The sequence below is a fragment of the Dendrobates tinctorius genome, unplaced genomic scaffold (genome assembly GCF_039654945.1).
Source record: "Dendrobates tinctorius isolate UK_male_01 unplaced genomic scaffold, ASM3965494v1 ptg000059l, whole genome shotgun sequence".
Taxonomy (NCBI): Eukaryota; Metazoa; Chordata; class Amphibia; order Anura; family Dendrobatidae; genus Dendrobates; species Dendrobates tinctorius.
Window position 1 is genome coordinate 12,100,180 of NW_027361727.1, and position 72,089 is coordinate 12,172,268.

A 72,089-nucleotide genomic window follows, 5' to 3' on the forward strand; every position below is an offset into this window, starting at 1 on the left:
TTTGTTTAAAAAATATGATTTTTTAATAGTATGGCTTTATGTTATAAACTTCTGTGAAGCCCATGGGGGTTCAAAGTTCTCACCACACATCTAGATAAGTTCCTTAGGGGGTCTAGTTTCCAAAATGGTGTCATTTGTGGGGGGTTTCCACTGTTTTGGTACATCAGGGGTTTTCCAAACGCGACATGGTCTCCGATCTCAATTCCAGCCAAAAACGTCAAATGGCGCTGCTTCCCTTCCGAGCTCTGCCATGCGCCCAAATAGTGGTTTACCCCCACATGTGGGGTATCAGCGTACTCAGGACAAATTGCACAATAACTTTTAGGGTCCTGTTACCCTTGGGAAAATAAAAATTGGGGTGAAAAGATCATTTTTGTGGAAAAAATATGATTTTTTAATTGTACCGCTGTACGTTATAAACTTCTGTAAAGCCCTTGTGGGTTCAAAGTTCTCACCACATATCTAGATAAGTTCCTTGGGGGGTCTAGTTTCCAAAATGGGGTCACTTGTAGGGGGTTTCCACTGTTTAGGTACATCAGGGACTCTCCAAACGTGACATGGCGTCCAATCTGAATTCCAGCCAATTTTGCATTGAAAAAGTCAAACGGCGCTCCTTCCATTCTGAGCTCTGCCATGCGCCGAAACAGTCGTTCCCCCCCACATATCAGGTATCTGCGTACTCAGGACAAATTGCACAATAACTTTTGCAGTTCAATTTCTCCTGTTACCCTTGGTAAAATAAAAAAAATTGAACCTGAAGTATTTTTTTTATGAAAAAAAGTTAGATGTTCATTTTTTTTTAAATATTCAAAAAAATTCCTGTGACGCACCTAAAGGGTTAATAAACTTCTTGAATGTGGTTTTGAGCACCTTAAGGGGTGCAGTTTTTAGAATGGTGTCACTTTTGTGTATTTTCTATCATATAGACCCCTCAAAGTGGCTTCAAATGTGATGTGGTCCTAAAAATAAAATGGTGTTGTAAAAATGAGAAATCGCTGGTCAACTTTTAACCCTTATAACTTCCTAACAAAAAAAAATTTTGGTTCCAAAATTGTGCTGATGTAAAGTAAACATGTGGGAAATGTTAGTTATCAAGTTTTTTGTGTGCCTTATCTCTGTGATTTAAGGGCATAAAAATTCAAAGTTGGAAAATTGCGAAATTTTCAAAATTTTTGCCAAATTTCCGTTTTTCTCACAAATAAACGCAAGTTATTTGAATGAAATTTTACCACTAACATGAAGTACAATATGTCACGAGAAAACAATGTCAGAATCACCGGGATCCATGGAAGCGTTCGAGAGTTATGACCTCATAAAGGTACAGTGGTCAGAATTGTAAAAATTGGCCCGGTCATGAACGTGCAAACCACCCTTGGGGGTGAAGGGGTTAAGGCTACTTCTGTGACTTCTAATACCGTGTGTTCATCGCTGATAGTCTGTGACCTTGAACAGACTCAGCGTTTAATTTACGCCTGCAGCTCTGTGAATTTGGTGCACTGGGTACAGTTAGGCTGTGTGCACATGATGCGGATATCCAGCGGATTTTTCTGCACAGAAACGCTGCATATCCGCATTGTGATGTACAGTAGCCTTAAAATCAATTAAAAAAAAAAACCGCTGTGCAGACGCTGCAGATTATTCCACGCGGTTTTCCTGCGGTACAAAATCCGCAGCATGTTACTTCTTTTGTGCGGTTTTCCACCTCCCCTGTCTCCAAATCCACAGGGGGGAATCCACAGTGGAAAACCGCACAAAAACCGCAGGAAAAATGGAAGAAATCCGCAGGAAAAATTCAGGTCATTTGTCTTGCGGATTTCTTCCATTCTGCATGGAAAAATCCACAGGGCTCAAAAGTCCATCTGCACTCAGCCTTAAACCCTTGTGCACATTACCGCCGTAGTGTTCTGCCTCTCTTGGCAGCGTTTTTTCCATCCACCGCACGGTGGACTCCGAGTGGTGAAGGCACTTTATTTATTTTTTATTTAGTGTCTTCCGCCACTCCTAACAACAGGGCTCGGCCGGATGAGCGCTAGTATACAGACACAGGACTCCACCCCAAGGACACAGGGTTAGAGTCCCTCTAGTCCACTAGCGCTCGGCGCCGCTGCAGCAGAGCCAGCAAGAGAGAAACAAATAAGTACCGCACTAGTGTGCACTGCACCGCTCTGGCGGAAGCCACTAACCTCCCAGACTAAAGAGGAACGCGGTAGACCTGTGCATGGCGCTGCGCTGGTGGATGCAGCCACTAGGTGCCTTGTGCTGGATGGCACAATATGGCGCTGAGAGAGGTGCTGTGACTAGGAAGCACTGTGGCACTACGCTTAGCCACTACAAGGCGCTGACTTACACTAAGATAACCCTACATCATGCATATCAAAGGGAAGGGGTTTCATAATAAGTCATTCACCAGCTCCATGCATCCATCATCACACACACAAGTTTTAACAACTGTCTATACTAGCGCATGGTCAGGCGGCCATGCGATCCTTTTATAGCAGCGTCCTTCCGGGACCTTCCTGATGGTCTAATCCAAGCTGGAGAAGGACCTGAGCACGTGACCTCCGATCTCAAATGAGAGATCTTCCCATGGGCATGCTCAGTGTACCGAAAGGAGGACTTAGTCCCTGGAGTAGCTTGCTGCTGACCAGCATGCGTTGCTATAGCTGGACCTGATGTGGCAGAAGCAAGAAAACCCACAGTGCTAGTCTGAGCAGAGCGCCGGGACCAACGAGTCTGCTGAGCAGCCTCCTCTGCAGCCGGAGAGGAATGGGAGACCGCCGAAGGCAAGGCTTGGGATTCCTGCTGTGCAGCGACAGGAACCTGACACCTAACAGTAATAATGGAATAAACACCAGTGACACTGAGAAATCTTCACTGGTCAGAGCGCCCCCACAAGCAGTCAGGGAGTACACATAATACCAGAGTGCCCTCATAAGCAGTCAGGGTGTACACATAATACCACAGCGCCCCCCATAAGCAGTCAGGGAGTACATGAGTCGCCCTCGCTTCACCCAGGGCTGTGGGGTACTCGGTACCGGGCGGGTGTCAGGGGGATGATGTGTCACAGCAGCGGAGACCCGGTCCGTGGCCCTGGGCCTCAATATCAATGGCGGTGGTGTTTGGTTGTAATGTAAAGTTTGTGACGCCACCTGTGGTGTTCGGCAAATATGATGTTAGGCCGACGCTGCATGCAGATCCGCTGGGACTGATGGTGTGTGCAGCATAGATGGTAAAGCTCTCCACAGGCGGAGCTGTAGACCCAAGGCAGTGTATATGCTGTAATGGCGGGGAGGCGTAGATGGTGTAGGTACAGGTACTCAGGTGTAGCGGTGCGGAATAACTGGAGGACACCAGGGCGTGCGGTTCCAAAGCTTTACTCACTGTTTGCAGTTCACACACATGCCAGCCTCCGCTCTGTGTTCTCCAGGTCAGGGTTCAAGCCAACCTCCAGGCAAGATAGGTTCTCCTCTCCAGCACTCCGCCAACGTGTACCTGACTGAACGACTCCTCCAAGGCGAAGCACTCCAGTACTTAGTTACCCTGGAATGCCTCTCTCTAGGTGTTCCTAGTCTCTACTTGTATGACAGACAGCTGTAGCCTGCTTCGGGGAACTCTCGCTCCAGAGTCCCGGCTCACTAATAAGGTGCTGTTGTGTCCCAAGTCTATGATGGGAGTAAGGTGTTAGCGGCTCACTACTCCACCGGTGTCTGTTGCTGGACATAAAAGATCCGATCAACCTCGGGGACCGGGCCCCGGCCTTTGCGCTCTGGACTGGAAGGGTTCTTTCTCTTACTCAACCCGCTTCCCACTGTCCTATTCTCCTTCGTTCCGATCTGTTCTGTCTCTCTTCTGGAAGGTTAGGTCATCAATCTTATCAGTCTCTTTCTATGTCTTTCCCGTGCCAGCAGCCCAGATCACTGGGACCTGCTGCAGCACATCCCTCAGACATCCATCTTCTCTTCGTCTCACTCTCTCCATCTATCTCCCCCTTGACCTCACTCTTCCCACTCTCTTGTATCATCTTGCTCATCAATCATGATATCATGATATCATCTTGTATCATCAGGGAGTACACATAATACCAGAGCGCCCCCACAAGCAGTCAGGGAGTACACATAATACCAGAGCGCCCCCACAAGCAGTCAGGGAGTGCACATAATACCAGAGCGCCCCCACAAGCAGTCAGGGAGTACACATAATACCAGAGCGCCCCCACAAGCAGTCAGGGAGTACACATAATACCAGAGCGCCCCCATAAGCAGTCAGGGAGTACACATAATACCAGAGCGCCCCCACAAGCAGTCAGGGAGTACACATAATACCAGAGCGCCCCCACAAGCAGTCAGGGAGTACACATAATACCAGAGCGCCCCCACAAGCAGTCAGGGAGTACACATAATACCAGAGCGCCCCCACAAGCAGTCAGGGAGTACACATAATACCAGAGCGCCCCCACAAGCAGTCAGGGAGTACACATAATACCAGAGCACCCCCACAAGCAGTCAGGGAGAACACATAATACCAGAGCGCCCCCACAAGCAGTCAGGGAGTACACATAATACCAGAGCGCCCCCACAAGCAGTCAGGGAGTACACATAATACCAGAGCGCCCCCACAAGCAGTCAGGGAGTACACATAATACCAGAGCACCCCCACAAGCAGTCAGGGAGTACACATAATACCAGAGCGCCCCCACAAGCAGTCAGGGAGTACACATAATACCAGAGCGCCCCCACAAGCAGTCAGGGAGTACACATAATACCAGAGCGCCCCCACAAGCAGTCAGGGAGTACACATAATACCAGAGCGCCCCCACAAGCAGTCAGGGAGTACACATAATACCAGAGCGCCCCCACAAGCAGTCAGGGAGTACACATACACTGCACTAATGTAGAATCCACACTACAAATATCAGACATTAGGGAATAACACAAGTCACAATACAGACAGGAGTGAGGTCTTGACCCCAGGAGCTACAGGCTGAGAACATGGCTAAAGAGCCGTCACTAGACCCCTGTACACCTGTATACTGTGGCCCAGACTTTTTAGTGAAGGGACTGGAGTGATAACAGTGGGGAAAGCAGCGCTCTGTGTGTAGAGCCGGACTGCCCCCATCACTACAGTAGGACTACAGAGCCTGGCTCCTTCCTCACACGTGACTGGTCACATGGTCATGACATCATCACAGGTCCTTTCCCCCTTCCACCTGCCATGTCTGAGGCTCACGCTGCAGTGTCCGCCTCGGGGCTGTGCGCGGTGTCCCTGCTCTGCTGCCTCACCCTGGCGTGTTCTTACGTGGGCAGCTTGTATGTGTGGAAGAGCGAGCTGTCCAGGTAGAGTAGCGGGTCCGGCGGAGGGAGCCGCATCCCCGGCTGCAGCACCTGCTGTGTGTGACACCTGTCTGTTTCCTGTCCCCAGAGATCACCCTGCGGTCATTAAGAGGAGGTTCACCAGTGTGCTCATCGTGTCCTCCCTGTCCCCTCTGTTTCTATGGGTTTGGAAAGAGTTAACAGGCTTCAAGGTAAATACAATAGTGTGTGGTGACCACCTCTGCCGTCTGCCCCGCCGGAGGTCCGTCACCGCCTCTGCCGTCTGCCCCGCCGGAGGTCCGGCACCTCCTCTGCCGTCTGCCCCGCCGGAGGTCCGGCACCGCCTCTGCCGTCTGCCCCGCCGGAGGTCCGTCACCGCCTCTGCCGTCTGCCCCGCCGGAGGTCCGTCACCGCCTCTGCCGTCTGCCCCGCCGGAGGTCCGGCACCGCCTCTGCCGTCTGCCCCGCCGGAGGTCCGGCACCGCCTCTGCCGTCTGCCCCGCCGGAGGTCCGGCACCGCCTCTGCCGTCTGCCCCGCCGGAGGTCCGTCACCGCCTCTGCCGTCTGCCCCGCCGGAGGTCCGTCACCGCCTCTGCCGTCTGCCCCGCCGGAGGTCCGTCACCGCCTCTGCCGTCTGCCCCGCCGGAGGTCCGTCACCGCCTCTGCCGTCTGCCCCGCCGGAGGTCCGGCACCGCCTCTGCCGTCTGCCCCGCCGGAGGTCCGGCACCGCCTCTGCCGTCTGCCCCGCCGGAGGTCCGGCACCTGCTCTGCCATCTTTCCTGCCGGAGCGCCTCCTCTGCCGTCTTCCCTGCCGCAGCGCCTCCTCTGCCGTCTTCCCTGCCGCAGCGCCTCCTCTGCCGTCTTCCCTGCCGCAGCGCCTCCTCTGCCGTCTTCCCTGCCGCAGCGCCTCCTCTGCCATCTTCCCTGCCGCAGCGCCTCCTCTGCCGTCTTCCCTGCCGCAGCGCCTCCTCTGCCGTCTTCCCTGCCGCAGCGCCTCCTCTGCCGTCTTCCCTGCCGCAGCGCCTCCTCTGCCGTCTTCCCTGCCGCAGCGCCTCCTCTGCCGTCTGCCCCGCCGGAGCGCCTCCTCTGCTGCCTTTCCCCGCCGGAGCGCCTCCTCTGCTGCCTTTCCCCGCCGGAGCGCCTCCTCTGCTGCCTTTCCCCGCCGGAGCGCCTCCTCTGCTGCCTTTCCCCGCCGGAGCGCCTCCTCTGCTGCCTTTCCCCGCCGGAGCGCCTCCTCTGCTGCCTTTCCCCGCCGGAGCGCCTCCTCTGCCGCCTTTCCCCGCCGGAGCGCCTCCTCTGCCGCCTTTCCCCGCCGGAGCGCCTCCTCTGCTGCCTTTCCCCGCCGGAGCGCCTCCTCTGCCGCCTTTCCCCGCCGGAACGCCTGCCGGTAACACTTCTCTTGTCTGTCATGCTGCAGCGCGCCGTCACCCCCTTGACGGTCTATTCTGCTCAAGTGCAGAAGTATAACGATTGCAGACACTGTATGTTTGCAGCAACAGCCTTTTGTCTGTGATACTTCATCTTCCTACAGGGTTTTTTCTTTTGCAACTATTTTGTTTTTTTGTTTTTTTTTGCCCCTTCCAAGAAATTGCTCCACTTTCTCCTACATTAGAAACTCAGCGTGTGCAATTCTGTGTTCTCTCTAGACAGAGGCAGCCATACTTTCTCTCATGGGTTTCCGCTTAGACGGGATCTTCACAGCAACCTTGTTACCGCTGCTCCTTACCATGGTAAGACGGGACGTCACGGCACTGGCAGCCTCACGCTTCATTTTCATGTTGCATTTATCACCTTTTCTTGTCTTCAAATGCAGATTTTGTTCCTTGGCCCTCTGGTCCAGCTGTCTCTGGATTGCCCGTGGGGTTTTCTTGATGGCTTGAAAGTTGCTTTTGGTAAGTATTTCTCTCTGAGTGCGACCATGGCACTAATGTAGGGACACTCTGTATGGCACTTTCATCCTGGGTCTTTTTTTTTTTCTTGTCCTTGCTTGCAACCTGCAGATCCCTGTTTCTGGATGCTCTGTTTCACTGACATGCGATATGGCTTCGTAACCAGGTGATTGTGCCTCTTACAGAGGAGTTGGTCTTTAGAGCCTGCATGTTGCCCATGTTGGTACCATGTACTAGTCCAGGCACAGCTATTTTTACGTGTCCACTATTTTTTGGCATTGGTAAGTATAGAATTATATAAATGTAGTTCCATTTACATATCTTTTCTGTTGCAAATTTTCAGATTTGTCCCACAACACACACGTTACATTGATTAACCCCTTACCCCCAAGGGTGGTTTGCACGTTCATGACCGGGCCCTTTATGAGGTAATAACTCTGAAACGCTTCCATGGATCCCGGTGATTCTGACATTGTTTTCTCATGACATATTGTACTTCATGTTAGTGGTAAAATTTCATTCAAATAACTTGCATTTATTTGTGAAAAAAACGGAAATTTGGCGAAAATTTTGAAAATTTCGCAGTTTTCCAACTCTGAATTTTTATGCCCTTAAATCACAGAGGTATGGCACACAAAAAACTTAATAAGTAACATTTCCCACATGTTTACATCAGCACAATTTTGGAACCAAAATTTTTTTTTTGTTAGGAGGTCATAAGGGTTAAAAGTTGACCAGCGATTTCTCATTTTTCCAGCACCATTTTATTTTTACGGACCACATCACATTTGAAATCACTTTGAGGGGTCTATATCAGGGGTCCCCAACCGCCGGTCCGCGGCCCAGCACCGGGCCGCTGCAGTGCCCTTGCCGGTCCGCGGACACAAGGGGAGCCAGGGGCGGTCAGTGGCGTAGCGGGGGCTGGGGCTGCGCGCAGCAGTTCTTAGCGGCGTGTGTAGCGGCGGCCAGGGAGCGATCCAAGCAGCTCCGCTGCCTGCAAGAGGGAATAGCAGGAGCGGAGCTGCAAGGACCCGTCCACTGCGTCCAGCTTCCTGCCCGCCGCCCGCGCTTCCTGTCTGACTGACAAAGAGAGGAGCGCGCCGCTGCTGTGTCAGAGCGAGGAAGCGCGGGCGGCGGGCAGGTGAGAGGAGAGACGTGGTGTCTGTGTGTATGTATAATGTGTGTGTGTGTATGTATGTCTGTCTGTGTGTGTACATGTATGTCTGTGTGTGTGTGTTTGTCTGTGTTTGTGTAGCCTGGCCCTGCAGGAGATGGGGACATGAGGAGAAGACCGTGATGGGGAGAGAAGGCCATGAGGGGGTAATGGGAGAAGGCCATGATGGGAGTGATGGAGAGACGGCAGTGATGGGGTGAAGGCAATGATGGAGAGACGGCAGTGATGGGGTGAAGGCAATGATGGGGAGAAGGGAGTGATGGGGTGGTGGCAATGATGGGGAGAAGGGAGTGATGGGGTGAAGGCAATGATGGGGAGAAGGGGTGATGGGGAGAAGGGAGTGATGGGGTGAAGGCAATGATGGGGAGAAGGGAGTGATGGGGTGAAGGCAATGATGGGGAGAAGGGGGTGATGGGGTGAAGGCAATGATGGGGAGAAGGGAGTGATGGGGTGGTGGCAATGATGGGGAGAAGGGAGTGATGGGGTGGTGGCAATGATGGGGAGAAGGGGGTGATGGGGTGAAGGCAATGATAGGGAGAAGGGAGTGATGGGGTGAAGGTAATGATGGGGAGAAGGGAGTGATGGGGTGAAGGCAATGATGGGGAGAAGGGGGTGATGGGGTGAAGGCAATGATGGGGAGAAGGGGTGATGGGGAGAAGGGAGTGATGGGGTGAAGGCAATGATGGGGAGAAGGGAGTGATGGGGTGGTGGCAATGATGGGGAGAAGGGAGTGATGGGGTGAAGGCAATGATGGGGAGAAGGGAGTGATGGGGTGAAGGCAATGATGGGGAGAAGGGAGTGATGGGGTGAAGGCAATGATGGGGAGAAGGGAGTGATGGGGTGAAGGCAATGATGGGGAGAAGGGGGTGATGGGGTGGTGGCAATGATGGGGAGAAGGGAGTGATGGGGTGGTGGCAATGATGGGGTGAAGGCAATGATGGGGAGAAGGGGGTGATGGGGTGAAGGCAATGATGGGGAGAAGGGAGTGATGGGGTGAAGGCAATGATGGGGAGAAGGGAGTGATGGGGTGAAGGTAATGATGGGGAGAAGGGAGTGATGGGGTGAAGGCAATGATGGGGAGAAGGGGTGATGGGGAGAAGGGAGTGATGGGGTGAAGGCAATGATGGGGAGAAGGGAGTGATGGGGTGAAGGCAATGATGGGGAGAAGGGGGTGATGGGGTGGTGGCAATGATGGGGAGAAGGGAGTGATGGGGTGGTGGCAATGATGGGGTGAAGGCAATGATGGGGAGAAGGGAGTGATGGGGTGAAGGTAATGATGGGGAGAAGGGAGTGATGGAGTGAAGGTAATGATGGGGAGAAGGGAGTGATGGGGTGAAGGCAATGATGGGGAGAAGGGGGTGATGGGGTGAAGGCAATGATGGGGAGAAGGGAGTGATGGGGTGGTGGCAATGATGGGGTGAAGGCAATGATGGGGAGAAGGGAGTGATGGGGAGAAGGGGGTGATGGGGTGAAGGCAATGATGGGGAGAAGGGAGTGATGGGGTGAAGGTAATGATGGGGAGAAGGGAGTGATGGGGTGAAGGCAATGATGGGGAGAAGGGGGTGATGGGGTGAAGGCAATGATGGGGAGAAGGGAGTGATGGGGTGGTGGCAATGATGGGGAGAAGGGAGTGATGGGGTGAAGGCAATGATGGGGGTGATGGAGCACTCATTCAAAACCTATGGTGAGTTGAGTCACATTATAAATGTTATTTAATTATAAGTATGCACTGCTACACTACAACCGTGTACATAGCCCCGCTCCCTTATGACCAAAGCCCCGCCCCTGCCACACCTCCATCCCCGCCCTGCCGCGCCATGGAAGAATGGTCTTGCTTGAAACCGGTCCCTGGTGCAAAAAAGGTTGGGGACCACTGGTCTATATGATAGAAAATACCCAAAAGTGACACCATTCTGAAAACGGCACCCCGTAAGGTGCTCAAAACAACATTCAAGAAGTTTATTAACCCTTCAGGTGCTTCACAGGAATTTTTTGAATGTTTAAAAAAAAAAAAAATGAACATTTAACTTTTTTCACAAAAAAATTACTTCAGGTCCAATTTTTTTTTTATTTTACCAAGGGTAACAGGAGAAATTGGACTGCAAAAGTTATTGTGCAATTTGTCCTGAGTACGCTGATACCTGATATGTGGGGGAAACCACTGTTTCGGCGCATGGCAGAGCTCAGAAGGGAAGGAGCGCCATTTGACTTTTTCAATGCAAAATTGGCTGGAATTCAGATGGGATGCCATGTCACGTTTGGAGAGCCCCTGATGTGCCTAAACAGTGGAAACCCCCCCACAAGTGACCCCATTTTGGAAACTAGACCCCTTAAGGAACTTATCTAGATGTGTGGTGAGCACTTTGAACCACCAAGGGCTTCACAGAAGTTAATAACGCCCGGGCGTGAAAATCATATTTTTTTCCACAAAAATGATGTTTGCCCCCAATTTTTTATTTTCCTAAGGGTAACAGGAGAAATTGGACCCCAAAAGTTGTTTTGCAATTTGTCCTGAGTATGCTGATACCCCATATGTGGGGATAATTTTATTATTTTTCCCTAACTAACGGGGTGATAACGGGGGGTTTGATTTACTATTTATGGCGGTTTTTATGTTTGGCAGCTGTCATATGCTAAATAAAAGACGCTTTTTATTGTAAAAATAGTTTTTGCATCACCACATTTTGAGAGCAATAATTTTTCCATATTTGACCCACCGAGTCATGTGAGGTCTTATTTTTTGAGGGACGAGTTGACATTTTTTATTGGTACCATTTTCGGGCATGTGACATTTTTTGATCGCTTTTTATTCTGTTTTTTTGGACGCAGAATGAACAAAAACCAGCATTTCATGAATTTCTTTTGGGGGTGTGCGTTTACACTGTTCCGCGTGTGGTAATATTGATAAAGCGGTTTTATTCTTCGGGTCAGTACGGTTACGGCGATACCTCATTTAGGTCTTTTTTTATGTTTTGGCGCTTTTATGCAATAAAAACAATTTTATATAAAAAATAATTATTTTTGCATCGCTTTATTCTGCAAGCTATAACTTTTTTATTTTTTCGCTGATGACGCTGTGTGGCAGCTCGTTTTTTGCGGGACAAGATGACGTTTTCAGTGAAGCCATGGTTTTTATATCAGTCTTTTTGATCGCGCGTTATTGCACTTTTTGTTCGGCGGTATGATAATAAAGCGTTATTTTTTTGCTTTGTTTTTTTATTTTTTAAGGGGTTTCGCTAAAGAGGTTAACAAATGGGACAGTTTTATAGGGCGGGTCGTTATGGACGCGGCAATACTAAATATGTGTACTTTTATTGTTTTGGGTTTTTTTTTTATTTCTAAAAAATGAATTTATTAGGGTTTTTTTTTTTTATAAATTTACTCTGTCGCCTCATTGGGGGACACAAAACCATGGGTGTTATGCTGCTGTCCACTAGGAGGCGACACTATGCATAATCTGAACAAGATTAACTATGGCTCCTCCTCTGCAGTATACACCCCTGGACGGCGTCCGCCTTCTCCAGTTTTTGCTTAGTGTCGCAAGGAGGCACACCTTTTTTCCGTTTTTCTTTTTCGTCCGGATACAGATTTTTAGGGGTGCCCAGTTGAAGTGGAGATGGCTATTCCCCATGTCGCTCCTTCCACAGTCCCTCGGGTACTGGTCCGAAGTTGAGACCCCTCTCCTTCCCCAACCCCTTTGGGGTCTGGGTTGAGGTCGAGGCGAGGATGAAGACCCCCTGACGGTGACAGACGCACCCTCCCTAATGCCCCTCAGGGGGCATTAGGTTGAGACACCTCAGGTAGAGTCGGTGAATAGGTAGCAGTCTGCACCAGGGACCCCAGACCAGCTGTGGGATCCTGCTGGGGCCGGGGGAGGGTGCAGGCAGACATGGAACAGCAGAGACAGGGCTCCCTGCGCCCCGTCTCTGCAGCAGCAGCGGCCTCATAGCGCCTCACAGGGACCCCTAATCAGGAACCGCTACCCCTGCTGCCCCCACCGCGAGCCAGTCGCCCATTCCGGGGGGGTCTGGTGCAGATCCGACCCCCTCCCGGACTACCGCGCCGCCCTGGAGCCCTTCTGGGCATCAGATCTCTACTTGAGACCGCGGCTTCGGCCTAGCTGAAGCCGCCGCCTTTTCTCCGCCCGCCCCCCGGATGACTAAAATGATACTCTATAGTGTCAGAGGAGGGGTGGATCGAGGCAGAAAGGGCGCGTTTTTACATAGCCCAGCACGCCCTTTTCAGCTCTCCGCCCCAGCTCTCCGCCCCCTCCTTTCTCTCCTCAGCGTCCCGGTGGCCATTTTTTGGCTGCAGGCCATATCCCACAACGGACGCATGCAGCAAGCAGGAGAACCACAGCAGTCTCCGGGGGGCACAGAACTGTAAATTGGCGCTGGACCTAGGAGCACACTGGTGGGGTAAGATCACAGCTGGGTTCTCTTTACTCAGCTGTGAATCCATATTACCTATACGGCTCTCTGTGAGTTCCTCTGCGTAGCCACACCTGTAGCATCCCTGAGAGCCAGCGTCTGTGCACTATGCCAGGCTCAAGAAAGAGAACCAGGCAGGACTGTTTCTATGCATTCTGCACAGCCTGCAAAACCACTCTCCCCAGTGGCAGCACGTAGCCGCACTGCCGGGATTGCATCCAGAACTCTGGGTCAGAACCCCAGGGAGTCCCTACCAATGCTTCAGTATCAGATACCATGCCGGAATGGGCTACTCAGATGTCACAGTCTATGACACAGTCCATAGATAACTTAACCGCTACATTGCTGCAAGCTCTGCAGGGTTGTGGCTCTGCTGTGAACATTACCCAGCAAACGGACAACTTGTCTCAGGAACATGCTGTTTCCGACTCTCACAGACGTAAACGGACCCACAGGTCGCGATCACCTGCGTCGTCCTATAGCACACGGTCAGCCCCCCCAGGGAGAGGCACCGTCATTCCAGGTCACCTAGGCAGTCCCCTATCAGTGACAGACAATACAGTTCTCCACAGAGATCCCCTACCACAGAGGACCTCCGCCCCACATCGCCCACCAGGGAATGTCTTAGCGATACACAGGATTCGGAAGGCATCTGTGACTCCGACTCAGACAACGAAACGGAGAGGTCTGTGGTACCTTGTCCCCCTAGCAATACAGCGCTAGTTGAGGACATAATTTCTGCCATCCATCAGGTGCTGGAAATTTCAGATCCAGCCTCGGAAGCCCCAGGACATAAGATTTGCTTTGAAAGTGTTCTGAAACCGCCTAAGGTCTTCCTTAATCACCATGAGTTTCAAATGATACTTACTAAGCAGTTTTCGCAGCCCGAGAAAAAATTTGCCAATTGCAAATATCTGGAAGTGAAGTAACCCTTCTCTCAGAAGGACACCAAAGTGTGGACAGATCCCCCCCCCCCCCCCCACGGTATCTAGACTAGCAGCACAGACCATACTCTCACTGCCAGATGGCTCAACCCTCAGGGACGCAGCAGACCGCCAAGTAGAACGCACGGCTTGTTCCATTTTCGAAGCGGCAGGGGCCTCCCTAGCCCCTGCTTTTGCTTCAGTTTGGGCGGCCAAGGCCATCCTGGCTTGGGCCAAAAAACTTCAGGAGGGGCTTCAAGCTTCAAGTCCCGGGCTCTCGGACCCAGCGGTAGTAGCAGTCTACATGCTTCATGCAGCCCTAGACTCAGCAAGAGGTCTAGCGGGGATAGCGGCAAACGCCATTACGATTTGGCGTATCCTCTGGCTGCTGGAATGGAAAGCGGATGCGGCCTCAGAGAAGTCCCTCACCCATCTTCCGTACCTCAGTAGAAGGCTTTTCGGCGAAAAGTTGGACACAATGATATCCAATGCCACTGGGGGTAAGAGTACTTCTCTGCCTCAACTGAAACCTAAACGCACGTTTAAACGGCGAAACCAAACAAGATTCCGATCTTTTCGGAATTCTTTGGTCTGGTCCGTCTCACGCCCAGCGCAAAATTGTAACCGCTCTCCACGCAGGGACAACTCACGGACGGCGCCGAGACCGGACAGGATTTGGCAGTCAAAAGCAGGCCAAGCGAAACCCATGGGAGGAAAACCTCAGAACTTCGCTTCATCATGACTCACGAACTCCGGAAGACATCCCACCAGTAGGCGGGCGACTTCTACTCTTTCAGCAAGTCTGGCTGCCTATTACAGAAGACAGGTGGGTCAGGGAAATAGTGTCTTCCGGATACAAGATAGAGTTCACTTCCACTCCACCAAACCGGTTCTTCCTCTCTACTCCACCAACACCACCAGACTAGGCCCGTGCCTTTCACCAAGTGGTCTCCTCTCTCCTTCAAGCATGAGTCGTAGTACCAGTACCCGCGAACGAAAGATTCCGAGGGTTCTACTCCAATCTATTTGTAGTTCCCAAGAAAAGAGGCAGCGTCAGGCCCATACTAGACCTAAAACAGCTCAACAAATATGTACGGGTCCGTCATTTTCGCATGGAGTCCTGTTTTGAATGAGTCACCGAGGAGGAAAAAACAAAAAGCAAGCTAAGCCCAGAAAACTGGAGAGGTTGGTAACTAGCGGATTGCAGACCCCTGATCCTGTCCACAACAACTAGCAGTAGCCGTGGAGTGTGACTACGGAGGTCCTAGACGCCTCGTCACGGCCGGAGAACTAAATAAGCCTAAAGAAAGAAAGGGGAAATCTAAACTGCCCCAGAGCAGACCCCAAAGCAGTAGACAGCCCCCAACATGTATTGTCGGTGAAACAAGAAGAAAACACAGACACAGATAGAAAGATAGGCTGAGCAAACGATGGGGCCCTCACTAACTAGAAAGGACAGGAAAGAAAAGCTGCTGTCTGCAATCACGCAAAAAACCCTGCCAAAAAAAATGTCCAACACGTCTGATAGAAAAAGGCCCTGAAGTCGCTAGACTTCAAATCACTATATCAGCACTCAGGTATATTCTGAAGACAGAGCAAAAGAGATCAGCTGATCAGAGACAAAATGCGGATTCAGCCCAATCCCAGCCAGGGCTGGCTGAACACAAAAACTAAGTAAACCAAACAAAAACTCATATGAACAATAGCAGAGAAAACTTAGCTTTCAGAAGGCAGGAACCAAACTGGAAGCCAGAAGCCACAGTCAGGAAAAATCACCAGCAAGAAACTAGGGAGTTGGCTGCCTTAAATCCAATCAGAAACTCCTGATGTCCAATCACAGTCCTCTTCCTCAGGTGGCCGGTCTCTGCCATTTAGATCAGCTTCATTACCTCCCTTCACCAACAGAGGGAGTCCAGATAGAGAACTCACTACTCCTCTGTCAGCACAGCCAGCTCCATAACCCTCACCAGAAGCCAGAGGCAAACCCGAAAATGAGCTCACAACAGCACCCGCCCCCTTGAGGAGGGGTCACCGAACCCTCATCCACGCCACCGGGCCGATCAGGATGGGCCCGATGAAAAGCACAAACCAATCTATCGGCATGAATATCAGAGGCAGAGACCCAAGAATTGTCCTCCTGGCCATAACCCTTCCACTTGACCAAATACTGGAGTCTCTGTCTAGCCAGACGAGAATCCAGTATTTTCTCTACCTCATTTTCCACATTACCTTCAACCAATACAGGGTCAGGAGGTGCAGCCATAGAAACTACTGGCTCAACATATCCCTTCAACAGCGACTTATGAAACACGTTATGGATCTTAAACGTAACAGGAAGAGCCAATCGAAAAGAAACCGGATTAAGAATCTCCAAAATCTTGTAAGGTCCAATAAATCTTGGCATGAACTTTGGAGAAGCCACCTTCATAGAGATATTCTTTGACAACCAAACCACATAACCCACTTTAAACCGGTGACCAATGGTCCTATGCCGGTTAGAAAACCGCTGGGCCTTTTCCTGGGAGAGAGACAACTTATCCACTACTTGGTCCTAAATCTGCTGCATTCTCTGTACCACAGTGTCAACACCTGGGCAGGCTGAAGATTCCACTTGCCCTGAAGAAAATCGAGGATGAAACCCAAAGTTACAGAAAAAGGGCGACATCAAGGTGGCAGAACTAGCTCTATTATTTAAAGCGAATTCGGCCAAGGGCAAAAATGAAACCCAATCATCCTGATCAGATATAAAACATCTCAAATAGGACTCCAAAGTCTGGTTTGTTCTCTCCGTCTGCCCATTGGTCTGAGGGTGAAACGCAGAGGAGAAGGACAACTGAATTCCCAGCTTGGAACAAAAGTCTTTCCAGAATCTGGAAACAAACTGAACTCCTCTGTCCGATACAATGTTCTGAGGAATCCCATTCAACCGAACCACCTGTTGTAAAAACAAGGGTACCAACTCTGAGGAAGATGGCAACTTTGGTAGTGGTACAAGATGGACCATCTTAGAGAATCTATCACAAATCACCCAGATAAGTCATTCTCTGAGAGACAGGATGATCAGAAATAAAATCCATTGAAATATGGGTCCATGGCCTCTTAGGCACCGGCAAGGGCATCAACAACCCACTAGAGCGAGAACAGGGTTTAGACCGGGAACAAGTTCCACAGGACTGCACAAAATTCCTGACATCACGAGAAGGCGGGCCACCAAAAAGACCGACTCACCAAATCTCTGGTGCCAAAAATACCTGGATGACCAGCCAATGCGGAGCAATGAACTTCAGACATCACTCTCTTCCTCCACTGGTCAGGAACATACAATTTTCCCATAGGACAACGCTCAGGTTTGTCCTCCTGGAATTCTTCCAGAGCACGTCTCAAATCGGGCGAGATGGCAGAAAGAACTACCCCCTCACCTAGGATGGTAGTAGGCTTGGTCACAATAGGAGAATCAGCAAAGAAACTCGTAGAAAGGGCGTCTGCCTTAACATTCTTAGTGCCTGGAAGAAAGGAGACCACAAAATCAAAACGTGTAAAAAACAAGGCCCACCTAGCCTGTGTAGGATTCAAGCGTTTGGCCGACTCAAGGTAAATCAAATTCTTGTGGTCAGTGAGGACCACAACTTGATGTCTAGCTCCCTCCAACCAATGTCTCCACTCCTCAAATGCCCATTTCATGGCTAAGAATTCCCGATTCCCCACATCATAGTTGCGTTCAGATGGGGAGAACTTTCGGGAAAAGAAGGCACAGGGATTCATTTTAGACGTCACCGGATCTTTTTGGGACAAAACAGCTCCTGCACCAATCTCTGAAGCATCTACCTCCACCTGAAAAGGAAGTGAGACATCAGGTTGCCGCAAAACCGGAGCAGAAGTGAACCTCCGCTTCAGCTCCTGAAAGGCCGAAACAGCCTCTGAAGACCAATTCAGCACATCAGCACCCTTCTTAGTTAAATCAGTCAGTGGTTTAGCAATACCAGAAAAATTGGCTATAAATTTACGATAAAAATTAGCAAAACCCTAAAACTTCAGGAGAGCCTTCAAAGAAGTGGGCTGCAGCCAATCATAAATGGCCTGTACCTTGGCCGGGTCCATTTCAATAGTTGACAGAGACAAAATAAATCCCAAAAATGAAATCCTCTGTACACCAAAAAGGCACTTTGATCCCTTAACATACAAGGAATTCTCCCTCAAAATCCGGAACACAGTCCGAACATGTTCCACATGAGAATCCCAATCCCTGGAAAAGATCAAAATATCATCCAGATAGATGATCAAAAACTTATCCACAAAGTCCTGGAAAATATAATTCATGAAGGATTAGAAGACAGAAGGGGCATTAGTGAGCTCAAAAGGCATCACCAGGTACTCAAAATGTCTCTCCGGAGTATTAAACGCCGTCTTCCATTCATCCCCATGCTTGATGCGAATAAGATTATACGCCCCCCTGAGGTCAAGCTTAGTAAACCAGCAAGCACCTTTGACTCTGGAGAAGAAATCAGGGGTAACGGATACTCAAATTTAACCGTAATTTTGTTGAGGGAACGATAGCCAATACAAGGCCTTAATGAACCATCTTTCTTGGCCACGAAAAAAAACCCAGCACCTAAGGGCGAAGAGGATGGTCTAATATGACCCTTCTCCAACGACTCCTTAATATGAGATCGCATAGCCTCGTGTTCGGGTATAGATAAATTGAAAAGTCGACCCTTGGGAAATTTACACCCAGGTCTCAACTCAATTGCACAGTCATAACTCCTATGAGGAGGCAAAGACGCAGACTTGCTCTCACTAAATACATCATAAAAATCAGCCAAATAGTCAGGAACATCATGCGACTGGGGAGAGGTGGAGAAAACAGGAGTGTCACTAAGAGCACACCGACAACCCCAACTCACCACAGACACAGATTTCCAATCCAAAACCGGATTATGGATTTGCAACCAGGGAAAACCCAGAACAATGGTATCATATAAATTATGCAACACCAAAAATCTGCCATTTTCTTCGTGGTCTGGGGCGACCCGCATTATCACCTGGGTCCAAAACTGAGGTTTATTCTTCGCCAAAGGAGTAGCATCAATACCCCTCAAAGGAATAGGTGTCCGCAGAGGTGTCATAGGAAAACCACAACGTTTAGCAAAATCCAAGTCCATTAGATTCAAGGCCGCTCCTGAATCCACAAAAGCCTTCACGGAAAATGTGGATAAGGAGCAGATCAGAGTAATTGCCAAAAGAAACTTAGGTTGTACACCACCCACAGCAAATGTGTGTGCAAAACATTTCTCTCGTTTAGGGCAGACAGAAATAACATGAGAGGCATCTCCACAGAAAAAACACAGCTTATTACGCCTTCTAAACTCCTGACGTTGCGCCCTAGACAAAACTCCATCACATTGCATAGGTTCAGACATTTGTTTAAAATGTGGCAGCGCCTCCCGTGTAGTCTTGCGTTCACGTAAACGCCGATCAACTTGAATGGCTAATGACTAGAGTTGAGCGAAACAGGTCGAAAAATTTCAAAAGTCGCCGACTTTTGGCAAAGTCGGGTTTCATGAAACGAAACCCGACCCTAGGATGAGGTCGGCCACGAGGTCGGCGACTTACGCGCCAAAGTCGCGTTTCAAAAGTTTGTTTTGCGCTCTTTTACAGCCAATCAGGATCCACGGACACTGTGGACAACGTGGTGACATAGGCAAGGGTCCCCAAAATCTTTCAGAAGGGCATGCAAGTGATTGGCTTGCTTTGGTGGGCGTCACAGGGGGTATAAAAGGGTGTGCACGCCGACCGCCATCTTACTTCTGCCGATCTCAGTATAGGGAGAGGTTGCTGCTGATTCTGTAGGGAGAGCGTTAGGCAGGGAAGAAGACAAAAAAACTGCTTCTGCTGCTAGCAATTTGGCCTGCACAACACACAAGTCACTGTGTGTGCAGTGCAAGGGGAGGCTATATTGTGGTGTATCAGTGGTGTTGGTTGTTGGGCTGCCTTTTAAGGCTTCCTGACAGGCTGGCATTGCTGTTTACCCACTGCTCCGCAAACTGCTTTTTTAAAAGCAATCCAATCTCCCTTATCCTGTAGTCACTTTGGTCACAGCTGTGCCATCGAGCCTGTCACATAGCGCTCAGATATTCATTGGGCCTCACACAATCCACAAGTGTCCAGTGTCCAAAAGTGTGCGCAGAGATTCAAAATCTCCCTTATCCTCTCGTCACTTTGGTCACAGCTGTGCCATCGAGCCTGTCACATAGCGCTCAGATATTCATTGGGCCTCACACAATCCACAAGTGTCCAGTGTCCAAAAGTGTGCGCAGAGATTCAAAATCTCCCTTATCCTCTCGTCACTTTGGTCACAGCTGTGCCATCGAGCCTGTCACATAGCGCTCAGATATTCATTGGGCCTCACACAATCCACAAGTGTCCAGTGTCCAAAAGTGTGCGCAGAGATTCAAAATCTCCCTTATCCTCTCGTCACTTTGGTCACAGCTGTGCCATCGAGCCTGTCACATAGCGCTCAGATATTCATTGGGCCTCACACAATCCACAAGTGTCCAGTGTCCAAAAGTGTGCGCAGAGATTCAAAATCTCCCTTATCCTCTCGTCACTTTGGTCACAGCTGTGCCATCGAGCCTGTCACATAGCGCTCAGATATTCATTGGGCCTCACACAATCCACAAGTGTCCAGTGTCCAAAAGTGTGCGCAGAGATTCAAAATCTCCCTTATCCTCTCGTCACTTTGGTCACAGCTGTGCCATCGAGCCTGTCACATAGCGCTCAGATATTCATTGGGCCTCACACAATCCACAAGTGTCCAGTGTCCAAAAGTGTGCGCAGAGATTCAAAATCTCCCTTATCCTCTCGTCACTTTGGTCACAGCTGTGCCATCGAGCCTGTCACATAGCGCTCAGATATTCATTGGGCCTCACACAATCCACAAGTGTCCAGTGTCCAAAAGTGTGCGCAGAGATTCAAAATCTCCCTTATCCTCTCGTCACTTTGGTCACAGCTGTGCCATCGAGCCTGTCACATAGCGCTCAGATATTCATTGGGCCTCACACAATCCACAAGTGTCCAGTGTCCAAAAGTGTGTGCAGAGATTCAAAATCTCCCTTATCCTCTCGTCACTTTGGTCACAGCTGTGCCATCGAGCCTGTCACATAGCGCTCAGATATTCATTGGGCCTCACACAATCCACAAGTGTCCAGTGTCCACAAGTGTCTGCAGAAATTCAAAATCTCCCCTGTCCTATAGACACCTTGTACCTTGTTTTACATTATTATATAGTTTGTTGGATTTTGTCTACATTTCTACCAAAAATGAGGAAGGCTGGTGGAAGAGGCCGTGGAATTGGGCGGGGGTTGGCAGCTGGTAATGATGGTGTTGGTGGTGGATCTGATGGTAGTGGCAAGAGCAAAATAGGACCGAATGCAGGAGGTGTTGAGCCTGCGTCATCGTCTGGCTACATAAGGCCTCGAACGCTTAGTTTTCTAGGAGTTGGCAAACCGCTTTTAAAGCCAGAGCATCAGGAAAAAGTTTTGTCTTACATTGCTGACTCAGCCTCCAGCTCTATCGCCTCCTCTTCTTCAGTTGTAAAAAGTAAAAGCACTGAGTCGTCATTGGAGGCTCATGTTCATGAACCACACCTTTCCTTGTGTCCTTCACCCCAACCAAGATTGAAGGATGACGCAGGCCATACTACTGATTACTCCATGGAGCTGTTTTCACATACCATGCCTGGATTATCAAGTCAAATGGTGAATTACCCAGGCCAAGATGAATCTGACATGGAGTGCACTGATGCACAGCCGCTGATGGATGATTCTGCTGGTACATTCACTCAGAGCACTACATTGTCCTCGCAGTGTACAGAGCCAGATTCTGACCCTGATGAGACTCGGGTGCCCCTTCCCGCACACTATACCACCATACACGGTGACACAGAGGAAGGTGCACATGACATAGAAGAGGAGGTGATGGATGACCCAGTTGTTGACCCAGATTGGCATCCATTGGGGGAAGAGGGTGCTGCTTCCAATAGCTCAGATGAGGAGCATCCACAGCAGACATCGACATCGCAACAGCTGTTATCTGGCAGGCCCATAGCACTCCAAAGACAGGTTCCAAACATGAAAAGAGTTGCTGGACAGCTTGTCCAGAGGGTCAAAAGATCACAGCGTGCTAGGCCGCAAAATGTCTGCCAAAGTAGGAAGAGTGCAGTGTGGCACTTTTTTGAACAAAATCCTCATGATCAGGCCAAGGTTATCTGTAAGAAGTGCGCAAAGACCTTTAGCCGAGGGAAAAATCTGAAAAATTTGAATACCAGTTGCATGCTTAGACATTTAACCAGCATGCACTTGCAAGCGTGGACACAACACCAAACCTCAAGTGCCACATGTGCAACTGATCACAACGAAGGTAGTCAGCAACGCTACATTGTTTCCCCCACTGTTAGCCCACCGGTTAGCACAGCAGCAAATGTTGAGGTGTCGTTGCAAGGCCACAGCAGTCAGGGAATCCCACTGTTATATCAACGAAAGACTGATTCTAGGCCATCAGAAAGAACACCAACTCCATCACCATCATCAACCCTCTCTCAGTCCGCCCTGTCCACCGCTACTTCCACCATATGCAGCTCTCAAGTCCAGCTCACCCTCCCAGACACTATGAGTAGGTCAAGAAAGTACTCAGTCTCTCATCCGCGTACACTGGGTTTGAACGCCCACATTGCCAAACTAATCTCGTTTGAGATGATGCCCTTTCGGTTGGTGGAAAGCACAGCTTTCCGCGAACTCATGGCCTATGCAGTACCACGCTATGACCTACCCAGTCGCCACTTCTTCTCTCGCAAAGCCATCCCAGCCCTCCACCATCATGTGAAAGACCGCATTGTCCATGCACTCAAGCAGTCAGTGAGCGGAAGGGGCACCTCACAACTGATGCATGGTCTAGTCGGCATGGCCAGGGCCGTTACGTGTCCATCACTGCGCACTGGGTTAATGTGGTGGATGCAGGGTCCACAGGGGACAGCGGTGGTGGGACAGTGCTGCCTAGCCCACGGTATAGGAAACAGTTGGCTGTAGGCGTTCGACCCTCCTCCTCCTCCTCCAGAAGCGAAAGCTCGTCCACAGAGCGCATTCGTACGAGCACTCCATCTGCAGCTGCCACTGTTGCACACGATGTGTCCCCCTATCGAGCAGCTAGTGGAAAGCGTCAGCAGGCTGTGTTGCAGATGATGTGTTTGGGCGACAGACACACCGCCGAGGTGCTGGCTGAGTACTTGAAGCGACGAACTGAGTCATGGCTGGGCAGTGTACATCTTGAGGCAGGCAAGGTAGTTAGTGATAATGGCCGTAATTTTGTGGCAGCCATAGCCCTTTCAAAACTCAGCCACATACCTTGCTTGGCTCACACCTTGAACCTGGTGGTGCAGTGCTTCCTCAAAAATTATCCGGAGTTAACAGCCCTGCTCCAGAAGGTGCGAAGACTGTGCGCGCACATCCGCCGGTCGCCTGTACACTCCGTTCGTATGCAGAAGCTGCAGCGATTGCTCCACCTTCCCAACCACCGCCTCATTATCGACATTGCAACAAGGTGGAACTCCACCCTGCACATGGTGGAGCGGCTGTGCGAGCAGAGGCAGGCCATAATGCATTTGTGGGAGGATACACGGCCAGGCACTTTGAGAGCAGACATGGAGTTGACAGGTGTGCAGTGGTCAAAGCTGAAAGACCTCTGTAAAGTCCTTCAGTGTTTTGAGGAATGCACACGGCTGGTAAGCGCAGACGCCATCCTAAGCATGAGCATCCCACTTATGCGTCTGCTCATGCAAACTTTGACGCACCTTAAGGAGCAGGCGTCTGCAGCCAATGTTGATGAGGAGGAAGAGGAGGAGGGAATCCTTGATGACATTCAGCCATTGTCTGCTCAGGGACCTCTCCTGGACGAGGTGGAGGAAGAAGAGGAGGAGGAGGATGATGATGGGGATGATTACTTAGGGGAGGAGGATGCATCTCGTGGGGCAAGTGAAAATGTTGGCGTGGCAAGGTCTGGTACAGGGTTTGTGCATGACTGGAGGGATGTGGATTTGCCAGAAAGTGCTCCTCCACCCAGCACTCGCAGTGCATCATTGACACCGGGAACATTGGCCCACATGTCAGATTATGCCTTGCAGATCCTAAAAAGGGACCCCCGCATTGCCAAAATGATGAACGATGACGACTACTGGTTGGCCAGCATCCTGGATCCACGCTATAAAGGCAAATTACAAAACATCATGCCACAGGAGAACCTTGACCTAATATTGGCTAATAAACAAGCAGCTCTGGTAAATCGGTTGCTTGAGGCATTCCCAGCACACAGCAGCGGTGATGGTTCTCACACGAGCCATACGGGCCGGGGGCAGCTTGGCAGAGGTGTTCGTGGTGCACACAGCAGAAGTGGCGTTGGAGACGGGTTTCATGACAATGTTGTGGACTGATTTTTCAAATACCGCTCACACAACTGATAATACTGCATCGATGGAAAGTGACAGGAGACAGCAGTTGTCAACTATGGTTACAAACTACTTTTCCTCCCATATCGATGTTCTCCCACACAGGTCATTCCCCTTTGACTATTGGGCCGCTAAACTGGACACCTGGCCTGAATTGGCCCAATATGCCTTACAGGAGCTCGCTTGCCCAGCTGCAAGTGTGCTATCGGAAAGAGTCTTTAGTGCAGCTGGATCAATCCTGACAGAAAAAAAGGACCCGTCTGTCAACCCAAAATGTGGATGATCTAACCTTCATTAAAATGAACCATGCATGGGTTTCCAAGGATTTTGTCCCACCTTCCCCTGATGACACATAGGGTGACAGAAAAATGGCTTGCTTTGGTCCACCTCTTCCTGGGACTTCACCTATTTCGCCTTTTGCATCAGCTGAATGTCCAACATCAACATATGCCACTTTCTAAAACTCCCTAACTGTGCTGCCTCCCCCCCATGGCCGGGGTCACCACCTAGCGCACGACACCGTGCGAGTGCCGTTGCCCTGGACAGGTGGGTAGGCCGACTCTTGGGCGCGGGCACTGGCACAGGGTCCCTCATAGTGCAATCAAGTGTCTCTGACGGTGGTGGTGCACACCCGCCGTCAGACACACCGCTGTACTATGAGGGGCCCAGTGCCAGTACCGACGCCCACGAGTGGGCCCCCCTTGCTTGGGCAGGGCCCCAGCAGTTGCAATCTTTACCTCTCCCTGCTCCTCCGCTGTGTAATCTGGGCCGTCAAATCCATACTGTGCCTGACACCGTCTGAGCCTGCATCCTGAGACATATATTTTGAATGTGTACGCTATCCATACATGTTATCTGGGGATACGGTACCCTTTCTAACCTTTGTGCAATCACGTGCAATCCATACTGGGCCTAACACCGTCTGAGCCTGCCTCCTGAGACATATATTTTGAATGTGTACGCTATCCATACATGTTATCCGGGGAAACGGTACCCTTTCTAACCTTTGTGCAATCACGTGCAATCCATACTGGGCCTAACACCGTCTGAGCCTGCCTCCTGAGACATATATTTTGAATGTGTACGCTATCCATACATGTTATCCGGGGATACGTTACCCTTTCTAACCTTTGTGCAATCACGTGCAATCCATACTGGGCCTAACACCTTCTGAGCCTGCCTCCTGAGACATATATTTTGAATGTTTACGCTATCCATACATGTTATCCTGGGAAACGGTACCCTTTCTAACCTTTGTGCAATCACGTGCAATCCATACTGGGCCTGACACCGTCTGAGCCTGCCTCCTGATGTATAGACATATATTTTGAATGTGTACGCTATCCATACATGTTATCTGGGGATACGGTACCCTTTCTAACCTTTGTGCAATCACGTGCAATACATACTGGGCCTAACACCGTCTGAGCCTGCCTCCTGAGACATATATTTTGAATGTGTACGCTATCCATACATGTTATCCGGGGATACGGTACCCTTTCTAACCTTTGTGCAATCACGTGCAATCCATACTGGGCCTGACACCGTCTGAGCCTGCCTCCTGAGACATATATTTTGAATGTGTACGCTATCCATACATGTTATCCGGGGATACGGTACCCTTTCTAACCTTTGTGCAATCACGTGCAATCCATACTGGGCCTAACACCGTCTGAGCCTGCCTCCTGAGACATATATTTTGAATGTGTACGCTATCCATACATGTTATCCGGGGATACGGTACCTTTTCTAACCTTTGTGCAATCACGTGCAATCCATACTGGGCCTGACACCGTCTGAGCCTGCCTCCTGAGACATATATTTTGAATGTGTACGCTATCCATACATGTTATCCGGGGAAACGGTACCCTTTCTAACCTTTGTGCAATCACGTGCAATCCATACTGGGCCTAACACCGTCTGAGCCTGCCTCCTGATGTATAGACATATATTTTGAATGTGTACGCTATCCATACATGTTATCTGGGGATACGGTACCCTTTCTAACCTTTGTGCAATCCATACTGGGCCTAACACCGTCTGAGCCTGCCTCCTGAGACATATATTTTGAATGTGTACGCTATCCATACATGTTATCCGGGGATACGTTACCCTTTCTAACCTTTGTGAAATCACGTGCAATCCATACTGGGCCTGACACCGTCTGAGCCTGCCTCCTGAGACATATATTTTGAATGTGTACGCTATCCATACATGTTATCCGGGGATACGGTACCCTTTCTAACCTTTGTGCAATCCATACTGGGCCTAACACCGTCTGAGCCTGCCTCCTGATGTATAGACATATATTTTGAATTTGTACGCTATCCATACATGTTATCCGGGGATACGGTACCCTTTCTAACCTTTGTGCAATCACGTGTAATCCATACTGGGCCTAACACCGTCTGAGCCTGCCTCCTGATGTATAGACATATATTTTGAATGTGTACGCTATCCATACATGTTATCTGGGGATACGGTACCCTTTCTCACCTTTGTGCAATCACGTGTAATCCATACTGGGCGTGAGAACGGCTGGCGAGCTGTTAAGCAAGCTACAGCACCTGTGGTTTGCACACGTAAGTTTTTAATTTTTTCAGGAATGACGGTTAGGCCTAATTCCGGAACTGCGGTTGACCTGCACTTACTGGGAAATCATCGTTCGCGGGTAATAATTGTAATCAGTGATCCCCATCACTAACGTTGTTCAGCGGGTTATCTGCACCTGTAAGCGACAAACGCTGGCCTTTTCAGTGTAGCGCATATGAAGCCACGGACATGTAAGGGCATGACACACCAGTTATTGGCCAATCTCATGTGCCAGAGCCTCACGTGTCCCTCTAGTAAGCCGGACTCGGACCGCGGGGCATGACGGAGTCTCGTTCGTTAACGGAATTAAGCTTGCAATGTGTGCATCTGTTCTGTAGCTGGCATGGTTGAGGTTTCCCAGGTGGAGTCGAATTTAACCGTAGGCTCCAGTCCTGGTGGTGCCCTTCTGGACATTCCTTTAAGGTTCAGCTTTACAACCATACTGCCCACGTAAAACAAACACTTTGCCTTCATGAACGCTGTTTGGAGGGTCATGACTCGTGGGAATAATGCCGCCCAATCAGTTAACCTGCTAGAGAGATCCTTCGTTGCTCCCAAGCATGACATCACACTCCCTAGGAAGAAGGTAATGCCACTGTGGCGACCGTACTCCTGGGGGCGACACAAGTGCACTGATGCCCAGCCACTGCTCGATGAATCTGCTGGTACATTGACCCAGACCACTACATTCCCCTCGCATGCTACATGACCTGAATCTGACCCTGATGAAACTCAGGTTACCCTTCCCATATACAGTTCCATCTTACACGGTGACAAAGAGGAAGCTGCAGATGAAAGTGCAGGTTCGGCCCACCCGCCATCAGACACACCACCGTACTATCATGGGCCCTGTGCCAGTGCCGTCGCCAACGAGTGGGCCCCCCCTGCTTGCCCAGGATCACAGCACTTGCAAGGTTGAAATACTGTGCAGTGAGATGGAAGATGGGGACGACGAGGAATCCAGAGAAGTACAGGGATTCCCTAGCGAGGAGACTTATTTGATTGTTTTCAATGTTGGGACAGCAATTTTTGGGGAGCACTATACTCTGGAGAATGATAGATGGGGCCCACCATACACTGGAACATTCCAAAGGTGTACATCAGACACTGGAGCAGCATTTACAGGGCCCATTATACACTAGAGCATTAGAAATGGGGCCCATTATGTTTGGAGCATTATTTGGGCCCATAAGACAGTGGAGCTTCATCCATGGGGACCAACATATACTGTAGCATTATGTGGAGCTCATCATATACTGTTTCAAACATTATATGGGACCAATGATTCTGTATGGAGAAATAGATGGGCCTCGTCATGAGATGTAAAAAGTGAGGTATTTTTCATTGTACTATACTGCTATTTCTCTGCCGTATCGGAGCATGATGAGTTGTGGTATGTGTTAAAGGGGCGCTCTTTCGCCCAGGGCACATGAAAACCTGCAGCCAGCCCTCCCCCCCCCCACAACTTTAGCCAAATAACCCCCATTTTTCAGTGCGTAACTTGTATTATGAAGTTAATTAAGGTTGACAAGCTTAAGTAAGAAGAATTGATGCTTTTGGCATTCAAATGGGCACTGTAGGTGTGTTTCCTGTCCTCCTCTCACTGCCGACTTTTATTCCCCATTGACTTACATTGGGTTTCGTGTTTCGGGACGACCCCGACTTTTCCCTATAATTGGACGATCTTGCTCGACCCGACTTTTAGAAAAGTCGGGTTTCACGAAACGAAACGCGACCCTAAAAAATCAAAAGTCGCTCAACTCTACTAATGACATAGAATCGTCAAGACCAGAGGAAACAGGAAATCCCACCATAGTATCTTTTAAAGTCTCAGACAAACCCTTCCGAAAGAGAGCTGCCAATGCATTCCATGTAGTAAGGACCACCCACCTTCAGAATTTCTGACAGTATAACTCTGCAGGATCCTGACCCTGGTTCAATGCCAATAGGGCTCTCTCAGCTTGATCAATAGCATTAGGTTCATTATATAACAACTCCAAGGCTTGAAAAAATGCATCCACATTAGTCAAAACAGGATCTTCAGGTGTCAAAGAAAACGCCCAATCCTGGGGATCGCCGCGCAGCAAGGGGATGGTAATTTAACCTGCTGCGCAGAGCTCCCCGATGAGTTAGGCTTCAAGGCAAGAAATAATTTACAATTCTTAAAATTCAAAAATTTAGACCGATCCCCAGAAAACACATCAGGAGCAGGGATCCTTGGTTCAACAGCATGTGAATGAGTGAGAAAGGCGGAAATTCCCCGCACTTCAGCAGCGAGCTGCTCCACATGATCAGACAATTGTTTAATCTCCATCAAGGAGAAAAAGAAAAAAAAAAAAGAATCCTCCTACGGCCCCAGGAAAAAAAAAGAAAATATACATACAAAAAAAAAATTCTGACCCTTTTTTTTTTTTTTACAATTCTCTCCTGCTTTTGAGTACCCTAGAATCTGCGGTATGGCTGGTGATTCTGTTATGAATGGGTCACCGAGGAGGAAAAAAACAAAAAGCAAGCTAAGACCAGAAAACCAGAGAGGTTGGCAACTAGCAGTAGCCATGGAGCTTGCCTACGGAGGTCCTAGACGCCTCGTCACGGCCGGAGAACTAAATAAGCATAAAGGAAGAAAGGGGAAATCTAAACTACCCCAAAGCAATAGACAGCCCCCAACATGTATTGTCTGTGAAACAAGATGTAAACACAGACACAGATAGAAAGATAGGCTGAGCAAACGATGGGGCCCTCACTAACTAGAAAGGACAGGAAAGAAAAGCTGCTGTCTACAACCAAGACCACTACCAGTTTGTCGCTCTCCCGTTCGGACTCGCCACAGCTCCAAGAACGTTTACCAAGGTCATGGCAGCCACCATGGATGTTCTACACTCCAGAGGCATTCTAGTCGTTCCGTATCTAGACGACCTTCTCATCAAGTGTTCCACCTTCAAGGACTGCGAGGTCAGTGTCTCAATCACAATCGACACACTAAGTCGTCTGGGATGGTTAGTCAATTTACAAGAATCATCGACTACCCCGAGTCAGACTGTAACCTTCCTGGGAATGCTATTCGACACCTCCAGGGGTCTTGTGGTCCTTCCCAAGGACAAGACACTGGCCCTCCGTCTAGGAGTGCGCACACTCCTCCGCAAACCTCCCCGATCTCTCCGGTTTGCCATGAGAGTCCTCGGCAGGATGGCAGCAGCAATGGAGGCAGTGCCATTTGCCCAGTTTCACCTCAGTCCTCTTCAACTAGCCATCCTCAGGTCTTGGGACAAGAACCCCTTCTCCCTCGACAGGGAGTTCCGGTTGACATCGTCAACCAGGAGGTCCGTACATTGGTGGCTCAAGCCAACTTCGCTTACAAGAGGAAAACCCTTTCTTTCAGGTCAGTGGAAGGTCCTGACCACCGATGCAAGCCTGACAGGTTGGGGTGCGGTGCACCTACATCACAGGGCACAAGGCAAGTGGTCACCAATGGAAGCGACCTTGCCCATCAATATCCTGGAAATTCGGGCCATCTTCCTGGCACTGAGAACCTTTCATCACCTGCTGGCGGCCTCTCACATATGGAAACAGTCGGACAATGCCACGGCGGTGGCATATGTGAATCACCAAGGCGGGACCTGTAGTGTCCAGGCGATGAGAGAAGTAACACATATTCTCCACTGGGCGGAAGACACCAGGTCGGTACTCTCGGCGGTCCACATTCCAGGGGTGGAAAACTGGGAAGCAGACTTCCTCAGCAGGCAAGGAATCGACTCGGGGGAGTGGTTTCTCCACCCCGAAATTTTTTACCAGATCTGTCAACGCTGGGGAACCCCGGATGTGGACCTAATGGCATCCCATCTCAATGCCAAGGTCTCCAATTTCATGGCCAGGACACACGACCCGCGGTCGCTCGGAGCGGATGCCCTGGTTCAGGACTGGACCCATTTCCAGCTCCTGTACATCTTTCCACTCTCCTCCTGATCTCCAGAGTAGTGAGGAAGATCAAACAAGAGGGAGTTCCAACCATCCTGATCGCGCCGGACTGGCCCAGACGTACATTGTACGCCGACATCGTTCATCTTACAGCAGACGCCCCCTGGCGTCTCCCCGATCGTCACGACCTTCTGTCACAAGGTCCGTTCTACCATCAGAATTTAGGGGCTCTCAATTTGACGGCATGGCCCTTGAAACCCGGATTCTAACCCAGGCAGGGTTCACACCGGATGTCATTGCGACCATGATTAGGGCAAGGAAGCCAGCTTCTGCCAAGATTTATTATTGTACCTGGAGAACTTTCTTTTCCTGGTGCGAATCTCATGGACAGGTCCCACTCCCTTATTCTCCCGAAGGTACTAGGTTTCCTTCAGTCGGGCCTAGACGCCAAGCTATCCCTAGGCTCGCTTAAGGGTCAGGTGTCAGCGCTTTCAGTCCTTTTTCAAAGGCGCATTGCTACCAAACCGCAAGTAAGAACTTTTCTCCAGGGAGTTTCCCGATTGGTTCCTCCCTGCAGGCGTCCACTGGAAACGTGGGACCTCAACCTGGTCCTGACAGCATTGCAGGCACCACCCTTCGAACCCCTTAAAGAAGTTCCACTCTGTATTCTGTCACAGAAAGTGGTTTTCCTAGTGGCAATCACCTCGCTACGCAGGGTGTCGGAATTGTCAGCACTTTCCTGCAGACGGCCTTTCCTAGCTTTTCACCAGGACAAGGTGGTCCTCCGTACTGTACCATCCTTCCTTCCGAAGGTTGTGTCCACCTTTCACCTCAATGAGGAAATCTCACTGCCATCCCTTTGTCCGTTTCTGGCTCATAGAGTGCAGAAGGCTCTGCATACGCTTGACCTCATCAGAGCATTGCGGATTTACATGTCCAGGACTGCCCCCTTCCGGAAGTCTGATTCCCTCTTCATTCTTCCGGAAGGCGGTCGCAAGGGCCTGCCGGCCTCCAAGGCTACCGTTGCCAGGTGGATCAAGTCCACCATACATGAGGCTTACTGACTCAACAGTTCCTCTCTTCCGGCCGGTATCACGCCACACTCTACTCGGGAAGTAGGGGCCTCCTGGGCCATTCGGCACCAGGTTTCGGCACAACAAGTGTGCAAGGCGGCCACTTGAACTAACCTACACACATTTACAAAACACTACAGTGTTCATACCCAGTCTTCAGCGGACGCGAGCCTGGGTAGACTGGTTCTGCAGGCGGCAGTGTCCCAAGTTTAGGGTCCTGCTAGCACAATATTCGTCCATTGCTTCCCACCCAGGGACTGCTTTGGGACGTCCCATGGTTCTGTGTCCCCCAATGAGGCGACAGAGTAAAGGAGATTTTTGTGTACTCACCATAAAGCCTCTTTCTCTTAGCCCCTAATTGGGGGACACAGTTCCCACCCTGTTGCCCTTAATTGGCGGCTGTTACGGTTGGGTTCTCATATTGTTCTTTGAGCTTGTACATAGTAGCCTTCTTACAGGCATGGTTATGTTTCTTCTGTTATGTTCCTCCTAATGCTTTTGCACAATACTGGAGAAGGCGGACGCCATCCAGGGGTGTATTCTGCAGAGGAGGAGCCATAGCTAACCTTTTTCAGATTATGCATAGTGTCGCCTCCTAGCGGACAGCAGCATAACACCCATGATTCTGTGTCCCCCAATTAGAGGCTAAGAGAAAGAGATTTTAAGGTGAGTACACAAAAATCTCCTTTTTACACTTCGCTGATCTGTCACATCACAGATCGCTGTGACAGATCAGCGATCTGTCACAGGTAGTGCTGCAGGCTTCCTCATGCCGGTGCTTTGCAGGCATGAGGAAGCCGCCTCCCTGCAGGCCCCCAAAGGTCCCCACCGCCATTTTGGATTCGGGGACCTGCAGGGAAGGAGGCCCCCGCAACAGCGCTGCACATTGCTCTGCTACGGGGGTCTCAGGAAGCACGGAGGGAGCCCCCTCCCTGCCGATGCTTCCCTAAACCCACGGTACACTGCGATCCTGTTTGATCGCATTGTGCCAGGGATTAACATGTCAGGGCGGTCCGTGACCGCCCCTGACATAGTGCCGGGTGTCAGCTGTGATAATCAGCTGACACCTGGCCGCGATCAGCGGCGCTCACCATGTGAGCGCCGCTGATCGCTATGACGTACTATCCCGTCCATGAGCATAGGGGCCCAAGTCCCATGGACGGGATAGTACGTCAGATGGCAAAAGGGGTTAAATGGCATCTGTCTGTAGGAAAAACCCTCCTAAGCCGTCTATATGGGCATGTAGGTCATAAAAAGTTGGACAAAATGATACCCCAATATCTGCGATCTGATGTCTTATTCCAGAGAATTCAACATTCTATTCAATATGTAGATGAGCTGTTAAGATCTATGTGCTGGATGTAGATCTCCCTGAGAATCTGCCTCCACACATTATTTTACATGAAAGGAGCGTTACCAGTGTGAGACATGTAATGACTGGCAGTCTGCTCTCCTGATATACATGTCTCACACTGGTAACACTGCCTTTCATTTAACATAAGCTCTGTAGTTAGATCAGGGAGATCTACGTCCGGCCCATAGATCTTAACAGCTCATTTACATATTCTAGAGAAATCCATGCTTTTCTTAATAAGGCATCAGATCGCAGACATCATGATATCATTTTACACAACTTTATATGACCTACATGTCCATACAGATGGCTTAGGCCTGTTTCACACATCCGTTTTTTCACACTTTGGCGGACGTCAAAAAACGGATGTGTGAAACAGGCCTTAGGAGGGGTTGATCCTACTGATGTAGTCTTTAAAAAGAATACCTAAGCTATTTTTTATTTTTTTTTTTTATTTTGTCCAGAATGGAAAGTTATGAAACTTTCCAAATATCTTCATTAAGGAATTTGTTTTTATTGCTGTTTAACAAAACAAAAAAAAACACCTGTAAATGGCGGCTTTTCCTCAGTCTCTCTGCCTGCCTTCAGCTACATTGCTATCAGAACGTATTCCTTTGGAGTACAGATGATGGCAGTGATGAGTATTGCCTGACTCCTGAGTGTTCTGCTTATCAGAACGATCTCCTGCAGCAGCCTCAGGGACTGAACATATTTTTCGAGTACACCGATATCACTTGGTTAGCATCCGAGCATTCTAGGATATCACCTTATCCAAGCACGTTCGCTCATCACTAGTGCTGTCCCATCACTGCCATCATCTGTACTCCAAATGCGTGCACTCTGATATTAATGCAAATAGACTGGGCAAAATCCGGGGTTTAGAAGCAACTTGCATGTTTTTTTTTTTTTTTTACTGGAATGAAGACAAATCCCCTAATAAAATAATTTGCAAGGTTTTATAATTTTTTTTGTTTTCTCCCCCAATGTGGACCTGTGCACTAGCACGTACACTAGTATTGGTCTATGTGCAGTCTGTTGCACAAACGAATCAAACATACATTTGTCTGAATTTAGGCTCGGGGTAAGTTCAGGCAATTATTTTTACAGTCTGTGTGCAGCCAGTATTATCCCATTATTATCTAAGGTCTGCATAATATAAAAACCTCCACCAAGAATGATGATGCATTTTAAAACCTTGACCAAGAACTTAGGCTACGTTCCCACGATGAGTTTTGGGTGAGTTTTTTTTAAATTTTTTTTATACAATGCTTCTTTTTGAAAAGAAGGCGCGTAATCTATTTTACTTAAAGGGAATCTGTCACCTCGTTTTTCCGCTATAAGCTGCGGCCACTGCCTTTCGGGGCTTATCTACAACATTCTATAATGCTGTAGATAAGCCCCTGATCTAACCTGGAAGATAAGGAAAACAAGTTTTATTATACTCACCCGGGGGCGGTCCAGTCCGATCCGATGGGTATCGCAGGTCCGGCGCCTTCCATCTTCTAGAGATGATGTCATCATCCTCCTTGCTTTGTGTCTTGGCTCCTGCGCAGGCGTACTGATCTGCCTTGTTGAGGGCAGATCAAAGTACTGCAGTGCGCAGGCACCGGGAAAGGTCAGAGAGGCTCAGCGCCTGCGCACTGCAGGAATATGCTCTGCCCTCAACAGGGCAGATCAGTATGCCTGCGCAGGAGCCGTGACACGAAACAAGGAGGATGATGACATTCACTGCATGAAGATGGAAGGCGCCGGACCTGCGACACCCATCGGATCGGACCAGACCGGTCCGCCCCCGGGTGAGTATAATAAAAGTTGTTTTCCTTATCTTCCAGGTTAGATCAGGGGCTTATCTACAGCATTATAGAATGTTGTAGATAATCCCCAAAAGGAAGTGGCCGCAGCTTATAGCGGAAAAATGAGGTGACAGGTTCCCTTTAATGGGTGCAGAAATAGCGCAGAAAATCTGCAATATCAAAAGCTCATCGTGGGAACGCGGCCTAACAGGTGTTTGCACGGACTTCTGTGAACACTTTCTTGGGTGCGTTTAGGAGAGTACACTTGCTCTGCTTCATTCTTGGATATATAATTACTAATTTTATTGTATTTTATTTTTTTTCAGCTCATTTTCATCATGTCATTGAACAGCTGAGGTTTCGGCAAGGTACCGTCCTGAGCATATTTCTGTCTGCTGGTATGTAATGTTCCATTTTCAGACTATGAATAGAATTTTATTTTTATCATTTTGTCTTGTTTTTTTTTTTTTGGTTTTTTTCTTTGCTTAATTTGCACAATTGAGGCCATTTTATTTTTCTTGTAGCTTTTCAGTTTTCATACACTGCAGTGTTTGGAGCATACACCGCTTTTATCTTCATAAGAACAGGTGAGAACGTGTGGCGTTTAGTCCTGATACAGACTTTGTTTCATTGCCATTTTTTAAAATATTATCCCACAAGTAGTAATGGATTAAAACAAAACAAACAAACAAATAGAAATGTAAAAACTTTCAGTTATACTTTTCTTTTAAGCTATGTTCACATAAGGTCAGGAAAAACCAAGATGGAAACTCTTGATTTGTCAGACATGCGCCACCGTATCAGCGCTGTTGACAGTAAGGTTATGAAATTAAAAACTTGCCGCGAGTTAGTTCATTTTATTTTTATTTTTTTATTTTTTTCTCCTGTTTTTTTTCCTGGGGAACATGTTTTAAAATATTTGCATTTTGGGAAGAATTTCAGCAGTGTTAGTAAAGATTTTAGGCACAGAATCCATGTTTACTTCCTGACAATGTGAACATGCTCCTAGGCTTCTCATAACTTCTTAGAAAACTGCTCCATAGCGCAAAGTGTGAACTGAGCCTTTGAAAAAAAAAAGTGTTTTTTGTTTTCTTATTTCTTATTGTAGTTTAATGTTAATTTGAGATTTATCATGCCATGGCTCGTGTGTGGTTGTTGTGTGTTGTTTTTTTTTTTTTGTAAGCTGGGGAAAATGACTGATACACTTTGCATGATATATTTGAGTGATGGGCAATAGTCTTTGTCCACTTTCACCCGGGAGCATGACATGAAGACCACATCTAATAATTGTCATTCGGTCACTTTGCAGCTTGGAAAACGAGGCCGGAGTGGGTCACACCGTGGCTTTGGCCATGACACAGGTCATGTAGCTAAAGATCACTTTGTGCCACTTCTACATCCCCGCATAATGTGAATGTAATGGAGGTTGTATTGCAAACCGCAAGGTGCTGTGACCTTGACAAGCAAATCACAAAAATTCAGACCGTTGGATTTGTTTTTGTGTCTTTGTATTCTCACTGCAATGCAATCACATTCACTTGTATTACTCTGCAAAGTCGTAGCAGCATATTGCGATCTTTGGGCTTGCAACCAACATTGCAGCCAAAGCTGCTGCATAGCCATACCCCAATGGTATATGCACACAGTGGTGTTTTTTGAACAGAAATTGAGCAGAAACTCCCCAAATCCTTTTAACCCCTTTAACCTCCTAGGTGGTTTGCATGTTCATGACCGGGCCAATTTTTACAATTCTGACCACTGTCCCTTTATGAGGTAATAACTCTGGAACGCTTCCATGGATCCCAGTGATTCTGACTTTGTTTTCTCGTGACATATTGTACTTAATGTTAGTGGTAACATTCATTCATATAACTTGCGTTTATTTGTGGAAAAAAAAAAACGGAAGTTTGGGGAAAACTTTGAAAATTTCGCAATTTTCAAAGTTTGCATTTTCATGTCTTTAAAACAGTGAAATATGTCACACAAAATAGCTAATAAATAACATTTCCCACATGTTTACTTTACATCAGCACAATTTTGGAACCAAAATTTTTTTTTTTTATAGGAAGTTATAAGGGTTAAAAGTTGACCAGCGATTTCTCATTTTTACAACACTATTTTCTTTTACAGACCACATCACATTTGAAGTCACTTTGAGGGGTCTATATGATAGAAAATACCCAAAAGTGACATCATTCTAAAAAGTGCACCCCTGAAGGTGCTCAAAACCACATTCAAGAAGTTTATTAACCCTTCAGGTGCTTCACGGGAATTTTTGGAATGATTAAAAAAAATGAACATTTAACTTTTTTTTCACAAAAAATTTACTTCTGATCCAATTTGTTTTATTTTTACCAAGGGTAACAGGAGAAATTGGACCCCAAAAGTTGTTGTGCAATTTGTCCTGAGTACGCTGATACACCATATATGCATGTAAACCACTGTTTGGGCGCACGGCAGAGCTCAGAAGGGAAGGAGCGCCTTTGACTTTTTCAACGCAAAATTGGCTGATATTGAGATCGGACGCCATGTCACGTTTGGACGGCCCCTGATGTGCCTAAACCGTGGAACCCCCCCAATTCTGACTCCAACTCTGACCCCAACACACCCCTAATCCCAACCCTAACTTTAGCCCCAACCCTAACCCTAATGGGAAAATGGAAATAAATACACTGTTCAAAAAAATAAAGGGAACACTAAAATACCACATCCTAGACATCACTGAATGAAATATTCCAGTTGCAAATCTTTATTCATTACATAGTCGAATGCGTTGAGAACAATAAATCATAAAAATGATCAATGTAAATCCAAATTAATATCCCATGGAGGTCTGAATTTGGAATGCTAATCAAAATCAAAGTGGAAAATCAAATTACAGATTGATCCAACTTCAGTGGAAATGCCTCAAGACAAGGAAAAGATGCTTAGTATTGTGTGTGGCCTCCACGTCCCTCTCAGTATTGTGTGTGGCCTCCATGTACCTGTATGACCTCCCTACAATGCCTGGGCATGGTCCTGATGAGGCGGCAGATGTTCTCTTGAGGGATCTCCTCCCAGACCTGGCCTAAAGCATCCGCCAACTCCTGGACAGTCTGTGGTGCATTGTGACCTTGGTGGATGGAGTGAAACATGATGTTCCAGATGTGCTCAAGATGTGCTCAATCGGATTCAGGTCTGGGGAATGGGCGGGCCAGTCCATAGCTTCAATGCCTTCATCTTGCAGGAACTGCTGACACACTCCAGCCACATGAGGTCTGGCATTGTCCTGCATTAGGAGGAACCCAGGGCCAACCGCACCAGCATATGGTCTCACAAAGGGTCTGAGGATTTTATCTCGGTACCTAATGGCAGTCAGGCTACCTCTGGCGAGCACATGGAAGGCTGTGCGGCCCTCCAAAGAAATGCTACCCCACACCATTACTGACCCACTGCCAAACCGGTCATGCTGAAGAATGTTGCAGGCAGCAGATCGCTCTCCATGGCATCTCCAGACTGTCACATCTGTCACATGTGCTCAGTGTGAACCTGCTTTCATCTGTGAAGAGAACAGGGCGCCAGTGGCGAATTTGCCAATCCTGGTGTTCTGTTATAAATGCCAAGCGTCCTGCACGGTGTTGGTCTGTGAGCACAAGCCCCATCTGTGGACGTCAGGCACTCAGACCATCCTCATGGAGTCGGTTTCTTACCGTTTGTGCAGAGACATGCACATTTGTGGCCTGCTGGAGGTCATTTTGCAGGGCTCTGGCAGTGCTCCTCCTGTTCCTCCTTGCACAAAGGCGGAGGTAGCGGTCCTGCTGCTGGGTTGTTGCCCTCCTACAGCCCCTTCCACGTCTCCTGGTGTACTAGCCTGTCTCCTGGTAGCGCCTCCAGCCTCTGGACACTACGCTCACAGACACAGCAAACCTTCTTGCCACAGCTCGCATTGATGTGCCATCCTGGATGAGCTGCACTACCTGAGCCACTTGTGTGGGTTGTAGAATCCGTCTCATGCTACCACGAGTGTGAAAGCACAACCAACATTCATGAGTGACCGAAACATCAGCCAGAAAGCATTGGTACTGAGATGTGGTCTGAGGTCCCCACCTGCAGAACCACTCCTTTATTGAGGGTGTCTTGATAATTGACAATAATTTCCATCTGTTGTCTATTCCATTTGCACAGCAGCATGTGAAATTGATTGTCAATCAGTGTTGCTTCCTAAGTGGACAGTTTGATTTCACAGAAGTTTGATTTACTTGGAGTTATATTCTGTTGTTTAAGTGTTGCCTTTATTTTTTTTGAGCAGTGTACATTTTTTTATTTTATTTTTCTCTAACTAATGGGGTGGTAAAGGGGGGTTTGATTTACTATTTATGGCGGGTTTTTATGTTTGGCATCTGTCACGCTAAAAGACGCTTTTTATTGCAAAAAATTAGTTTTTGCATCACCACATTTTGAGAGCTATAATTTTTCCATATTTTGCTCAGTCATGTGAGGTCTTATTTTTTTGCGGGACGAGTTGACATTTTTATTGGTATCATGTTCGGGCACGTGACATCTTTTGATCGCTTTTTATTCAGATTTTAGGGGCGCAGAATGAACAAAAACCAGCAATTCATGAATTTCTTGGGGGGGGGGTGTTTATACCGTTCCGCGTGTGGAAAAATTGATAAAGCGGTTTTACTCTTTGGGTCAGTACGATTACAGCGATACCTCATTTATATCATTTTTTAATGTTTTGGTGCTTTTATATAACAAAAACTTTTATATAAAAAATAATAATTTTTGCATCGCTTTATTCTGCGAGCTATAACTTTTTTTTATTTTTTCCCTGATGGCGGCTTGTTTTTTGCGGGACAAGATGACGTTTTCAGCGGTACCATGTTTATTTATATCCGTCGTTTTGATCGAGTGTTATTCCACTTTTTGTTCGGCGGTATGATGATAAAGCATTGGTTTTTTGGGCTTTTTTTTTTTTTAAATGGTTTTCACTAATGGGGTTAACTAGTGGTACATTATAGGTTGGGTCGTTACGGACGTGGGGATACCAATTATGTGTACTTATATGGTTAAGAGTTTTTTTGTATTCAAATACTGATTTATTGTTAAATAAATATATTTTTTTTTTAAAATATTTTTACTATTATTTTAAAAGATTTTTTTTATTTAATTCTGACTTTTACACTTTGTCCCACTATGGGACACTTATTTTGTTCAGGCTGCTCGCTTATCTGCATGCTATAGAAGCTGTCAGCACTGCAGCTTCTGCGCACTGACAACAGAGACTTCCTGACATGCGCTGTGCATGACTGGAAGTCTCTCAGGCCTGGAGACCTGGATGTCATCATGACGTCATCGGGTCTTCATGTCAGCTATTGGGACCCCGCAACATGCCGTGGGGTCTCCGATCCAAAGGCAGAGGTGCTGTCACAGCTGACAGCCCCTCTGCCTGCTCCTGAAACACTGCGATCATGTTTGATCACAGTGTGCCGGGGGTAAAAGTGCAGGGAGCGGTCCGTGACACCTGACACCTGGCTCCCACAGCTGATACCTGGCACTATCAGTAGCGCTCCCCCCCGTGAGCGCGGCTGATCAATGATGACGTACTATCCCGGGAATAGTACGTCATCTGGCAGAAAGGGGTTAAAAAAGAAAAAAAAATTGGAGGTTGTGCTCATTTTCTGAAAACTTTGCAAAAATACTGTCTGCACATAGCTTTAAGATGCATGTGAATTGTGAGTTGCCTATAGTCAGGCTGCAATTTAGTGGTGTGTTTTTATTTTGTTTGTTTTTTTCAGGCAATTCACAGCTTTAAAATATTATATATATTACTGTCAAATTTAATCTCTCTTTTCTAAAAGACAGGAGTTATCACTTTCAGTCAAAAGATTTTAGTCTTGATTAACATTGGGAAGTTTTCCAGGGGTCAGACTTGGGTTCTCTTTTAAAATCCATGGCCCAGATGAAAATGGCCAAATGCAGTGCTTGTTTGTTTCCAGAATAGTCTTTGTAACTTTCCGGGCAACTGTACATATAAATCATAGAGGGTTTTAACCCCTTACATCAGACGTACTATTATGCCAATGTCAGTATCACCAGCTTTGATGAGGGCTCCGGCGGTGAGCCCACCTCAAAGACGGGACATGTCAGCTGTTTTAAACAGCTGACATGTTCTCGTAATAGCTGTAGGTGGAATTGCGATCCGCCCGCAGCTATTAACTAGTTAAATGCTGCTGTCACACTGACAGCGGCATTTAACAAGCGCATCCGGCCGGAAATACGCACACTGGATGACCTGCGTCACGTGATGGCGGGTCACCGATGTGTCGGCATAACAACCAAAAGTCTCCTTGAGACCTCTATGGTTGTTGATGCTGGATTACTGTGAGCACCACCATGTGGTCGGCGCTGATAGCAATGCAGTAAATCTGCTACCTATAGGCGATCTGAGCATCACTTCTATGTAGCAGAGCCGATCAAGTTGTGGCAGCTTCTAGCCTCCCATGGAGACTATTGAAGCATGCCAATAGTTGAAGAAAAATGTTTTTAAAAATATGGAAAAAAATGCAAAATATATAAAAGTTCAATTCACCCCCCCTTTCGCCCCATTCAAAATAAAACTAAAATCAAACCTACAGATATTTGATATCGCCGCGTTTAGAATCGCACGATCTATCAATAAATAAAGGATTAACCTGATCGCTAAATGGCGTAGCGAGAAAAAAATCAAGCCGCAAGTATTAAGGTTTTTTGGTCGCTGCGACATTGCATTAAAACGCAATAACAAGCGATCAAAAGTTTGTATCTGCACCAAAATGGTATAATTAAAAACGTCAGCTCGGCGCGCAAAAAAAAAAGCCCTCGCTTGACCCGAGATCACGAACAATGGAGATGCTACGGGTCTCGGAAAATGGCGCAATTTTTATTTATTTTTTTAGCAAACTTTGGAATTTTTTTTAACCCATTAGGCCTGTTTCACATTTCAGTTTTTTTGACGTCAGTCAAAATCCGCCAGGTTGTGAAAAAACGGATCTGTCTCTATTGTGGTACAAACAGATGCCACCGGATCCATTTTTGGACTGATCCGCTTTAGCAGCTAGAGACTGAAATTTAAAGTCTGGGAATGAGAGAGAGAGAATATTTTGGGTTAAATTTCCGGCAAGGAAATTCTTCCGGGCATGCTCAATGTAAAAAAAACAAAACAAAAAAAAAAGCATATCCGTTGCCAGATTCCGTCAAATAACGGTTGGCAACGGATCCGCCGCCCTATCCGCTGTTTTAACGCAGACAAAAAAAGTTTCATTGTCTGTCCACTCAAGACAGCGGACGTCAAAAATATGGCGGATCCGTCAAAAAACGGATCCAACGGATGACCATCCGTCAAAATCCGCCGCTAGTGCAAGTCAATGGGAAAAAAACGGATCTGTCAAAAAAAATGGCGGATCCTTTTTCAAAACGGCGGATCTTGACTGACGTCAAACAACTGAAGTGTGAAAGAGGCCTTAGATAAAAAATAACCTAGACATGTTTGGTATATATGAAATCATAATGACTTGAAGAATCCTAATGGCAGGTTAGATTTGCAAACAATCAACAAACAAAAGTGGCTACCTGAAAGAGTATACACACCAGAAATTCAAAAACACATACAAATACCATAATTCAATAAATATAAAATAAATCATTACGAAAATTCATGCCATTCGGGAATTTTGTATCACGTTTTAAAATTCAAAAAGCTTCCCCTTATATTCAGCAATTTTTGTCAGTCACCTCCCCGTTCAGGGTTATTAACCCTTTCTAAAGCATAAAATGCAAATGAGCTAATATCGCCCTGGTGTGTTCTGACAAAATGTTTTACCGCTCCAGAATAAGCTGCGTTTTTTAATTCAATGTTCCTTAAATGTTCTGCTATCCTTTTCGTTATTTTTTGCATGGTGCAACCAATATATTGAATTATGATTCTCCAGGTCATTACAAATTCATAGACAGCAAACATGTCTAGGTCCTCATTAACCCTCAGACACTTTCAGACTCACTACACTCATCACTATCCCCAATCTCCTCTTCTTCCTGTCCTAATCTGGCTGTTCATCACTACAATGACACTCTTAGAAGCACCCTTGACCAAGTAGCTCCCCTCACCCTCAGAACCTCCAAGCACAGAGTAAAACAGCCCTGGCTCACATTGCAAACTAAACTTCTCCAGCGATGCTCTAGGAGTGCTGAACTTCTATGGAGAAAAACCCGCACACCAGAAGACTTCATCCACTTCAAATTTATGTTAAGAGCCTATAACGCTGCCCTTCACCTCGCCAAACAGACCTACTTCACCACCCTGATCTCACTAGCCAACAACCTCAAGAAACTTTTTGACACTTTTCACTCCCTCCTCAGGCCAAAAGCACAAGCTCCTGTCACAGACATTTGTGCTGATGACCTGGCCTCCCACTTTACAGAAAAAATAGATAATATTCGTCAGGAAATCTGCTCCCAACCACCAAGTGATGTGACTCCCATCCCTTCCTGCATCTCCCCTGGCTCACTTTCCACATTTGATCCCATCACAGAAGAAGAAGTCTCCAGACTCCTCTCTTCTTCTCGTCCGACTACATGCACTACTGATCCCATTCCTTCACATCTCCTCCAGTCTCTCTCCAGTCGTCACAACCCACCTAACTACAATCTTTAATATCTCCCTCTCCTCGGACATTTTCCCATCCTCCTTCAAACACGCCATTGTTACTCCATTACTAAAGAAACCCGCTCTCGACCCATCCTGCACAAACTACAGACCAGTCTCCAATCTCCCCTTCATCTCTAAACTTTTGGAGCGCCTTGTCTACTCCCGCCTTACCCGTTACCTCTCCACTCTCTCCCTTCTAGACCCTTCACAGTCTGGCTTCCGTCCCCTACATTCGAATGAAACTGCACTCATCAAAGTGACCAATGACCTTCTGACAGCAAAACGTAATGGTAACCACTCTCTGCTCATTCTTCTTGACCTATCTGCAGCTTTCGATACTGTTGACCACCATCTCCTACTCTCTAGGCTCCAGTCACTAGGCATTAAGGACACTGTTCTCTCCTGGTTCTCTTCCTATATCTCTGACCGCTCCTTCAGTGTTTTGTTCTCTGGCTCCACTTCATCTCCTCTTCCTCTTGCTGTCAGGGTGCCTCAGGGCTCAGTCCTTGGCCCCCTTCTCTTCTCTCTCTACACAGCCCCAATTGGACAGACCATCAGCAGATTTGGCTTTCAGTACCATCTTTATGCTGATGACACACAACTATACACGTCATTCCCCGACCTTACCCCCTCTGTACTACAGAACGCCAGTGACTGTCTGTCCGCAGTCTCCAATATCATGTCCACTCTCTATTTGAAACTCAATCTCTCCAAAACTGAACTACTTCTGCTTCCGCCGTCTACTAACCTCCCTAAATCTGACATTTCCCTCTCCGTGAGTGGCACCACAATAACACCCCGGCAGCAGGCGCGCTGTCTGGGTGTTATGTTTGACACCAATCTCTCCTTCACATCCCATATACAATCTCTTGCCCGCTCTTGCCGCTTACACCTAAAGAACATCTCTAGAATCTGCCCTTTTCTCACCATGGAAACGACAAAAACCCTCACTGTAGCATTGATCCACTCCCGGCTGGATTACTGCAACGCTCTATTAATTGGCCTCCCCGTCACTCAACTATCCCCTCTCCAGTCCATACTTAATGCAGCAGCCAGGGTTGTCCATCTGGATAATCGGTACTCGGACGTGTCCGCTCTTCGTCAGTCATTACACTGGCTGCCCATTCATTATAGGATCCAATTTAAACTACTTGTTCTCACCCACAAAGCTCTCCACGGTGCGGCACCCCCTACATCTCCTCCCTCATCTCTATCGGCCTAGCCGATCGCTGCGCTCTGCAAACGACTTTCGACTAACCTCTGCACTAATCCGTACCTCCCACTCACGACTCTAAGACTTCTCCCGTGCTGCTCCTATCCTCTGGAATACTCTACCCCAAGAAAGTAGGACTAAACAATTTGCACAGTTTTACGCGCTCCCTCAAAACACATTTGTTCAGAGCGGCTTATCACGTTCACTAATCAAAGTCATTCTATGTGTAAGGGTGCGTGTGTAGCCCATTCACTATCTCCATCCATCCTTCACTCCCTCTAGATGGCTGGACCATCATTGTAAATACACCATTGTAAATACACACCTGTACTCTGTATCTCCCTCACCTCATTGTAGATTGTAAGCTCTCACGAGCAGGGTCATCTTATTTTGTCTTATTTTGCTTTAATTATTGTATTGTTAACCTTGTTACTTATGACTTGTGTTTTAAAACTGTTAAACTGTAAAGCGCTGCGGAATATGTTGACGCTATATAAATAAAGATTATTATAATTATTATGTAAGTGGTGAAAAAAAATTCCAAAGTTTCTAATAAAAATTGCGCCATCTTCCGAAACCCCTAGCGTCTCCATTTTTCGTGATCTGGGGTTGGGTGAGGGTTTATTTTTTGCGTGCCAAGAAGTTGTTTTTAATCATACAACTTATGTGCAGATAGACTCTTTTGATCGTCTGTTATTGCATTTTAATGCAATGTCGCAGCGACCAAAAAAGCGTAATTCTGGCGTTTTGATTTTTTTCCTCGCTACGCCGTTTAGCAGTCAGGTTAATTCTTTTTTTTATCGATAGATCGTGCGATTCTGAACGCGGCGATACCAAATATGTGTAATTTTTTTTTAAATGGGGAGAACGGGGTGTGATTTAAACTTTTATATATTTTTTTATTTTTTTCATATTTTTAAAAACTTTTTAAAATTTTTTTAGCATGCTTCACGGGAGGCAAGAAGCATCCACAACTCGATCGGCTCTGCTACATATAGAAGATAAGCAGATTGCCTCTATGTAGCAGAAATACTGCATTGCTATGAGCGCCGACTACCGGTTGATGCTCATAGCAATCAGGCAGCAAGAATCAGAGAGGTCTCTATGAGATCTCTGGTTGTTATGCCAACGCATTGCTGACCCCCGATCATGTGACGCACAGTGAATATTAAAAATGTAGAGTAGGACCCCCCACATGAGACTGCCTTGGCGGGGTGGCTCGATTTATTGATCAATATTTTGCTAAATGTCTCATTTTGAATACAGTTAGATGCTAATATGTGTATATGCACCTCATGTTATGCGTTCTGACCACCGGCAGCGCTGGCTTCTCTCTTTTTTTGGTATATGTGTATGTGTATACGGTGTATGTGTGTGTATACGGTATATGTATATATGTGTGTATGTATACAGTATGTGTATGTATATGGTGTGTGTTTTCTCCACACATACCACTTAGAAATAAAACTAAAAAGTTCTATCTTCGTCTCATCAGACCAGAGAAACTTATTTCTCATAGTCTGGGAGTCCTTCATGTGTTTTTTTTTTTTTTTTTTAGCAAACTCTATGCAGACTTTCATATGTCTTGCACTGAGGAGAGGCTTCCATCAGGCCATTCTGCCATAAAGGCAGGGGCGGACCTACCGCCTGTGCAGCCGTTCATTGCAGGGCCCCAAGGGGACAGGGGGCCCCTCCAGCCTCCAGCACCGCATGGCTAATTATTCAATGCAAATTAGCCATGTGGAGCGCGAGCACTGCAGAGCCAGTAAGGAGAGGAGAGCAGCCCTGAGGGCTAAGGTGAGATCATCAGCCAGCAAGTGCGGACACTGTGACTGGAGAGTGGAGTGGACAGTGTGGATCCTCTTGGTCTGGGACTCTGGCCTGCCCTGCCTGCTCCAGGTAAGAGTACCAGAGCTGAGCAGAACTGAAGGACTGGGACCGAGGAGGCAGGCATGAATTTGGGGGGCTCCTGGGGTGGGGGAGAACTGAAGCATGGCAGGCATGATTTTAGGGGGCTCCGTCCTGGGGGAGAACTGAAGCATGATGGCCTGGCTGCGCATGAATGGGGGGGCCCCTGGCCTGGGGAAAATCATGGCCTTGGCTGCTCACGAATGGTGGGGCCCCTGGGGAGAAGCATGGCTGCTCATGAATGGGGGGGCCCCTGGTGGAGATGCTTGGCTGCTCATGAATGGGGGGCCCAATAGTGTGGTATTATCACCCCCATCATTCCTGCTTTGCACAATAGTGACGTATAATCATCACAGCCATCATTGCTGCTTTGCACAATAGTGCGGTATAATCATCACACCCATCATTGCTGCTTTGCACAATAGTGTGGTATAATCACCCCATCATTGCTGGTTTGCACAATAGTGCCGTATAATCATCACCCTGGTCATTGCTGGTTTGTACAATAGTGTGGTGTAATCATGACCACCATCATTGCTGCATGGCACAATAGTGCAGTAAAATCATCACACCCATCATTGCTGCTTTGCACAATAGTGTGTTAAAATCATGACCCCCATCATTGCTGCATGGCACAATAGTGCAGTATTATCATCACCCCCATCATTGCTGCTTTGCACAATAGTGCGGTATAATCATGACCCCCATCATTACTGCATGGCACTATAGTGCGGTCTAATCATCACCCCCATCATTGCTGCTTTGCACAATAGCGCGTTATAATAATCACCCTCATCATTGCTGCTTTGCACAATAGTGCGGTATAATCATCACAGCCATCATTGCTGCTTTGCACAATAGTGCCGTATAATCATCACCCTGGTCATTGCTGGTTTGTACAATAGTGTGGTGTAATCATGACCACCATCATTGCTGCATGGCACAATAGTGCAGTAAAATCATCACACCCATCATTGCTGCTTTGCACAATAGTGCGGTATAATCACAGCCATCATTGCTGCTTTGCACAATAGTGCGGTATAATCATGACCCCCATCATTACTGCATGGCACTATAGTGCGGTCTAATCATCACCCCCATCATTGCTGCTTTGCACAATAGCGCGTTATAATAATCACCCTCATCATTGCTGCTTTGCACAATAGTGCGGTATAATCATCACAGCCATCATTGCTGCTTTGCACAATAGTGCAGTATAATCATCACCCCCAGCTTTGCCACCTGGCACTACAGTGCCATGTAATCAAGACTCCCATCATTGCTGCATGGCACAATAGTGCGGTATAATCATCACCCCCATTATTGCTGCTTTGCACAATAGTGCGGTATAATCAGCACCCCCATCATTGCTGCTTTGCACAATAGTGAAGTACAATCATCACCCCCATCATTGCTGCTTTGCACAATTGCGCGGTCTAATCATCACCCCCAGCATTGCCACCTGGCATTATAGTGCTGTATTATCATCACCCCAAGCATTGCCGCCTGGTACTATAGTTCCGTATTATCATAACCCCTAGTATTGCCACCTGGCACTACAGTGCCATATTATCATCACCCCAAGCATTGCCGCCTGGCACTATAGTGCCGTATTATCATCACCCCCAGCATTGCCGCCTAGCACTACAGTGCCGTATTATCATTACCCCCAGCATTGGTGCCTGGCACTATAGTGCCGTATTATCATCACCCCCAGCATTGGTGCCTGGCACTATAGTGCCGTATTATCACCCCCAGCATTGCCGCCTGGCACTACAGTGCCATATTATCATCACCCCAAGCATTGCCGCCTGGCACTATAGTGCCGTATTATCATTACCCTCAGCATTGGTGCCTGGCACTATAGTGCCGTATTATCATCACCCCTAGCATTGCCACCTGGCACTACAGTGCCGTATTATCATCACCCCCAGCATTGGTGCCTGGCACTATAGTGCCGTATTATCATCACCCCTAGCATTGCCACCTGGCACTACAGTGCCGTATTATCATTACCCCCAGCATTGGTGCCTGGCACTATAGTGCCGTATTATCATCACCCCCAGCATTGCCACCTGGCACTACAGTGCCGTATTATCATCACCCCAAGCATTGGTGCCTGGCATTACAGTGCCGTATTATCATTACCCCCAGCATTGCCGCCTAGCACTATAGTGCCGTATAATCATCACCCCCAGCATTGCCACCTGGCACTACAGTGCCGTGCAATCATCACCCCCAGCATTGCCACCTGGCACTATAGTGCCATATTATCATCACCCCAAGCATTGCTGCCTGGCACTATAGTGCCATGCAATCATCACCCCAGCATTGCCATAGCCGCAAAGAACCAACATAGGCAGACCCACACACCAGCATTCAGCTTTAGGAGCTTTCAGAGGGGAGGATGCGATGCCACGTCAATAATAGAGGAACTGACGATTCCAACGCTGACAATGCAATGTAGGAATGAGGCGGAGGGATTTCCGGGAGGCGGAGAGCCGCAGATAACCACTGCGCATGCCCGAGAATCCCAGACCCGCAGTGTGAATAAATCATAAACGACTGCGGGGCGGGATCTCAGGCCCACGCGATATGAAGGCCGGGATGTTATCTGACAGCACGGGCACGTCAGGAAGCGCTGACTGTGCATGCCCACTAAACTACAGTACAGCGCAAGCGCTAGCATTTCAAAAGAAAACGGAGGAGGAGGCGCCAAATACGAAATCAGTGATGAATGCGAGGTGTCTGTCAGAGGGGAAAGACCTGCCCCCCTGTCAAAATTCAGGTATTTTTGAACAATTATATAAACGATTATTTCAGCGGTGTAATGGAAGCTAAGTAACAGAGACACCTTGACAGAATGCAGCATTAGTGCTGCACAAGGTGGCTCTTTTACTTAAAAACGCCTGCGTGGGGGTCACAGGTTCCCTTTAAAGCTATGCTGAACTTTATATATTAACTGGAGGCTGTGCTAGGCTGTATTATATATTACCTGGAGTCTGTGCTGGGCGCTGTATATATTACCCGAAGGCTGTTGCTGTACTGTATATATTAACTGGAGTCTGTGCTGGGCTGTATATATTAACTGGAGGCTGTGCTGGGCTGTATATATTACCTGGAGGCTGTCCTGGGCCGTATATATTACCTGGAGGCTGTGCTGGACTGTATATATTACCTGGAGGCTGTGGTGGGCTGTATATATTACCTGAAGGCTGTGCTGGGCTGTATATATTAACAACTAGAGGCAATGCTTGGCTAGTGGGCTATATATGTTATTTGGAGGCTGTGCTGGCCTGGACATTGTGCATGTCACATGTGTGTTTTTAATCCAGTTTTTTTTCGTGCTTATGCATGATTTGAGACTCCCCACCCCTCTCTTGTGTGACATGCACATAAGGAGTTGTCTTGCACCAAGTGCCCATACCAGAAAGCTCCTGTCTTAATCCTGCTCATCTAGACACTGTTCATATGTTCAGGTTTTAAATACATTAGATAGGAACTGCTTCAATTCGGGTTACCTTGACGTTGGTGAAGCAGCTTGGTATACATTTTTTTGCAAAAACACGTGTCGACTAAATACCCTGTGTTTGTTATTACCTTTTATCAGCACTTGCAGATTACTGTTATATGTCTAATTGCAAGGTATTTTTGCACATTTGTCATTCTGTGCTTTTTGTTTGTATTACCTGAAGGCTGTTGCTGTACTGTATATATTAACTAGAGTCTGTGCTGGGCTGTATATATTAACTGGAGTCAGTGCTGGGCTGTATATATTAACTGGAGGCTGTGCTGGGCTGTATATATTAACTGGAGGCTGTGATGGGCTGTATATATTACCTGGAGGCTGTGGTGGGCTGTATATATTACCTGAAGGCTGTGGTGGGCTATATATATTACCTGAAGGCTGTGCTGGGCTGTATATATTGCCTGAAGGCTGTGGTGGGCTGTATATATTAACTGGAGGCTGTGCTGGGCTGTATATATTACCTGAATGCTGTGCTGGGCTGTATATATTACCTGAAGGCTGTGCTGGGCTGTACATATTACCTGAAGGCTGTGCTGGGCTGTACATATTACCTGAAGGCTGTGCTGGGCTGTATATATTACCTGAAGGCTGTGCTGGGCTGTATATATTAACAACTAGAGGCAATGCTTGGCTAGTGGGCTATATATGTTATTTGGAGGCTGTGCTGGCCTGTATATATAATTTTGAGGCTGCAACTTGCAAATCTAATATATAAAGCTCAAAGTGTGTATGTATGTATGTATGTATGTATGTGTGTGTGTGTATGTATGTGTGTATGTCCAGGATAAGCATCCGCACCGTCGCAGCTACAGCCACAAAATTTGGCACAGTCGCACGTCTGGACCACGAGAGCGTCCTAAGCTATGCTGTGAGGCGAAATTTTAACCCCGCGCGTTCCAATTCACCAAACAATTTTGCCTCTATCTACATACTGGGGGAAAAAGTGTGTGCGTATCAAGCCCTGCCCCTCATTATCTCATAATGGTTGCCATGGCGACGCTGATGTCATCATAGGTTGCAAGCCCCGCCGCTCATTATGATGTCATAATGGTTGACCATGGGATGGAGGATGTGTGATGGGTATATGGGCATGGGACTATGGGATGGAGGATGTGTGATGGGTATATGGGCACTGGACTATGGGATGGAGGATGTATGACAGGTATATGGGCACGGGACTATGGGATGGAGGATATGCATGATGGGTATATATGGGCACGGGACTATGGGATGGAGGATGTGTATGATGGATGTATGGGCACTCTACTATGGGATGGAGAATATGTATGATGGGTATATGGGCACGGGACTATGGGATGGAGGATATGTATGATGGGTATATGGGCACGGGACTATGGGATGGAGGATATGTATGATGGGTATATGGGCACGGGACTGTGGGATGGAGGATAATTATAATTTGTTGTAACTAACCACAGTTAGTTACTATGCCGGGCAGCGCCGGGCTCTTCAGCTAGTAATAAATACAGCCCAGCAGCACCCTACAGATATTATATCCAGCCCTGCATAGCATCAATATCAGATATACAGTACATTTACGGTGGGAAAATCCGCAACAAAAATTGACATGGTGTAGATTTTCCCGCTCTAAAAAACGCAGCATATCCGCTGTTTATTTTAGTGGCACCATGTAACGCGGATCTAGCACAACTGCACTTGCCGCGGCCGGCCGCAAGCCCGATAGAGAATGAATGTGGCTTGCCGGATTGGTGGCAGAGGTGCAGAAGTCTGCCGCATCTGCTGCTAGTGTCGAAAAACGCCAGTGTGAAAGAATCCTTAAGGGCAAAAAGAAAAACCATATCAAGTCGGATGCAGTTTTCGCCTGATCTCATTGGATACAAAAAACTCGCCTATGTGAAGGCACCCTAACTTACTTTCCAGCCACAAACACTAGAGAGTCGTTCCAATGTCAGGTAGAGGGTCACAAACCTATTTGTCCCTATAGGGCCCTATATCTCTCTCCTACCTGACAGCGGAGGTTGGCACCCTCTTGATATGCAAATGGCGCCCCCGCTCCTCGGCGGCTCTCCCTAATCACCCTGTTGACTCCTATCTAAATGACATCAGCTTGGAGTACAACAGATGGCCGGGGACAAAAATATAATAGATAATAACCCCATGCTACAAACCACCAAGACAAAAATATAAGGAATAGTAACTGGAAAAAACTCTAATTTTTGGCAGATTTGTAAACATTTGCTTTGGGAGGAAAAGGGGTCTAAGTAACCCTATTTAGGTGTCTCCCTGCCTGACAGCGGAGCTTTTACACCCTACGTTACTCTGGTGCCCCCGCTCCACGTGGGCTGACCCTTACTGACCCCTACACTTCTCACCCAGAAAGAGGAAAGAGGGTGTCAGAACATATGGCCAAGGGAGACAGGGGTAATAACTTAGAATTATCCCTGAAAAAATCCCCCCCAAAGACAAAAAATGTTTTAATAATAATAATAAAAAAAAATGTATCTGCAAACTGATGTATACAGTGTACGGGATAATAGTGCATTAGCAAAGGCAGTTGCAAGTAAAGGGGGTAAGATATCAATCAGAACAGATACACAATCATTTAAATGTTCTTAAGCAGCATTAATGTACATTTCTCACATCACAAAACGCTGCTATTGCCTCTAATCCCCAACAACACATTTTTCATATTGCATCATGCCCAAAACAATGAGCCATTGATCGCTCAGGCTCAAAATTGCACTGTCCCAAAAAAAAAAAAAATCAGCAAATTAACAAATATGTAAGAACTTAGCTCATGGCCACTGAAAAATCACCTCAATATATATAGTAGGCGGGGTGATAGTACTTTGACAAAGGCAGTTTCAAATAACGGGGGTAAGGTATCAATCAAAACAGATATACAACCATCTGAGTATTCTTAAACAGCATTAATAAACATTTCTCAAATCACCAACCGCTGCTATTACCTCTAATCCCCCATAACAGCATATTTTCATATTGCTTCATGCCCAAAAACAATAAGCCATTGATCACCCGGCTCAAATTGCACTATCCCCAAGTATTAAATCAACAAAATTGACAAATATGTAAGAACTTAGCTCATGGCCAATGATAAATCGCCTCGACGCGTTTCCCTCCCGTAAAAGGAGTTCATCAGGAGGCCCATGATGTATTATGAATTATTTACCACGACATAATGGCGGCGTCAGATAGGAAGTAAATGAAAGGAGGTATTTTTGGGACCTAAAATCATGGCGCAGATGAACTATATGAAGTGGAGACATATAAGGATCATAAGTACTATGACCCCATTTTCCTCTATCACTTTGACTAGGTTGTAAGGTCACTATAAATGACCAGTGGTCACCACATACCCATTGATACCTGCAACCAGGCATGACATCTGATGCTCGGAGGGAGCATTCATAATACATCATGGGCCTCCTGATGAACTCCTTTTACGGGAGGGAAACGCGTCGAGGCGATTTTTCATTGGCCATGAGCTAAGTTCTTACATATTTGTCAATTTTGTTGATTTAATACTTGGGGATAGTGCAATTTGAGCCGGGTGATCAATGGCTTATTGTTTTTGGGCATGAAGCAATATGAAAATATGCTGTTATGGGGGATTAGAGGTAATAGCAGCGGTTGGTGATTTGAGAAATGTTTATTAATGCTGTTTAAGAATACTCAGATGGTTGTATATCTGTTTTGATTGATACCTTACCCCCGTTATTTGAAACTGCCTTTGTCAAAGTACTATCACCCCGCCTACTATATATATTGAGGTGATTTTTCAGTGGCCATGAGCTAAGTTCTTACATATTTGTTAATTTGCTGATTTTTTTTTTTTTTTTTTTTTGGGGACAGTGCAATTTTGAGCCTGAGCGATCAATGGCTCATTGTTTTGGGCATGATGCAATATGAAAAATGTGTTGTTGGGGATTAGAGGCAATAGCAGCGTTTTGTGATGTGAGAAATGTACATTAATGCTGCTTAAGAACATTTAAATGATTGTGTATCTGTTCTGATTGATATCTTACCCCCTTTACTTGCAACTGCCTTTGCTAATGCACTATTATCCCGTACACTGTATACATCAGTTTGCAGATAAATTTTTTTTTTTATTATTATTAAAACATTTTTTGTCTTTGGGGGGGATTTTTTCAGGGATAATTCTAAGTTATTACCCCTGTCTCCCTTGGCCATATGTTCTGACACCCTCTTTCCTCTTTCTGGGTGAGAAGTGTAGGGGTCAGTAAGGGTCAGCCCACATGGAGCGGGGGCACCAGAGTAACGTAGGGTGTAAAAGCTCCGCTGACAGGCAGGGAGACACCTAAATAGGGTTATTTAGACCCCTTTTCCTCCCAAAGCAAATGTTTACAAATCTGCCAAAAATTAGAGTTTTTTCCAGTTACTATTCCTTATATTTTTGTCTTGGTGGTTTGTAGCATGGGGTTATTATCTATTATATTTTTGTCCCCGGCCATCTGTTGTACTCCAAGCTGATGTCATTTAGATAGGAGTCAACAGGGTGATTAGGGAGAGCCGCCGAGGAGCGGGGGCGCCATTTGCATATCAAGAGGGTGCCAACCTCCGCTGTCAGGTAGGAGAGAGATATAGGGCCCTATAGGGACAAATAGGTTTGTGACCCTCTACCTGACATTGGAACGACTCTCTAGTGTTTGTGGCTGGATTTTGAAAATCAGCAATAAGCCTATTTTTTTTTGCCTGTTTTTTAAAGTTTTGAAAACTTTTTAATGATTGGTTAATAAAGTATCTTTTAAGGATTGATTTTTTTTGTATATGAGCCGTTGAATAATTAATCCAGAATTATATTTATTAAGAATTTTTGTCACCCTAACTTACTTGTTGCATATTTAATGAAAAATTAAACAACTTTACTATTTAGATTTGATAGTTGCGTTCTAAATAAATATTACAATGTATATGTTTACATAACTTTGTTGCCCTATGAAGGGCACGGGGGGGGCCAGAAAAATTTCTTGCACAGAGGCCCACTACAGTCTGTGTCCGCCCCTGCCCGACTGGTGAAGGGCTGCAGTGATAGTTGACTGTGGAACTTTTTCCCATCTCCCTACTGCATCTGTGAAGCTCAGCCATAGTGATCTTGGGGTTCTCTTTACCTCTCTCACCAAGGCTCTTCTCCCACAATTGCTCAGATTGGCTGGACGGCCAGGTCTAGGAAGACTTCTGGTGGTCACAAACTTCTTCCATTTAAGGATTATGGAGGCCACTGTGCTCTTAGGAGCCTTGAGTACTGCAGAAATTCTTTTGTAACCTTGGCCAGATCTGTGCCTTGCCACAATTCTGTCTTTGAGCTCCTTGGCCAGTTCCTTTGACCTCATGATTTTCATTTGGTCAGACAAGCACTGTGAGGTCTTATATAGACAGGTGTGCGTCTTTACAAATCAAGTCCTCTCAGTTTAATTAAACACAGCTGGACTCCAATGAAGGAGTAGAACCATCTCAAGGAGGATCACAAAGAGATGGACAGCATGTGACTTAAATATGAGTGTCTGAGCAAAGGGTCTGAATACTTATGACCATGTGATTTCAGTTTTTCTTTCTTCATAAATTTGCAAAAATTCCTACATTTGTTTTGTTCAGTGAAGATGGGTACAGATTGTGCATTAATGAGAAAAAAAATGACCTTTTTAATTTACCAAATGTTCGCAATGAACCAAAGAGAGACAAATTTAAAGGGGTCTAAATACTTCCCGTACCAACTGTAGACTAAGTTAATTGAACCCATAAATGCAGTAACATTAATAAAATGTACGGAGTTCAAGGTCAGTGTCGAGTTAGGTTATGTGCATACATCTTTTCCAGGAGGCTAACCCATTGAATTTTTTGAAGAGGAAGGTGATTCCAAAAATGCTGTTTTTTTCCTGAAGCATCTTTTTTTAGAGTTTTTTTTTTAGCATCCCGATGCCATCCATTTACATGGACTGATCTGAGAAGCTGTTATAAAGACTGATGAAACTCAGTTCATTTTTCTTGCACGTGAAAATAAAATGGACATATGAATGAACCCTAAGGAAAAGAAAAACTTCTCTAAAGAAAGCGTTTCCTATTAAAGTGGTTGTTTGGGATTTTAACATTGTTGGCCCATTTCTAGGATAGGACATAAATGTATGACCCATTTGGGTGTGACACCTGGCACCCCGTTGATCAGCATTTCCAGGTATTGGCCTGCAACTGCTCATATGCTGAGCAGCACAGCAACGTCTACAGAATAGTGGCCGTGGATGGAAACTGCACATCCACCCTCTGTTGATTTGAATAGGGCACTGATGTGCAGTACCCGGACTTGGCCACTCTGCAATCGACTGCGCTGTGCTGTGCAGCTGCGCAACTGGGCTGACAGCGGGAACAACTGATCCACGGGGGTGCAGAGTGTCGCACCCCCATCGATCAGACATTGATGACCTATTCTAAGGATAAGTCAATGTTAAAGTCCCAGACAACCCCTTTAAATGAATGAATTCACCTCTGCTATAACTGTAGCTTATGTACTAGAAAAGAGAACACCCTTTTGTTCGGACACACAGAACCTTGTGCTGCTTAAGTTGATGAAGAAAGCGGTGATGATGGGTTCATGATATAGTGCCTGACTAGACAAAGCCGCTTTACAAGACTTGATAATGAATGCAGACACTGACTATTTCTATCATTAATAATACTGGGCGCAGGTTGTGCTCTTCTTGCTCATTGCTGAGATAACAGATGGGCCTGTCCATTCACGTCTCTTCCCACCACATTTTGGCAACCAATGAAAGCATTGATCATCCCCGGGACAATTGTTGGCTATGAGTCATCTCTATAAGCTCAGCATTTATTTATTAAGTGCTTGGATAATAATTGAAACAAAACAAGAGAAACTTTCTTTTATTAGAGTTTTGATTTATCTGGTGAAAACTGGTGGCATTGCAAAATGAACAAAACGAACTGCCTAATACTGGATAGATGTACGAACAGAGCATCACAAATAGGAAAGTGAATCAGTGTCATGTGGAAAGGGTAGGAGTAGCTCAGAATTAGGGCTCATTCCCACTTGCAATGAAATCGGACAAATGCAAATCTGATTAAAAATAAGATGCGTCAATTCTGGCACTTAGCCTCGCACTTCTCACATGCCCTGCAGCGGTGGCAAGTGTGGTGGTAGTTGGGGGGGTTGATGTCACCTTTGTATTGTCAGGTGACGCCAAACCCGGAGGTTAGTAATGGAGAGGCGTCAATAAGACTCCCCTATTACTAAGCCCATTGTATGAAAACACACACACCCAGAATAAAGTCCTTTAATTGAAAGAAAGACACCGATTCCTTTAATACATCTGTGTATCTATCTATTCTATGTGTATTTACTGTATGTAATCCATCTATTCTACGATGTCGGCTCCTGCTGTGATTTTACACTTCATGGCTGCTGAATTGCCGGCTTTTATTCTATCTAATATATCACACACTCAGGAACAGGCACCGTATTCTGCTTTAACAGTGTAACTTTACGTGATAACAAACAATCCATGGCAATTTCAGTACAGCACAAGTTGATGTTTTCAGCCTGAGCTTTCCCTCTCAATGCTGGCTCCTCTAGCCTGTGAGATGCTCTTTCTGGCTCTGCAATCCCCATATTCCTGCACCCACTTTCCCGTACTGGTTCCCACTATGGCTCCCCTTCACTGGGAGATGAAAACGGTTCCTCTTTCCTGATTCGAGCCATAGGCCCGTATTCTTTATGGGACATCATTGTACCAAGTGGCGGCTGACAGCATTCTTCTTTCCTAAGCGTTCTGTGCCTTTCTGTACTGTGTGGCCCTCTGGCCTATTCTGCCTTCTCCTGAACCACTCTCCAACACTTTCTTAACTTTACACTAATTGTGGTCACTAAATCCTGTAAGGATAGATGCGCTACAATCCCTCCCCCATTATGTAGCAATGTCCCCCATTGTGGCTGCATCCTGGTTTATGAAACACCCCTTTAAGCCGCCTCCATGGAAAGGGTGTCCCGTAGTTCTCACCTCAATAAGGAAAACAGCCTCCAACCGAATCTGGCTGGGAGCTGTAGTGGGATGCAGGAGAGTCGTCTTCTGTTAATGGTTGACTTGGGAAACCCTTGTCCACACTCCATACACACTCATAGGAGATGAGGTTGGAACACTTAGCCATTTATTCCCCTCTATAAATAAATCTGTTAATGTTGTCAAGTAACAGCAAAATAAATAGTATTACACAATATACAAATACAGACACAAGATGGGGTTGGCAGTAAACTTGAATGTTAGGGATGGCGCTTCCCCTTTAAATCACATGCACAATAGCATCACTTAAACTACAAATGACTGCACCAATGGAAACACCACATTCTAATGTTGGTGCCCAGTTGCCACAGATGTTGGCACGCTTGCAGAAACAGTTGGTGCACTCAATACAATAAACAAAATTCCCTACATGGCTTGCCCTATTATAATTCCTCATGCATTGAACCACAAATCCCAGCAATGCTCCATTATAGCTAGCTTTAATACACTTCCCAACAGTGGATTCACAAGTCCTTGTAGTAGCTACTCCGTAATGTAGCAGTTCGGCCATCACACAAGCTTCCAGCCTATGAGTTCAGCTGTGTCATCATACTGACTATTAACTTCATTCAAGGTGTCAAAGATAAGAATACTCATTAATAGTTGGAATAATATTCAATTATTTATTTTTCAATTTCCTATCAGTATGTATTTGGAGTGTGGGAGGAAACCGGAGAACCCGGAGGAAACCCACGCGAACACGGGGAGAACACACAAACTCCTTGCAGTTTTCTTTGGTTGGGTTTGAACCCTAGCGCTGCAAAGCAACAGTGCTAACCACTGAGCCACCGTGTTGCCCAATAGTCTTCAATGTGGCTCTAATTATGATAGGCCTCATGACGAAGACATAAATTAATATAGAAGTCACTTCATCTGTGAACTCTTCTCAGCACAAAAAGTCTGGTAAATGTCGAGAACAGATTCCAAGCCCGGAATCTGCTTCTTTATGCAGCAGGAAACTCACATTATTCCGTGAGTATGTCTGACTGCGAAAAGTCCTATAAGTGATATGTTCATAAGTGAGTACAGAGCCCGAGCCCGGAATCTGCCTCTTTATGCAGCAGGAAACTCACATTATTCCGTGAGTATGTCTGACTGCGAAAAGTCCTATAAGTGATATGTCCATAAGAGTACAGAGACCGAGCCCGGAATCTGCCTCTTTATGCAGCAGGAAACTAGCATTATTCCGTGAGTACGTCTGACTGCGGAAAGTCCTATAAGTGACATGTCCATAAGTGAGTACAGAGCCCGAGCCCGGAATCTGTCTCTTTTTTTCTGACATGTTTTCGTCTTGTAGAAGAGTCGTCACATCTGGCTGGATTCTTTATTCATTGACGGATCACACTCAGGCCTCTCTCTGGAATAGTGATCTGCAGAAATAACAAATATGACTGAAGATGAAACAACTGGATATCATATATAAGTGGCATGCAATGTACTCCTGGTTACTGAATTATTGCCTTGCAAGAAAAGATTTAAGATAATTGATAGTTGCTCATTCTTGGGTTAGGACTATACCCTCTATTCATATAGAGATGGCTGTCAACAAACTTCAGAATGGAGATTAATTACTTTTTGGTGATTTTAACATTGATTCAAATGGTTACTTAGACTCGACTGCTCAGACAGGGTAACTATCCCAAATATTAGACTAATGGCTAAATAAAGAAGAACTACAAGATGTATGTCGGTGTCTAAACATCTCTTCAAGGCAGATCACACACTACTCCGAATCATTACTAGAATGAAATTTGGTTCTCACAATTATATTCTCTTTATCAAAAATGTAAAAAATGGCTACTGGTCAAAAGACACAATCTGACCATTCCCATCTTATCGTACCTTTAAGTTTTCCTCAGGTCCAGCCATAAAAAATTCCAATTTAAGGAGATGCAACTATTATCGCCTTCAGGAGACAATCTATAAAGAAAAAATAGAATCAGGATTATAAAATGATTTTATAAAATAATACAGAAGGCTTATCTATATATACAGTAGAGCATTAAACCTGACGTATTCTACCAGTACATGCGCTTCTCTCCATGAGACACACTATGACATTGTGTTACGGTGGTACTTTACTCCAGTGCAACTCCACAGAGTATTTCCTTCCCAATTTCCTCTATGCTCGAGAGACTGTGGGAAAATGGGGTAAACTTTACCCATATTTTGGATTTGTCCATTTTTAAAGGAATTGTGGAAAGAAACTTCGAACTTATTCCCATGAATTTCTAAATCCAATATTACTCCATAGTTAGTAGTATTACAGCAAGTTGTAGAAGACATTCCACCCGAATTTCAACATATCTCTTGTTACATCTTTTTGGTGATTAAACATTTAATTACAACAAAATTAAAGCAAATAATTCATCAATATCAGACGTAATGGAAGGCGCATCAACACACAATATTAGAAGTTCAACTTTGTACTTGGGTTTTAAAAAAACTTTTTTTACCTATATTGAGTTGGATGAATGTCATGATGTAAATGTGTTTTTTTTTTTTAACACATGCTAAATCCACAACTTAAAAACTAAAGGAGGTGTATTACCAAAATATACCAGATATGTACCAAATTAAATGTTTGTAAATATTATGTGCAAAATGCAACATTATAATAGTCGGTTTATTCCTAATAATAATGAGCAGCCTTGACTTTACTTTCTATCCTGTAACTTCGCGTTGTTACCCCATTCTTCCCTTTTTATCGCTCCCCAGTTTATAGTCCTTGTTAACATTATTGTAAAATTTGAAAATGTTAAATAAACAATTGAACAAGATGACCGGACATTTAACTATTTTTTTCACCTGTGCCGTCATTCTCCTGAAACTATCATTGCTCGTCATTTTATTCCTGGGGTTCTCAATTCTCCCTTTATGTAAATCTAGTTTTTATTTTTTTTTAAGTGGGTATGACTTTCAAAATGTTTCTCTTTTTGAGAAATATCTTGATGATCATGCCTAGTTGGCTAAAATGCTTGATAAATATACAGGAAGACATATATCAGGAATGGGGAGATACGAGAGCCACAAACAACGCCAGAAAAAGAGCGGAATTTACACCAGGCTAAAATATCTGCATATTTAGTTATGGAGCTTTGTTACTCTCATGTTATGGAGCTTTGTTATGGAGATAGAGGTATTATACAGATGCTGGGGATTACAGTTACTGATTATGGAGCTAATGCTAATCCAAATTAATTCTGCAAGAGATATGAGTGGGTAATGAACATATTTCTGTATGTACCTTCAGACTCTGTCTCTGCCGTCTTGCGGTCTTTTTCAATAAAGTGGGCACATGCCAAGAAGAATCCTCCTCCAATAGCCACGGCAACGGGACAAAACATGAGGGCGTACTGTAAACGGTGGAACCTCCATATAGCCGTGTCTGGATTAAGACTTTTGAAGGTGTTGGATATCTGAAAATATGACAAAATAAATAGTTATGTATGGTTAATGAAAGTAAAAAAAAAACATAATTGACTGGACACAGTTACACTGACAGCAGTCAATGGATAACAATGAAATCTGGTGATCATAGAACTAAAAGGTGCCTCACTGCAGATAGTGGAGGAGCTTCCATCCTCCAAACCATGAACAGCACCGGTACCAGTTTCCACAGCCCCATCACTACACATTGTCTAGAGACAGAATAGCACAATCTCAAACACAGATATCATAATCAGAATTCGGGATTTAAACAACCCGAATAAATATGGGCATCAACCCTGTGGAGCTCCCAAACAACATTCAAACACCAAAACATGGTGCAAATACACCACCAAAGGACAAAGGAATTTTTTAAATAGAATAAAATGTTATATTCTTTAATAGCATAATAAATAAAAAAGACAATGAATTAATAGTGTACCTAAACAGAGCTATCCGAATATGGCCACAGATGCCAAAATGTAAAACATGATGCTACAAACAAGACAAAAGGCTACTTTCACACTTGCGTTTTTTTGTGCTTCGCTGCGTGCGCAGTGCAAATGCGCATAAAAAATGCGTCATGCGTTTTTAATGCGTTTTCTTGTTTTTTGTGCAAGGTTTTTACAAAAAACGCATGCGTTTATAAAAGCAGATGTGCGCATAATCATGCGCACGTCAGCGCTCCCATAGACTTTGATGTGTTTTTGGGTGAATTCCGTGCGCATGCGTTTTTTTGAGACAGGTCGGACGCACCAAAAATGCAACAGGTTGCATTTTGTGCGCCTGGGTGCACACTACGAAAAAATGCATGAGCATACAAATGCATACAAACGCATGGCAATGCGCATCCATGTTAAATATAGGAAAAACACATGCGCATATATGCGCAAAAACGCAGCGCAAAAAAAGTGTGAAATCAGCCAAATCAAGGGAAAAGGTAATACATTATTATTGACAGTATCCCCAATCAGAATATTAGTTCAAAATAAAGTGCCAGAGCATATTCTCCAAAGATATAGGGATGACCAAATCCTAAATGCATATAGGTAATACTACAATAGCATGGAGATTTCTCCTAGTTCTCTGGTCAGTGACCTATCACATAGAACTCACCACCTAGTAAGCTAAGGGGCCATAAATACTATAAATAGTTCTTACCCATATTGATGTCCATCTGTAGCCACAGGCCCCGACGTGCATTTCGCAATGGCTTCCTCGGCGGGCTGGGAAGGCCCCCCGAGGATCCCTATTTCTTTGGAGAATATGCACTGGCACTTTATTTTGAACTGATATTCTGATTAGGGATACTGTTGATAATTATGTGTTACCTTTTCCCAAGATTTTGTCTCGTTTGTAGCATCATGTTTTACATCTTGGCATCTGTGGCCATATTCAGAGACCTCTGTTTATATACACTATTAATTCATTGATTGTCTTTTTTATTTATTATGCTATTAAAGAATATAACATTGTATTGTCTAGAGACAGGACTGATGTGACTTCCTCCTTCAGCAGATGATCTATGACAACTCCAGGACATCTTGTCTTTGGAGTTCTCCTGCCGTGCACACAAGGTAAGAATAGTTTGCTGGTGCATAGCTTCCATATATTGTCCTGCTGGTTAATGTATGTGTATGGATACTACTTGTATGTTCTGAATGTCTGCTGTCTGCAGAGGTAGAATTCGCAGAATAAATGATCATTAGGCCATGAACATTCATTTGCAGGACACAACGTTCCTAAAAGCGATTGTTCATTTTGCTAAATGTGACCACCTAATAAATTATCTAATTACTTAAAGTGGTTATGTAAAGAAAAGATCAATAATACACATGAAAATAAGCAACTTTGCAACAGATCTTATCTTGGACTTCAGAAAGGCGGATATTAATAGACACAGAAATAGGGTAGGAGAGGTCCAATGGTTGGATGTTCTAGAGGACAAATGTCCAAGAAGGATGGGAGATTTTGCTAAATTAAATTCTCACTGCACAATCTGTAACAATTCCGAAAAGAAGGAAGAATTGGAAGTATTTAAAGAGACCAAGATGGATGACCACAGAACTTAAACACTCGCTAAAAGGGAAAAAAATAAATATATATCAAATGGAAAGATGGGGCATATCTTAAGAATAATGTATTGCTGTTTGCAGGGAATGCAGGGCAAGCGTTAGAAGAGCTAAAGCCAGTAATGAAATTAAGCTTGCAAGGTGAGGACAAAAGCAGTAACAAAGGATTTTGGGGGTATGTAAAAAGCAAAAGAAAAGTCAAAAGACAGGATTTTTACAAAATGAAAAGAGTCAAGTGGTCAAAATTGATGTTGAGAAGGCCAAACTTTTAAATTCATATTTTGCCCCTGTGTTCTCTAAGAGAGCAAATGTAACATCAAATGATCATTGGTGTGCTATCGAAGGAATAAATTGATTCACACTATCCATAAACAGAAATATCGTGAGAGAACACTTAGACAATTTACATTAATTTTAATTTCCTGGTCCAGATGAATTACATCCTATGATTCTAAAAGATGTAGCAAAAGAAATTGCAGAGCCACTAGGAAAAAACCTGGAAGAACAGGAAAAGTCCCGTAAGATTAGAGAAGGGCAAATGTCCCTATGTGCAAACAAGGAAAGACGTTAGAACCAGGAAATTACAGGCCAGTGAGCCTTACTTCTATACCAGGAAAGATCTTTGAACAAATTATTAAACAGCATGTATGTAAGTACTTGGATAAGATTACAAGTAACTAACAAGAGCCAGCATGGATTTGTAGCAAACAAGTCATGCCAGACTAATCTAATTTCCTTCTATGATGGAATCTCTAACTGGGTGGATCAGGGAAATGCGGTAGATATTGTATATTTTGACTTCAACAAAGCGTTTGATAAAGTATCTCATACAATCCTTATTGAAAAAATGACCAGGTATGGGATTGACAAGGCTACGGTTAGGTGGATTCATAAATGGCTCAATGATCGTTCTCAAAGAGTGGTAATAAATAACTATTTATTACCACTCTTTGAGTACGATTAGTAGCACATCCAATTGGAAGAGTGCTTCAAGTGGGGTACTACAAGGCTCTTTCCTGGCCACAGTGTTGTGCAACATTTTTATAAATGATCTAGATAAGGGAACTGAAGGTAAACTGATCAAATTTGCAGACAATGAAAAGCTAGGAATGAAGAGCTAACGATAGAGAAGATAGAGAAAGGACTCAGAAGGATCTAGATAAACTTGAATAATGGGCAGTGACTAATAGAATTATATTTAACATGGAGAAATGCAAGAATCTACATGTGGGCAAGAAAAACTAAAATTCCAATTACGGAATGGGAGGAATAGAACTAAGCAACAGTTTGTTTGAAAAAGACGGTATACTAGTAGATCACAGACTGCACATGAGATAACAGTGTGATACAGCAGCAGCAAAAAAAGGCAAATGCAGTTCTAGGATGTATTAAGAAAAGCAGAAAAGAGTCTAGATCACGTGAAGTAATTATCCCCCTCTACTCCTCTTTGGTCATACCTCATATGGAATACTGTGTCTAGTTCTGGGCACCACATTTTACAAAAGACATCGAAAAACTGGAGAAAGTTCAGAGAAGAGGTACCAGGATGGTGAGCGGACTGCAAAGTATGTTCTACGAGGAACGGTTAAAGGATCTGGGAATGTTTAGCTTGCAAAAAAAGCTAAGAGAAGACTTAATAGCTGTCTACAAATATCTGAAGGGCTGTCACAGTGTAGAGGGATCACCCTTATTCTCATTTGCACATGGAAACATGAGAAACAATGGAATGAAACTGAAAGGGAGAAGATACAGATTAGATAATAGCAAAATGTTTTTGAAAATGAGGGTAACCAATGAGTGAAACAGGCTACCACGAGAGGTGGGAGTTCTCCTTCAATGGAAGTCTTCAAACAGAGGCTTGCCAGACATCTGAGATGGTTTAGTGAATCCTGCATTGAGCAGGAGGTTGGACACGATGACCCTGGAGGTCCCTGCCAACTTTAACATTCTATGTTTCTAGGATGTTCAAATGGAAAAAGATGTATGAATGTAGCTTTAAAGTGATGTGAAAATATGTAAAAGTTATTTACCAGCCTGATGACATAGGAGCTTCCGACAGTCCCCAGCTCGGACACTATCATAAATATGGCTTGTGCTGTTGATCGTCTTGCAGGAGATACTACATACTGAAACAAGAGAATATTCTGAGTGAGCAGAAGTAAGTCACGGGACGCAGCAAGACAAGAGAACATTGGCAAAGTGAACATATGTGAAACAGAAGTAAAGAGCACAGTCAGCCAGGATTGAAAAAAAAGCCCAGAAGCCCGTTATGTACTGAGATTTTATTAAAGAAGTTTTTAATCTTCTTGGGCCAAGTCTATTTTGGAGTTTAGTTGGGAATTATCCAACAAATGCTTGGATACAGCCAGGATTAAGGGGCCTTGATGGGTGAAACAGAACATACAGGCTGACTACATAAATATAATTTTAGCTTTGCTAAGTTTAGCGCTTTTCTCCACTCACCTGGCGAATATCAGCCGAAATGGAGCAGTTCAGATTCAGACACATGATTCCGATGGACATAAACACCTGCAGAGATAAGGAACAATACATATACACATTATAGAATGTTGTAGATAAGCCCCGAAAGGCAGTGGCCGCAGCTTGTAGCGGAAAAGCGAGGTGACCGGTTCCCTTTAATCCATTCATCCCCAGTTTCCATACATTCCTAGACAGCCCCCGCCATAGTCTATGATTTCTACCGCTCATTACATCCGTCCTATTTCCGAGACCCAGTAAGGTTATAAAGCAATCTACACATCAGGTACTTACATATGTGGCCACGATACTGATGTTTCCCATAAATAGAGCCACGGCCAAGAAAACGATGCAGCCGAGCAGGCCCGAAGCACAAACCATCGGGTCGGCACGAGGGTTCTTCCTATATATCTTGGCTATCTTCGCACCTGTTACAACTCCCAAGATGCCAGAGATGCATGAAATTAACCCAAAGATCAGACTGCAAAGGAAAGTGGTAAAGAGATTAGTGAAGGAGCTAGAATGAATGAAATATAAATAATTTGATACAATAATCATTTAAAATATAATTTTTTTTTAAAGAGAAAACTGGGGTAGAGGGAATATTAAATTCCCAACAGTGATTGTCAAATCAAAGTTTGGTAAACTTGTACCTGTGATAGTCACCGCCGACTTCAGTCTGATTTTGTGCGCTCTCTTGTTTGATGTCCCGGGCACGGTGCAGGAAGATAAGACCGTAGGAGCTGATGGCAACGGCAGCAAACTTTACAGCCGTCATGCCAAGAGTGCAAAACATAAAGCTTGGGCTGCAGAAAGGGGAAAGGGGAAAAAAACATGTAAATAATGTAGAAGTCACGGGGTAGATCAGTGACATCAATCAGTGCACAGAAAATACCTACTTTTTAATGAGATTTTTTACATCATAAATCCATGCTCTGAAGCTCAGCGGTTTGCTGTTATTTCCCTCTGCAGCTCTTCTGGTCGGCTCTTTTACAATCACACTCATGAACAGGAGTCCTATCATGCCCAGAACAGGGGAGAACTGTGTAGGTGAAGGAGACATCACATATTACAAATACAGAGGTGTCATCAGAAGAAAAGACTAAAGGGAATTAAAGGGAATCTATCGCCAGGTGTTTTCTGCAAATATGTGAGCAACATAATATAGGGACAGAGACCCCTAATCCAGCGATATGTCACTTGTTGCTCTGCTTGGTGTAGTTTTGATAAAATCTCTGTTTTTTCTGATGCAGATCTTGCAGAGCTTCTGAATGCTGAGCCCATTATAACCCCGCCCACACCAGCTTTTTCTGTGTACAATGTATAAAGGCATAAAGCTACCAATCAGTGGGGGAAGGGGTTACACAGAGCAGGAGGACTATGTGGCATGAGACAACTAGTCCCCTCCTCATAATTTCCTGCTGATAAAACAGGGATTTTTTTTTTCTAAACAACTACAAAGAGCAGTAAGTGACACATCGCAGGAATCAGGTCCTCTGCCCCTACAGAGGCCTTGCTCTCAGATTAAATGATAAAAATATACTGGCAGATTCCCTTTAAAACCATATAGGAGTTATAATTAAGATTCACAGTTTGTCCACAAGATCCCTCAGACCTATTACTTACCAGAAAGGCTATTCGCCAGTCGCCAGAGAATGCCCTTGTAACTTCAGAGCCAATGATGTAACCAAGACCACTGTAATAAACAAAAACAAAGTTGTCATCATTTCTGCACACACAAACATATAAATGTGCGAGTGTCTTTCTCCGGCTCCTCCTTTCTGATTAAGGATTCCTCATTACTTGCGGGGGGGGTTGTAAGATGCCATCCATATGTCTTGTACATGCATGCATCTGCAGAGCACAATCTGGGCGGCCAGAGAAAGTCCACAACAAGTCCGCCTTGTCGGAATTCCTCTAATCAATAAATAGGTCCACACTCACCGGCCAATAAATCCTGCCACGTAATAGCAGGAAAGTGCGCGGCTGCGCCGGTCTCCCACATACAGGTCGGCAATGATTGAGGGAGCAGTAATTCTAAAGCTTGCCTGTGCTGCTCCCAGCAGTCCAGTGGTCAACAGAAAAACTGGAAAATACTGTGAAAACACAAAAAGATATTCAGTGACTATTCAAGAAACGTTTCTTAGACATCTAAAGAAATACCATAATAGAAAGATTTGTAACTTTCCCTAATTTTGAGCCGCTCCTGCTTGTGGTTACAAATACTAATGCAAAATACTGATCTAGATACAAACAGGTGAGAGGCTTTACAGCTCCTGCAGACGTCTGTGGATCATGGTCCGATCATGGACTACAATGCACAGACCGCGTGATGGTGATGATCGGGTCGGAAGACCCGCGGCCTGTCCGTGCATTGCGCTCCATGATGGCATCGAGATCCACAGATGCTTCCTGACATCAGAGGCGCGTGACCGGAAGCCATCTTCTGAGCTTCCGGCCATGACTTAGGTGTTCCGTTCTCCAGCTTCAATGGTGCAGTGCGCATGGCCGTCAGTTCAAACTATGGCTCAAGGTCATGGGCAGTGCACGTCTGAAGCCAGGTAGCGTACACCCAGCTGCAGAGGTGCAGTGACGATGCCGAAATGTGCAGCGCGCGTGTGCGGGATGTGCAGGAGCTGGCGATGACAAAAGCTCCGGAAAATTATGTTATCACTCCCACAGGGGCGTGATAACATGAAAAGGGCTGACTAGTCTGGGGCAACTAACGACCCAACAACTAGTCAGCGCCTCCATTAGCACAGGAAATGGGGACAATATGAAGGCTTTATTAACCTCATTTTTACAGATAAATATTCTACAGGGCTGGTGAGGCAGGAATTTACTCCTAGATAAGTGAGTGCTGCTGGTTGGAGGGCGTGGAAGACCTGACAGGTTCAATTCATGTTCAGTTTACCTCATTGGGAACGAAGATCCTGCCGATACTTATGGCTGCCCAGACGGCCATGCATGTACACGCAATGCGTTTCCTGCTCCAGCGGTCTCCCAGGTATCCAAAGACTAGACCAAACACCACATTGCTGACTGTGAATGCTAGAATGGGAAGGGAAAAAACAGGTCAAGAAAAACATTTCTATATTATTGCAATTTTTAAATTTGAGGATTATTTAGACTGTTGCACTTAAACACTTCTCCCGTCCTCGTCACTTTAGAATAAGATTTTATATTGAAATTTTACCTAATTTTAGAAAGCTGGATCCATTGTCATCCATTTTAAAGGCGGCTTTCAGGTAAGGCATCGCTCCTGCCAGAACAAAAAGAGGAACACAAGTGATTATTGTAATCAGAGAAGTGCAGGAAGAGACGTCACAGCAACTAACGAGCCTTCTCGTTGGCCATGAAGATTTCTTTCCTTTTATGTTGCAGTTAGGGGCTTTCTACACCCTGCCCCACCGACATAACCCGCTGTGCCCCTACCTACCTACAACAATGAAGAAAGCCATGGTGTTAACTATATTGATGCAGGATAGAATGACTACAGTGCTGATGGAACGTTTGCTGGAAACTCCCGTCCGCTCGTGCAGGTCCTGTGTTTCTCCGTTTTCATCCTTCTCTTTACAGTCAATGTCTATTTTCACATCATCAGCTAAAATTGGCACTTTGGTGAGATCACTGAGAGATGTCATATTCACAGAGCCCTGCAAACACTGGAGAAAAACACAGAAGATGGTACAAATATTACATTAGTCTCAGTCTGTGGTGCTCAGTGATAATGCAGTGTATGGTATAATAAGCAAAGAATAATAAGTTAAAGTCCCGTAGGGGAACTAAAAAATAAGGTAAGAATCAATAATTCTAGAGGGAAATCTATATCTGTCTCTCTATAATCAATTGCAGGTTGTGTCTCCCCCTGGGAAAGACTTCTGTAACTCTTTAGGCTAAGTTCAGACTTACCTTTCTCTCTCTCCAACGGAAGGCGCTGATAATAATAAATAATTAACGCTTTCTATAACAAGTTTTGCAACACACAAATTGTGACTGCAACGCACAATAGAAAGTGACTGGGGTCAGGCCGTCGCCCATAGGGATACACAGGGACCGCCAATTGTGACATCATCAGCCTGTCACATAGGGTTCTAAGTCATTGTGATGTCATCATGCAGTCCATAGGTATACGCAGGGACCGCCAATTGTGACATCATAAGACTGTCACTGGGGGTTCTAAGCCATTGTGATGTCATCATATGCAACATTCCTAACTGGAGGTATTTGCTAATATTTTTACACCTACTGCATATTGAGATAGGATCGTGGAGATGGGAATACCCCTTTTATATAATAAAAGAGGAAACTATGCAATTAAACGCCATCTCTTATTACATAGCATCCTCTAGTTATATATATGGCATTGTCCCTAATTATATAGCATCCTCTAGTTATATATGGCGCCGTCCCTTATTATGTAGCATCCTCTCTAGCTATGTATGGCGCCGTCTATTATGTAGCATCTTCTCTAGCTATGTATGGCGTCGTCCCTTATTATATAGTGTTCTCTGTAATGTTCAGTGCTATCCCATTATTACTTAGTATCATGACTTATTATAAATAGCACCGTCCTTTACATAGCGTATTCTCATTATTTTTGTTAGTCACAGCGCCTTCTCTCTATCACATAGTCCTCTCTTATTAGATATAAAATGACTGCTGATGGGGCAGCATCTGACTAGAAGACCAGTCCATCAGCTCCTCCATCAGAATAGAAACTTTCCCATGCTCCATCACCCATCACTGCATTACATTATCTAACAAGCGAGGACGGTATATAATAAAGCAGAAAATAACAAAGATAACAAGAGAATTTGACATGTAAAGTACAAGTACTTTGTTGTAAAAAAAGGAGGGAGGCCCAGACATATTTCTTGAACAGGGGTCCCAAGCTGTCAGTGTTCACCCCTGGGTACAATCATGTATATATATGTATATACACATATACTCTCATACTGACCTATATGTATACAAACGTACTTTCACAACTATAGCGGCACAAACATACTGTATATACTCGTGTATAAGCCGAGATTTTCAGCACTTTTTTTGTGCTTTTCAGCGTGTTTTCACACCCCTCTTGGCTTATACATGAGTCATTGCTGGTGGGGGAGGGGGTATGGGGGAGCAGAAGACATCATACTCACCCTCCTGGCCTCATCGCTGCATATCAGTCCCTGCATCTCAGTCCAGGCTCCAGCATCTCTCTTCCTGTCTTCCTTCCAGTGCTGAGTGGTAACTTGGTACCGCTCATTAAAGTAATGAATATGCACGTGTCTCCACTCCCATAGGTGTGAAGCGCATATTTATTTCTTTAATGAGCATTACCACGTGACTACTCAGCATCAGAAGACAGGAAGAGAGATGCCGGCGCCTGGGCGGAGATGCAGGGACTGAGATGTAGCAGTGTCTGGATGGTGAATAGGACTGGGGGGAGTGTGAGCCATGCAATATTCACCTGTCCCCATCAGGGAATATTTTAATATGGAGCATCTTATGGGGCCATCATTAACCTTTGTGCAGCATTATATGGGGAATATTTTAATATGGAGCATTTTATGGGGCCATCATTAACCATTGTGTAGCATTATATGGGGCATATTTTGATATGGAGCATCTTATGGGGCCATCATTAACTATTGTGCATGATTATATGGGGCATATTTTTCTATGGAGCAACTTATGGGGCCATCATTAACATTTGTTCAGCATTACATGGGGCATATTTTTGTATGGAGCATCTTATGGGGCCCATC

General features: G+C 45.8%; 1 pseudogene; it reads left to right on the top strand.

The window, feature by feature from the left end:
- The first annotated feature begins 5,032 nt into the window (after nt 1-5,032).
- LOC141092347 (CAAX prenyl protease 2-like) lies at nt 5,033-42,560 on the top strand (annotated as a pseudogene).
- The last annotated feature ends 29,529 nt before the right edge of the window (nt 42,561-72,089 follow it).